Genomic DNA, 72,089 nt, shown 5'->3' on the forward strand with positions numbered 1-72,089 from the left:
TCAGCTAAAGATATACATTCTAGCCTATTTTGAAGCTAAGTGTGGCCCCATGTCTGAGCTCTGGCCAAAGGGATGTGAACAGAAATAATGTATAGCACTTCTTATTTAAGTCCATAAAAAAAGGGGCATGCATTGCATTTGCCTTTCCCTTTTCCATAAGTAGAAATATGGACCTTCCTGGATCACCCATCTCCAGACAGTTACATGAGAAACAAAGTTTTATCTTGTTTTAAACCAGGTTAAGTTGGTCTTTGTTAAAGTGTATGAACCTGTGCTGTATTACATTTCTACTTGAAAATTCTACAAAGATGTTCTTATTAAGATAAAAATAAAGATAGTGCCTTGTAAATAGTAGATTATATATAATTATTATCAAGGATTATTATGAGCTCTCTACAGCTTTAATTTGTCATTTAATTAGTCTGGTATTATTCTTTAAGTTTTCATTTGTGAATGACTTAAATAAAAGCTACTTGATGCCAAACAAATATGCAGAATGAATGAAAATGAACATAGAACATACGTGTATCACAGATAAAGTAGCGTTGAGAGGAAAATTTATAGCACTATATGCTTACCTTAGAAAAGAGGAAAGGTCTCAATTAATAACTAAGTTCCTGTCACAAGAAACTAGAAGATATAGGGGGAAAAAAAGTGTCAACCAACAGACAAATGGAAATAATAGAAAGCAGAAATAGGGCTTCCCTGGTGGTGCAGTGGTTGAGAGTTCGCCTGACGATGCAGGGGACGCAGGTTCGTGCCCCGGTCTGGGAGGATTCCACATGCTGCGGAGTGGCTGGGCCTGTGAGCCACGGCTGCTGAGCCTGTGCATCCGGAGCCTGTGCTCCGCAACGGGAGAGACCACAACAGTGAGAGGCCCGCGTATCGCAAAAAAAAAAAAAAAAAAAAAAAAAAGCAAAAATAAGTGAAATTGAAAATGGGAAACAAAGAGAGAAAAATCAATTAACTAAAAGGATAATTTTTAAAAAATTAATAAATTTGATAAAACTAGCAAGATGGACAAAATTAATAAGAAGACACAAATAACCATTTTCAGGAATAAAATAAAGGCTATCACTACATCTTGAATCCACTAAAATGATAATAAAGAAATATTATGAAGAATGTTACATTCAGAAATTTGAAAATTTAGCAAAATTGGCCAATTCCTGAAAATTCATAAATTACCAAAATTAAGCAAAAATGAAATAATCTGTTGTCTTAGAACCTTAAATAAAGTAAATTTTTGGTTAGAATTTCCCAAAATAGAAATCTCCAGCCCAAAATATTTTCACTGGAGAATCCTAAAAATACACTCAAAGGAGATTTAACACTTAGTAAGTACTTCATATTTCCAGAAAACAGAAGAGAAGAAACACTTACCTATGCATGTAAGAAACTTGTTTTATTTACCCAGATAGCAGAATAAGACAAAGGTAGAACAAAAGGAAAACTACAGATTTATGACTAATTCAGATTCACACAGATTCAAACTCATGAATTATACACACACACACACACACACGCACACAAATCATGAAAAGTATTAATAAATTAATTTAGCAGTAAAATAATTATATGCAATGAGATAGTTTGATTTATTTTGGACATATACTGTTCAAAAATTAATCAGCGTAATTCACCATATCAACAGGCTAAAGAATAATAATCATATCATTATATTAATTGAAGTAGAAAACAATTAACAAATTTCAATATATACTCGTGATAAAAAATTTTCAGCAAACTAAAAATAGAAGGAAACTTCCACAAAAAAAAACTTCCATAAAAACCTATAGCCAGTATCATACATAATTGTGAAAAACTAAATATTTTCCCCCTAAGATGGAAATAAGACAAAAATATCTGCAATATCAGTTTTATTTACCACAGTACTAGAAGTTCTTGTCATTTAATAAGGCAAAAAAAAAATGAAAAATCATACAGATTGAAAAGGGGGAAAAGGCAAGACTTCTATCACAGGTAATATGACTTTCTGTGTAGAAAATGCCAGTAAATCTACCAAAAAAAAAAAAAAAACCTCCTAGAACTAATAAGTGAGAATTAGGAAGGTTGCAAGGCATATGATCGACTTGCAAAATCAATTGCATTTCTATACTAATGATGAATGTGTAAAGACATAAATTAAAAGCAGGATACCAATTAAAATTGCTCCCAAAGTGAAATTGTTTTGTATCTATCTAAAATATAGGGTTTCCCTGGTGGTGCAGTGGTTAAGAATCCTCCTGACATTGACAGGGACACGGGTTTGAGCCCTGGTACAGGAAGATCCCACATGCCATGGAGCAACTGAGCCCGTGCACCACAGCTACTGAGCCTGTGCTCTAGAGCCCATGAGTCACAACTGCTGAGCCCACGTGCCACAACGACTGAAGCCCACGCACCTAGAGCCCATGCTCCAAAACAAGAGAAGCCACCTCAATGAGAAGCCCATGCACTTCAATGAGGAGTTACCCCCGCCCACTGCAACTAGAGAAAGCTCACGTGCAGCAACGAAGACCCAATGCAGCCAAAAATAAAAATAAAATAAAAATAAATAAATTAAAAAAATTTAAAAAATATGTATATAAGGAGCTGTATTCTGATAATTACAAAATGCTAACCAAAGAAATAATAAGACCCAAATCAATGGAGAGATACATTGTGCTAATGGATTAGAAGAATCAGCATATTAAAGATGTCATATCTCTCTCAAATTGATCTGTGGGGCAAATGCAATTATCCTCAAAATCCCAGCAAGGAATTTTATAGATATAAACAAGCTTATTCTAAAATTTATATGGAAAAGCACAGGCTCTAGAGTAATGCAAACAACCTTGACAAAGAAGAAAAAAAACTAGAGGAATCACTCTACTAATTTCAAAACTTTATATCACTATCGTAATCTAGACTGTGTAGTGGCAGAGGAACAGACACATACATCTATGGGAGAGAACAGAAAACCCCAAAACAGAACATGACAAATAAGTCCAACTGATTTTTGACAAAGGTGCAAAAACAATACAAGGGAGGATAAATAACCCTTTCAATAAATGGTGTTGAACAATTGAATAACATATATAAAAATAGACTTTGACCTAAACCTCACACTTTTGATCAAAAAAATTAACAAAAAATAGATCAGGGAGTTGAATGTAAAATATAAAATGGAAAAAATAAATAAAACAGAAGAAAGAATTTGTGAACAAGAACTAGGAAAGTATTTCTAAACTTGACAAGCAAATTATAATCCATGAAAGGAAAAATGGATAAATTAGACCTCATTTAAAAAAAAAACAAATATCAAAAACAACCTCTTGCTCTATGAAACCTAATATAAAAAGAATGAAAAATAAACTATAAACTTGGAGGAATATTCTCAAACCACATATCTAAAAAATGAGCCGTATCTGGAATATATTAATAACTTCCTAAGTAGGCAGTAAGAAATTTCAACAATACAATTAGAAAATGGTTTAAAGGAAAGAAGAGACATTTCAATGAAGAGGAGGTACAGATGACTTGTAAGTACATGAAAAGGAGTCCAACATCATTAGCCACTAAGGAGATGCAAATTTAAACCAAAATGAGATATCACTACACATCAATTAGAATGGCTAAAATATAAAATAGTGATAATATCACATGCTGGTCAGGATGTAACTGGATCATTCATACATTGCTGGTGGGAATGATACAGCCAATATGAATAAAGAATATGACAGCTTTTTACAAATCTAAACATCTGTTTACCTCATGACCCATCGACTTCACTCTCAGGCATTTATCCCAGAGAAATGACTATTTTCATACAAAAGTCACATGCATGCATGTCCATAGCAGTTTTGTTTGTTACAGCCCCAAACTGGAAATAAGGTCAACTTCCTTCAATAGGAGAAAAGTAAGACAAACTGGTCCATCCATTCTGTGGAATACTGCTCAGCAATAAAATGGACTGAACTGTTGATACACACGATGACTTGGATAGATCTCAAGGGAATTATTCTGAGTGAAAAAAGCCAACATCAAAAAGTTACACACTGTATGTTTGTATTTATGTTTAATTCTTGAAATGACAAAATTATAAACTTGGTAAATAGTTTACTGATTGTCACAGTTTAGGGAAATGGAAGAGGAGGAAGGTAGCTGTGATGGTAAAACGGATCCTTAGACATACTTGTGGTGGAATTCTTCTGTGTCTCAACTGTGTTGGCAGTCACATGGATCTATATACACAAAAATGAGTGCCTATAAAAACAGTGAAACTTGAAAAAATTTGAAGGTAAATTGATATTATCAATTTCTTAGTTGTGATATTGCACTATAGTTACTCAAGATGAGATGTCACCACTGGGAGAAATTGAGTGAAAGGCTAATAGGATCTCTCTGTATTAAGTGTTATAAAAAATACCTGTGAACCTACAATTATTTCAAAATTTAAAAAAAGTTGTATTAAATATTAAATCAAGGATTTGATTGACATCAAGTATTAAGTCCTCTGAATGAGTAAAGCTGTTCCAGAAAGAAGACTAACCAGATTGTGACATTTCTTAGGCATCACCGATGTTATCCAAAGTCATCCCTAACTACTGGAGAATTTAGGGAGGAGAACATTTTTATCGATCATATTGATGCTCTCCAAAAAAATGTTTAACTTAAGGAATAAGGTGAAAGCCTATACTACAATTCTCATTAGAAACACTAAATTTGATAAATCAATCCTATAATTTATCTATGAATAAAGTCTATCAAAGTGAAATTAATTTAAAAAAACTAGAGTTCACTAAAGAAAGCAATAGAATTCTAACTTCAGTCATCAGTGATTGCATGCTACCAATTTGTATGAGTTTTAATGACGTAAAACTCAGTACACCTCAACTCACCTGATAAATGTATATCTAATACGTATAATGTGCCTACACTTTTACTTACAATCAACCGAATGGAAACTTGGAGAAAAAGGCTATGTGATGATGAAATTTAAAGAATAAAATATTTTTAACTTGATATTTTAGATATTTAAAATTTACTTTATAAATAAATCTTTCCTATAAACTTCAGAAAAGATTATAATTAAGAAATACTGGGGCTTCCCTGGTGATGCAGTGGTTGAGAATCTGCCTGCCAATGCAGGAGACATGGGTTCGAGCCCTGGTCTGGGAAGATACCACGTGCTGCAGAGCAACTAGGCCCATGAGCCACAACTACTGAGCTTGTGCTCTGCAACAAGAGAGACCGCGATAGTGAGAGGACTGCACACCGCGATGAAGAGTGGCTCCCACGTGTCACAACTAGAGAAAGCCCTCACACAGAAACAAAGACCCAACACAGCCAAAAATAAATAAATAATTAATTATTTTTTTAAAAAAGAAATACTAGTAAACATTTATTCTCTCAACAATAGAAAAATAAACAAAAATGAACAATCAATTTAGAAATTGGGCAAAAAATGATGAAAAGACATTTCACCAAAGGGAATATACAGATGGCAAATAAACACATGAATGTGCTTATAATCATTAGCTATTAGGGAATTCCACATTAAAACCACAATGAGATATCACAACATACCTAATCAGAGTGGCTTATATATAAAATATTTTGGTGAAACAGAAAAATGTTGGTAAGAATGCTAAGAAAATGGACCATTCATATGTTGGTGATGAGAATATAAAATGGCATAGCCAGGCTGAAAAAGTATAAGGCAATTTCTTACAAAGTAAACATACATCCTGGAAATTGCACCCTTGTACATTTATCCCAGCTTCTCAGATTGACTCAGTTGTGAATTGGGGTGTCCTGGGTTGGGAAAGTACAAGTATAGAATAGAGCTGCAGCCTCTGAGGTGAGCTCTCTATCTTGTTCTCTGCTTAATAATATTAAAACTACCAGTATTTTTTTAATGTTTATCTCATTCTTCCAACTCATTCATATAAGTAATGAGTCCATTACAACTCATAATTGTACAATGAAAAAGAAGATATTCAAAGTTCAGTGACTATCTACACCATGAAAAGAGTGAAGGGCATAATAATTTACTGCACAATTATATGTCAATATCTATATTAATCTATCTAAAATTTTATTACCTGTTTATTGGGGTAATCAAGAGCTACCTTGGAGGCTTAGTAAGTATAATAAGATAAAAATCTCTTAAGTGGATAAGAAATGCAGGGAACATAGCGCACACTTGATCAATGATGTATTACAGTTTTAATTATTGGAATCGTCTTCCCCCAAACAGTTTATATTTCCTGTTCTTCCTACATTTTGAATATAGTACACGTGGAAGAGATATATGACAGATTATAGATACATGATAGATAGATTAGATAAATATAGACTGCCAAAGATGTCTTAATTTTTCAATGGCTAAAATCAAATTTAAAATGAACAAAATGCATGACATTTCAGGAAAATTAATTAAGCTTCTTGGTCCTCAGTTTCTTCACTTTTAAAATGGATATAAAACAGCAATTATCTCTGAAGTAGTTTGTGATCATTTAAAATAAGATTGACTGTAATAAGCATGACCTGAGCATGAGACTAAATAAAATGAGCCATTACAATTAACACACAAAAGCAATTTGCTAAATATCACAACTATTCTTTTATTAAAAATGGAGCATTTCCTATTTCACATTCTGCAAAGACATTCATATGGATTCTGCACACCTGGATTTTACAGTTTGGGTTCCCAGATTTGTTGACATTCATGACAACTGCAAAAATAGGAGAAGCCAGGAGTAATCCAAGTTAAAAGTACCCTTGAACTACACAGAAGGATTCTGCATGATTTCAAGAGTTGCTTATGTATTAATTTGTAGGTATTATATCTTCTGACTCACAATAATTCAGAACCACAGATTAAAAATTCTAATTAAAGGAAAACTGAGTCTGTCTCTTTGGATTGAAAGCAAATATAATGAAGAGTTGCAAATACTAAATGATATCAGTGTTTAGGAATGACTGAGTGATTTTATTATAGTACTGTTCAGTTATTATTTGTTCAGTGCCAAGATATAATAACTAGACATTAACAATAAATAATTATTTATTTGAAAAATCTACTACATCCATAAGTAGATAATGGAGAGGATAATGCAGGGTAGTGATTCTCAAACTTTGCTGCATACTGGAATTACTTATTTAACTTTCAAAACTCCTCAGGCCTTTTCACATCCCACACCAATTAAATTTGATTTTCTTGGAGTGAGATCAGGCATCACTATTTTTCAAACCTGAAAGGTGGCTCTAATATGCAGTAACATTTTAGGACCAGTGATACAGAGAATACTTTTCAAATTGATTTTTACCTCCAGAGTAGCCAGAAATCAGCTTATTATTCAAATTAATCAGAAAAGAAAATTGCATGCCAATTTCTCCTTATTTAACAACAAAGGAGTGACATCATACTAGAAATTCAAGACAAGAGTTGTGGCCAGGAGTGACCAGTAATTGAAAAATTCAATAAAGCATTAAATGTAATTAATTTCCAAGCTGAGGAGCTTAAAACTCTAGATTGGAAAGTGTTATGTATGCCAGAGGCTGATATAATTCAATTTTAGTGCCTTTGGGGTTCTGAACTTGTCAGAAGCAGGGTTGTCCAGAGTACTCTTATAGAAAGAAAGAACTATTTTAATTATTACAAACTTGTTCATTCTTTGACTTCTTATTGCTGCTATACAGGATCAGTGCAACAAAAGGATCTGTGAATTTAGATAATTCTTCCTCAAGATATTCATGAATAAAGGGGAAAAAGTAATTCTACTGAAAGACAAGAGCAACACATTTGTTTCAGATGTGGATAACAAAAAACAAACAGAAACAATTCCTCAAAATTTATTTTCAAACCAAATTTTAATATTGTTCTATTGTTTTGTTCACTTTTATCACTGAAGTTTTCTTTCATGTGTTTTTGTTTAAAAATCCTGTTTATTAGGACATGTAGCCAACACTTAAAAACATGTGTGCATGTTAGATTAAGAGAAAAACAAAACAAAACAAAACACCAGCCACCTAGTTTGAGAAACAGATTTTGCTCAGCCTCTTCACTGACTCTTGTATTACATTCTGCTATCATTACCCCTTTTCATCTCTTCAGTGATAAACACTCCCCTGAAATCTGTGATAACCATTTCCTTGATTTTATTATAGATAACCTCTGCTTTAGAACTTTGTGTAAATGAACTATAGTGTCTCTGTATTATTATGTGACTGGTGTGCTCTGCTCAGTGTGGTCCTTATGATATTTATGCATTGGTGCTTTTAATGGTAGTTCATCTATTTGCTCTCCTGTATTTCATTGTACAAACAAAGCAAAATTTATTATCCAATTTTAACATTAATGAACATATTCCCATTGTTTTTTCATTATGAAAACTCCTACTTTATATCATACACTGACACACACAAATAATTAGAGATGGATCATAGACCTAAAGGTAAAAGATAAAAATATAATTCTTCTAGAAGCAGATGGAGGATGATGTCTTAATGACCTGAAGGGAGAAATATACTTACTAAACAAGATATAAGAGCCATAGACTATCAGATGTACTAAAAATAAGTTAATAATAAAAAGGAGAGCCGACCATTAAAAATCATTGATAAATTAAATTTGTATATTAAACTACATTAAAGTTAATAATATTTATTTATCAAAGGACACCATAAAGACTTCCACTTTGGGCCAAGAGGGAGTAACAGGGACAGAACTGACCCTACTTCCTGACTTAAAAAACTACAATACTGGACAAAATATTTTATATCTTGATCCAGATGAAGATAACAGAGTGATAGATAGGTAGATAGATAGATATACACACATATCCAACAAAGCTGAGTTGTATTCATCTAAAAATATTCTTAACTTTTCATCATGAAATGTCATTTTGCTGTAGTATTGAAAAGAAAACCTGTTTCTTCTGCTCACAACACTTCTTACACCAAATGTGTGTGGGTTTTTCCTACATTGACCAGTTCTCTAATTATTTGACAGCAATTAATTGTTCTACCATTCAGTTCTGATACTAACTACTTGGAGTTTTAACAGTGCAGATTCCACATGTTAAGAGCTCAGTCCCACAAAACTGCCCCCACTTCAGACCCCAATCACAAGTAGTGAGCTCTCGGGATATCCATGCTTCTGTTCAACTTGGCTATGAACCAGAGGTTCCCATGACCCCCTCCTCACGCTTGATACTTTGCCACATTGGCTTATAGAACTCAGGGAAACACATTTACTGGTTTATTATGAAGGATATAATAAATGATACAGATGAACAGTCAGATGAAGAGGTACATAAGATAATGTCTGGAAGGGTCCCAAGTGCAGCAGTTTTGCTCCCCCACCTTCCTGCCGTTTTGATGCACTCACCAATCTGGATGCTCTTCAAACCCTATTGTTTAGGCAGTTGATCTTGGATGGCCTCAGCTGCAACGCCTTGAAGCAGGGTTTCAGTTCCTGGAAAGTGATTGAGGTCAGGTCGCGGTGGTGAGAACACCAAATCCTAGCTGCTAGACCAGTGGTCAGTGACAAGGCCCTGGCCCTAGGGCTTAGGAGAAAAAGAATTCCCACAAAGACAGAAAGTAGTGAAATAAGTTAAGTATTTGTTGAGAATAAAGAGTACGTGTGGATACACACATGGGCAGACTCAGAGTCACGCTCTCGTGGCAGTTTAAATCACTTTTATGGGGCATTTCTTCCATGTTCTCTTTGGCTAGTCATTTTAATTTGCCTGGCTCAAACTCCATATTTGGTGTATCTCAGGATTTTCCCATGTGTGCTCACACATGTCTTAACCAAGATGGATTCTACTGAAGAGGTCTATGGATAAGTGAGCATTAGTTGGCATCACTCACCATTTGACCTCCAAGGAGCCTTTCTGTGCATATGTAGTCAGGGAGGTCTCCTGACTTCAAGAATGAGGAATATGTGATCTCTTATCTTCTATCTGGGCAGGGCCCAGCCTCCTCCCTCAATTGTCCTATCATTCCCATCTCGGGAGTATAGGTCCACAAGGAACAAACTCAAACCTTTTGCCCTGGGACCCATCTTTTTCCTGTCTCAGGGTTTATGAAGGCTTCATCACACAGGCATGATCAATTGTTAACTCGGTCTCCAGCCCTCTTCCCCTCTCTGGAGGATGGAGTGTCTGGCTAAATGGTACAGGCTTATAATCATGGCTCAGTCTTTCTGGGGACCAGCCCCTATCCTGAAGTGATCCAGAAGCCCATCAGAAGTCACTTCATTAGTATAAACATTGCTCCCATTACTCAAGAAATTCCAAGAGATTTAGGAGTCCTGTGTCAAGAACTGGAGTCAAAGACCAGATATTAGAACAGAAGGTCCTCCAGGAGCCCCTATCACTCAGGAAATTACAAGGGCTTTAAGAGCTCTGTGTCAGCAATAAAGTGCAGAAAGCAATTATATATTTCCTATTATTTCACAGTTTTATTTGTGGAGGGAGCTACTCTTTATACAATTTTAAAAGTTGTCTTTCTTTCTTAGTTAGCTGAGTTTTTATCATTATGAGATGTTGCATTTTCCTAAGAGTTTCTTCTGCCTTATTCATAATGATGCTGAAAGCACAGCCTCTGTGCTCTGGTGCCTAATTTAATCTTGAAGACAGAGATTTGGTTGAAGTAGAGAAGAATAGGTTTATTTCTTTGCCAGGCAAATGGGGACTCAGTGGGCTCCTGCCCCGAAAAAGTATGTGTCCCAACCTGAGGAATTTTATAACAATAGTTCAAGGGTGGGGTTACTGACAAGATTAAGGCTGTATGCAGGGTCTGCATTTTTGTTGTTGTCGTTGTTGTTGTGTTCCGTCTTGATGCATGTGGACTTTCTCTAGTTGCAGTGAGCAGAGGCTACTCTTCGTTGCGGTGCATGGGCCTCTCATTGTTGTGGCTTCTCTTTGTTGCACAGGCTCTAGGCACGCAGGCTTTAGTAGTTGTGGCTTGTGGGCTCAAGAATGCAGGCTCAGTAGTTGTGGTGCACGAGCTTAGTTGTTCCATGGCTTGTGGGATCTTCCCGGACCAGGGCTCGAACCCATGTCCCCTGCATTGGCAGGTGGATTCTTAACCATTGTGCCACCAAGGAAGTCCCCAGGTGTGCACTCCTTTAATCTGTCTCAGGTAATCTTCTTGATGAGCTTCTCTGGTTCCTTTAATGTTGCCTCAGAGGGTCGTCTTTCTCTGGTATGAACAATGTCTTTAAAGAGATTAAAGACATTGTTATGTGTATTCCTTAAGGTGGAACCAAGACCCTGTCCCAAGGCTGCACTATTTGTTTTTACCTGCCCCTCCCTTGCCTTTGTATCCCTTCCCTTCCTGGATAAGCAACTGTTGAAATCTGCCCTTTCGAACTCAGGGAAGGTCTTTTAGCCTGGAGTTAAGAAATGCAGAACAGAAGTCTTCTGTGCCCAGGATCCCCAGAGGGTCCTGCTTGGTTTCAGGTTTCAGTAATATCATACCTACTAGTGTGATAAATTATATCAATTGGCTTTTGAATATTAAACCAAGTGTGCAATCTTGCAAATCTAATTTGGTCTTGATGTTTTATGTTTTAATACACTATGAAATCTGGTTGATTGATAATGCTTTATTCAGGATTTTCTCCTCCAGGGTCATTCATGTGATCAGATTATTTTCTGTTTTACGTCTTTGTGGACTTTGATATCAAGATTATACTAGCTTCACAAAATGAGTAAGAAAATGTTTCACTTTTTTCTCAAAACTGAAAAATATTTTGGAAGTTTTAAATTATTTGTACCTTGAATGTTTTATAGAATTACCCATTAAAAATAGTTTCCTAAATTTCATAAACTATTGTCACTTATTTTCAAAATACAGAACTACTAAAGACCTTCAATTTTTACTATGTTATTTCTTGGAATGCACAGGGGTGCATCACAGGAGCCATTTAACTTCTCAATTTCTTCTATTATAGCCCACTGTTTGGTATTTTTTGTCCTTATTACAAGTTAGTGCCTAACCACTCCCATATAGTGACTGATGTGTCAACTCTAAAATTTGCAAGAAAGGTTGATTTATCAGAGCCTTGTGGAAATGGAAGCCTGGGGTAGAGCAGGGGTTTGTACAATGTGCCTTGAGATTCTCACTGAGATGAAGCCATGAGAGTTTCCTTATAAAATGGGAAGAATTCATCTTTTTTACTCTGCATCAATGCAACTATAACCCATCTCTGAGTCTCCCAGAGGCTTTATATAAGCACATTGCTAAACTTTTCTGAGAAGATCCCACTTCATAGGGCTAGCCTGAGGATCAGGCCCCTGGGGGAGCCTACACTGCCTACCCACCATACCTATCTTCATTAAGATACTAATTAACACAAACTAAGCAGTACAGACACAAATATTCTACAGTCAAAAACCCTCATTCAAATAAATTTCCAACAGGGACCCATCCATGAGCTAACATAAGTCTAAATTCCACCTTAGACTCTAAATTTCATCCTCCTGCATAATACGTATGGTGTACAAGAAGCACATCATTAAGTGACCGACCCAATAAGGGACTTCAATCAATGTGTGTTGACAGTGATATCATAAATATCACTAAGGACTTCGGGAAAAAACTGAAATTTTGAAAGTCTATGAATTGTGTGTGTGTGTGTGTGATACGCGGGCCCCTCACTGCTGTGGCCTCTCCCATTGTGGAGCACAGGCTCCGGACATGCAGGCTCAGCGGCCATGGCTCATGGGCCCAGCTGCTCCGTGGCATGTGGGATCCTCCTGGACCAGGACACGAACCCACGTCCCCTGCATCGGCAGGCGGACTCTCAACCACTGCGCCACCAGGGAAGCCCTATGAAATATTTTTTTTCATTTAGGAATTATAGTTGAAATGATTTGGGAATATACAAAATAAATGGAGTTTCAAGTAGGTTTGTCCAAATAGACCACAGCAGAGGATATTTGCAATTTCTATTCAATCATCCCCATTCTTCAGGACATCAATTAAAACAATTTTAATATTTTTAATGTCAGTACTGCTCTACTGTTTATTTACATAGGTTCAAATATCACAAATTCATTGGAAAGCAACCATTTTGTAAAAAATTCAGTCAGACTGAGAGAGTTTGGAATGGAGTAAATCATTAATGATAAGATCAATAGTTGGAACATAGCTCTACTAGGGCCAGAGTTGTGAGTCTGATCCCCATAAGAGCTCATTAGCTTCACACACAGAAAACCCTGGTCCTGAAGTTGCAGACTGGACCACTGACCTTAGCCAGCCTTGATGATACATGTTTGCCACCAGGCATGAGGACAGAAGCTGGGACTGGTCAGTCTACTCCAAACCACTTTAGGAAAAGTAATTTGCTTCATTTGGTTTACTGGTAGCAATGGATCTTGTTATTATTTTTTTTTAATATTAAAAAGGTGGAATTTGTAGGTCCCTATCTTTTATTTATAGAGGGAAAGACTATCATTGGATTCGTTTGTCTTTAGAGATAGCAGGGTTTGCTGATTTTGATGAAAATTGAAAATAACCTTTTGGAGTTCACCTTTAATTATTTGCTTTTGATGACAAAGTTTTAGAAATATTTATCCTGATTTTTAGAATAAATGACAATATAGGCTGTTGGAATAGATTAGTGACCTAAAACTAAAATAACAAAAAGAAGACTGATTTCTGTATAAAAGGAAAATAAGAATATCTTCAATTGACCACATGCAGTTCTTGATATTTAACTGATAGCTTTCGTTCCAAAGACATGGACACAGCTCTGTGTGCTTCTGCACCATCTGCAATGCTTCAGGGAGCCCTTCATTTCAATTCTTATTTGTGACCCATGTCTGAAATGTGAAGGGACTGGCAAAGTTTCCTGTGGAGAGCATGTGTAAACCGTGAACTTTACAAGGGCAGTTGTCCAAATACATAAATATTTAAATAGATTTAGAGGCATATGGTCAGTGATGACCTTGCACTCTGCCCAGTTCCACGCATTCATTTCTGTCCTGTTATATTGATCAGCATCTCCTGACCTAAGCTCTGAGGGTAATTTCCAGGGAATCCTCTGCTCCAGCTTCTCCAGCTGATGGTTTCCCCCAAAGGCTGAATATTCTTTTTTTTGAGGCAGGGAAGGCGTTCACTACACCCAGTTTCTTAAAGCTGGGTCAACTATCTGATGATCTTAATGTTTTTGTGACCTTGATATCTTCATGCAGATTAAAGCCAGATGGTAGGACTAGCATATCACACAACAGGTCACAGCAATCTGAGCTACTTGTTCTCCTCCTCCTTTAATAGCTTGAATCATAATCTGAAATTGCATGATGTGTCTGTTTGCTTGTTCACTTTCTCTCCCACCTTTGAAATGCAAGTTCCATAAGGGTGAGGGCTTGTCTCATTGATCCATCTGCTCAGCTCCTGGAACACTGCCTGGCATACATTAGGCACTCAGTAAATTTGTACTGAAAGGATAAATTACTTGGAAAAGTGACGCATCTTCTGGGTTTGACATTTTCTTTCACATCCGTGGTTTATACATGAGAGAGTTTCCTCATGCTGAGCCCTAGAATTTTCTCAGATCTCACATCCCTGGAGGTTCGTACAACAGCATGTCCCTAATGAATAGGTCTGTGTCTATCACAATCTGTAAAAAAAAAAAATAATAAATCACTACAATAGATTTATAAAATACTTTTGCTAAAATTTAATTACATCATTAAAGGCAATTATCTGGATAAAAAACTAAATTATGATGATGAATTCATAAGTATGGAAACCAAGAATGAAAAGTTAAGTGTGGAAGCTCATCATATGACTTACAAGTGGCTCTCTTTTTTTTAGAGTTATCAAATTTATCAGCATGAAGTTATTTCACAATATTTCTTTGTTCTTAATTTTACATAATTGTATATTTTGGAATAATTTTAGATTTAGAAAAGTGTAGCAGAGACAATACATAGAGTTTCTATATATCCCTCATACAGTCTCCCCCATCACGCCAATTACCTTATACTTTCTGGTATTATTGTGGCAGATTTGTCAAAACTAAGAAATTAACATTGGTACATGACTATTCATTAAACTCTAAACATTATTTGGATTTCACTAGATTTCCATTCATGGTCTTTTTCTGCTCCATAATCCAACGTAGAACAACATAATGCATTTAGTTGGATTTGGTCTTTTATGGTGTGTGACAGTTTCACAGCCTTTCCTTATTTTTCAGGACCTTAATATTCTTGAAGAGAACTTGCAAGGCATCCTGTAGAAAGTCTCTCAGTCTGGGTTTTCCTCTTGTTTCCTCATGATCAGACTGGTATTTTTGGTTTTTGGAAAAAATATAACATGGATTAAAGACCCTTCTCATTGCATTGTATCAGAGGGTACATAATACATATATGACATCACACATGATGTTAACTTTTGTCACTTGGTTAACTTGGTGCTTGGAAGGTTTCTCCACGATAAAGTTCCTGTTTGTCCCTTTCCGTACTGTATTCTTTTTTTTTTTTTTTTTTTTTTTGCAGTACGCGGGCCTCTCACTGTTGTGGCCTCTCCCATTGCGGAGCACAGGCTCTGGACGCACAGGCTCAGTGACCACGGCTCACGGGCCCAGCTGCTCTGTGGCATGTGGGATCTTCCTGGACCGGGGCACGAACCCATGTCCCCTGTACCAGCAGGCAGACTCTCAACCACTGTGCCACCAGGGAAGCCTCGTACTGTATTCTTTTAAAGGGAGTCACTAAGTCTAGCTTAGCCTCAAGGGGAGACTAAGAATTAAGCTAATGGGCTTATTTTTAATCATTATTATTTTGCTATGGATTAACAAATGAAATAATAATATGGGAAAATGAGACCTGGGTGATAACTAAAAATCTTTTTAGTTGCTAATAAATAAAATTCAACTTGAACTAGCCAAAGAAAACTAGGGAAGTCTATATAAAGAGTCACGTACCTCAAGAAGTTCAAGGCTGCAGCTGGATGGCAGGGCCAAATGGAAACACATTGGGTTGGCTCCTTGCTGTCTTGCCATTATTTACTGCTGATTCTCCCTGCAGGTAATCTTTATTCTCCTACATGGGAATTCTTCATAGGGCTGGAAAAACAGCTATGCATATATCCTGTGTGCTACAAATTTAATAATTTCCCTGATTGACAGAAATTAAAAGAGACATTATCTTTGACCTCATGTTTCACAATCCCAGGGAAGGGGTCCGATTTTCTTAGCTGGAGGCAATGCTTTGATTGACAGAGATTCAGTGAGTTGTTAAAAGTGGGGCAATTTACAGAATCTACTGCACAAAATCTGAAAGAACATAGAAGCTATCATGGATAGGGTGACCAAAGGTATGTTTTCTTGTAGGGACATTTAGAAGAGAGTGATGCTGCAAAAGAATGGATGGGTGAGCAATGTTTGCCAGGCTGATGAATTAACAGCTGTTTACCCCATAATGGTATCTGAGTCCAAGTGGAGGCTGTGAAGTGTAGTCTCTAGCATGGAGGTTAGGGATCATGTACTCATGTAGCCTAAGGGCTGGTCCATTTCAAAATGTGTGTCTCACAGTATTATCTACAACTATATAATCAGTCCAGAAATGTCTCCTACATTGTGAGAAATGATGTGTATTTTTTTTGTTAATTGTATAAAACATGATAATTTGGGGGAAGATGAGTTAGATCATCTGCTTTGTGATTCATTAAAAACACTCCATAATGACTATTATATAATGCCCAACCAGTGCAGTCAGCAATGAATTAGAGAAAATTCTATAAATTCTAAAAATGTTTGAAAATGAGTCAAGATATAACAATTTAGTATGCATCACGTCACCATTATCCCTATGGCATAATTAAAATATAGAAGATTTCAACATTCTTAAATAGGTATGATTACTAAATACTTGGTAAACTTAAGTAGAAATAGTATGTAATTTTTCCTAAGTGAAAATGGACTATTTTGAAAATTGGACATTTAATAAACCAAAATAAAAATTTTAAAAATTATATGGCTACAATTGCATGTTAAAAACTCAACAGTAGGTCTTTCCTGGTGGTGCAGTGGTTGAGAGTCCACCTGCCGATACAGGGGACACGGGTTGGTGCCCCGGTCTGGGAAGATCCCACATGCCATGGAACGGCTAGGCCTGTGAGCCATGGCCACTGAGCCTGTGCGTCCAGAGCCTGTGCTCTGCAGCAAGAGAGGCCACAACAATGAGAGGCCCGTGTACAGCAAAAAAAAAAACAAAAAACAAAAAACTCAACAGTATAACCACCATAACAATTATTAATCAATTATATATTATACAATTAACATTTAAATTAAAAACATTTAAATATAATATTAAGCATTAAGTAAATGACATTCATTAATGACTGTTAATTAATCATCAATTAATACTTAATGACAAGACATTTTTATCCAGTATTAGTGTTAGAATGGCCATCTAAATGACCACTGGAAGCAAGGAACCAAGAATAAAATAGTGAACATAAGAGTAACATGCTAGACAGTAATATGATGGCCTCACTAGCTGTCAATTTCTAAACAATAAAATCTGAACAGTTTTGAGAATGAGTCAGAGTTAAATATGTTTCTTAAGGAGAAAAAAAATAGTTTAGTACTTCTAAGCAAAGGAACAACTTACTTTAAAGAAGTATTAAAGTGAAATTCATGAGGGAATAAAAATACATTAGAAAAATGGAAACAGTGAAGTTTATATAAAAAGTAAGAACAAGATCTCTGAAAGTATAGTCAAATAGATAACATGATAATAAAAATGAATAACCATAATAAAGAAATAGATAAAATGACTATAAAAATACTCCTAGAGAAGCTAAAATATGAAACAAACAAGATTAAAAAATAATTATGAAAACTATTTATAGTGTAAGATATTAAATAACCTAAATCTAACAATACATTTTAAAATTTGAGGAATGTTTTTAAAGATTTATCAAGATGTAGTATTAGCTTATAGGTAACCTATTTAAAAATTTCAAATTAAAAAAAAATCCTAAACATGCCAAACCAAAGCCTCTGTTTCATTATACAAGTTAAATATAGTTTTGATTCTATATTCTAATGAACATTCCAGAAATAGAAAACTATTTGTCAGAAAAATAGCAAAGAAGAATATTAAAAAAAAAAAACTAATATAAAGCACTTAAGTTAATAAAGGAGAAGCAGGCACAATTGCAGGGATGCAGTGACAGAGGCCCCAGTCATGGGTAGGCCTCTCTGAGAAGGAGCAGGAGGTAAATGTAATGAACCTCAGTAGAGACATTCTTGTGATGCTGGGAGGACTAGTCATAGAGGCAGCAGGGAAGATGCATTCACAGCCGGTGCACTTCCACCAGCGCCAGACAGCTTAGGACATTGTTCAGCTCCACCAGCAACATCTTGGCACTGGATTCCAGTGTCCAGAGGTGGTGTTAGGTAAAGTGGCCAATTCTTTCCACAGAATTGCATGGAAACAGACACAGAATTGAAAAATTTAGTCAGGAGTCTAATTTGTAATGATTTAGAACATTTAAATGCAACTCTGCTGAGAGTTTCAAAACTTTCAGATTATGTGAGGTAAGCTTTTCTTTATTTTCACTCAACTCTATGCCTCTTCTCTGGAGCCCTACTGTGTTTTGTCTTGTTTTGTTTTGTTTTTTGAAAAATATCATTAAAATAAACAACAAGTAGAGAGCTTACCATGTTGTCACAAAGCTTGATCTGGGTACAAAACCAGATGGCTGGAAGGTGCAACCTTGAACACTAGTCAGGGAATTCTGTATGGTCTCTGGCTAGCATAAAAATCCATGACTATCTAATTGTAATTTGAAAAATACATGGAGATATGACAACTCTTTCCAAGTTAAGTTATAGATTGAGTGCATTTCCAATTAAAAGTCTAATGAGATACTTTATGAAACCTGACAAAACAATTCTAAAATTCATTAATAAAATAAATGAATGACTAATATATTCTGAAATAAAAAAATATTAATGAAGGAGTAAAGATCTTACCAGATATTAGGACCTAACATATATCAAGAAAAATTAAACTTCCATTGAAGGGCATAAAACTCAGAGAAAAAAATATTGGAATAATGTAAAATACAAAACAAACATGGTATGTACAAAAAATATTGAATGAATCTTAAACTGAGCAAGTAGTTCAAAAAGAAAACAATATGCAGTGATTGTTCTTGAAATAACTGGGTAACAATACAATGCAGAAATATGATATAAAACAGAACATAAATTTGTAGATTTATCTCCTCTTTCTGAAACTATATTGTTAATGAATTTAAAAGGACAAGCTATGATGTGGCTCTAGGAAGACAGTCAGAATGTAAACTATAACCAGGGTGGAGATTATCTATCACCTATGTATCTATGTATGTATGTATGTATCTATCTATCTATCCTCTATCTGTGTCTGAAAAATATCTACAATGACCAACGGTCGGTATGTCTATTAATATTTTAACTAACAGAAATAATAAAATGTAATCAGTTTCTTTGGAAGGATTTAATACCATTTTGAAGACATTAATCTTTATATATCTGCATTATATTTAGAAAGCAATGCATGTGTAGCAAAAGCAGTATATGTAGATCTAATCAGTGCTTTTAGGCCAAAGCACTCCTTGTTATAAATATGCTATATTTTCACTGTACTTTACAAATATTATATTGTTTTTCTTAAAATTTACTCATTTCCTTGGGTAATAGTCAAATGGAAGATTATATACAAATGCACACACAACTGTCATTTCATAATTCCTGGCATTCAAAATTTCTCTATGTGCAGCCAAAATGAAGAGACGGTTGTGAAAATTTGTGGATATGGACCTATGAAAGTGAAGCTATCCAAAAATCCCACTTAAGGTACAGAACTGTGAGAACAGTGAGATGTGAGGGTGTGAGTTGCACATCTGCTGCAGCAACTACATGGCACAGGGCTCATGGCCTCCTAGTTCTACAACCCAAATGTTCATGTCCTAATCACATAGGTCCTAGTGCCCCTCTTCTCCCATCCCTGGAGCCTCTCATCATCCAAGGAGGACCCCTGCCCCTAAACAGACTTGAAGTAAGAGCCTCTCCAGTCTGTTTTCTGCTTTAAGTCCAATCACAACTGTGCCCATCCAGGGAGACATAGGACTTCCTATGTTTAAAAAACTGAGTAACAGAAGTTCCTGTATGTAATTTGCTGCCTCTAGACTTATGCTATTTCCCTTACTTTGTACGTTTGTCTTCTACCATCTCTGTTTAATTTCAGTGTAATTTATGTCAAGCCTCACATAAATTGCGTGTGAGTCATAAACAGAATGATTTCAGGGGGGTACTGGAAGGGCTGGGCCAACTGAGTATGTGTAAGAAAAATGGCTTATTAGAATGAAAACATTGAAGGAGCGTAAAGGTAGAAAAACTATTTTCATCCATTTCACAGGAATTTGTTTTGGCAACATGACCAGTGTTTGGGGTGATAGTGCACATGTGAAAAGAGAATATAGAAGATTCTTTTCAATTTCCAGCTGCCAATTTGTAGATAATACAGGTGCACATGTTAAATTAAACCATAGGAATGTAATCAGCAACATCTAGACTGAAAAAAACCTCTACAGTAGTGTTTCTAAATGTGGTGAAGCACCAGCTTAGTTTATGTGCTTGGTCTTAATTTCATTCACTAAAAAAATGTATCAGATCACATACTTGGATAGTCAAATGGCCGAAAATGGTTTGTAAATTCTTATTCTTTTCTACTGGTTTATATTTTAAAATTTTACATAATGAAGGGAATTCCCTGGAGGTCCAGTGGTTAGGACTGCGTGCTTTCACTGCCGAGGGTCTGGGTTCAATCCCTGGAGGGGAGCTAAGATCCTGCAAGCCACGTGGCCAATAAATAAATAAAAATTTACATAATGCAAGGTTTTTTTTTGGGTTTTTTTGGGTTTTTTTTTGCGTTACGTTGGCCCCACACTGTTGTGGCCTCTCCCTTTGTGGAGCACAGGCTCCAGACACACAGGCTTAGCCGCCATGGCTCACGGGCCTAGCCACTCCACGGCATGTGGGATCTTCCCAGACTGGGGCACGAACCCACGTCCCCTGCATCAGCAGGTGGACTCTCAACCACTGTGCCACCAGGGAAGCCCCATAGCACAAGTTTTAAAAAATTCCACAGGGATAATGGAAAAAAAAAATTAATTTATGCAGAGTTTGAATTGTGCATTGTCATAAAAAATTAATTTATACATTAGAAAGTACAAAAAATATTTTTCCTGTAAAATATAATATTGACATTATTTTCAAAGGAAAGAATATTAGCATATTAGTTTTAATATGTATTGGTTATATGTCTTTTTAATTATGTACAATATTCTCTTGATTTGTATCCAAAGAAAATGTTCATGATTTTATAATCTTTTTACCTTTTTGTTGAAATGGATATGTAAACTTAAAAAAAAATGATTACTATAAAATTATAAAGATGTTTCTATGATGTATTTTCAGTTCTTTATTTTTGATCTATTAGGAGAATATCTTGAGATAAATTCCCTTGAGTAGAATTACTGTACTGGCAAAAAGTAAATGACTTATTTCTTTAAATTTGGAAATGTTTCTGTACTGTTTTCCAAAATAATCAGGATTTTTATAATGGCACTAACGGTTTAATCATTTACCTAGAGTTTGACTGGTAATGGATTTTATATCACTTAAAAATTTTAACTAATTAAATATTTAATTCAAAGAACATCTATTTTGAACCTTTGTGTACAAAGCAATAAGGCAGCTATGGGGAGCTCCCCACCTGTGTGACATCACTGGTACTCTTGTTTGGCCTATACATTCTCTACCAGATCTTGGAATTATTCAGAATCAATTCTGGTCCCTCACTTCTCTGTTCATTGTGAAATTTCCCCAGTTCAAACTTATCTGTGCACATGGATTCTTTGGCATAGACACATGGACAATCAATTCTCATTATCCGTAGTAGTTATGTTCAATGAAGCTGCCACAAATACTGAATTAGTGAACACTGAACCATTGCTCCCAGGGGAAATGTAGCATTAGGTTTCTGCAAACCTCTGGTCACATTATGTTAACAGATCTATAAAAAAAAATTAAAAAAAAAACTTTTTAAAAAATGTGTTTTTCCATTTAAAGACACCTTCTTAAATATATACTGTTGACTCATTAGCATTGAACTCACAGCTAACAGCACTATAACTCATGCCTGAAATAAGCTTTTCCATCATACATATTTTCCTTGTAAAGCACATCACAGCCTTCTTGCTCTTAGGCAACTAGACAGCACTTCAACACTACACACGGAGGCCTTTTTTAAACAGCAAAACCACCCAGGAAAGCACAGAATCATGGAAATGTGGAGCTAAATACACCACAAAAGTATACTTGTACAGTGTGAGAGCTAAAACAAGTAGGCTAAGCATTGCCTTGTTCGAACTCAGCTGTGAGCATGAGCAGGAGGTAACTCAATGTTTTTTGGCATTTTGTGCACCTCTTCTGTGAATGATGGTGAAACCACAATACATGTTGGGTTTGGGTTCACAAGTAAATTTTAGTGAATAGGTAAATTCCCAAATTCAGAATCCATGAATAATGGGGATTGACTCTCGCGCTCTCTCTCCCTCCTTGAGAGAGAGATCAATATTGACATAGATGTAGGTATCTAATTATCTATCTTTATCTATATAGATATTTATCTTGTACTGGTATCTATCAATCTACTAACTAAGAGGAAAATATTTCTGTCCCCATTTCAGCTCATCATTTACTGAGTATTTCATTAGTATATAATGGTTATCTAAAACAGTTATCTAAATGGTTATCTAAAACAGTTATCTAAAACTGAAATCATGGCTTTCCATCATGCATGTTTCCATTCTGAGTAACTAGCAACATCATCTATCTCACATGGCAAGGCAGTGAAATAGGGAGTCGTCTCTGATACTCCACAGGGTGATCCCTACCTAGTAAATGACTCCCCTAGACCACTTGATGATATCAACTATATACTGCCAGAATCTGTCCACTCTTTCTATCACCACTGGTGACATTGAATATTACACCAAGATGGTCTTACCTAATTACCTGCAATAACCAATGGGGATCCTTCCATTTTGTTATCTATACTGATGACCGAGTAACCTTTTAATCTTTTAAAACCCCAGTTAGACATATGTCCTACTTCAAAGCTTCTCATTGATTTGTTTTGTAAGAACATTTTTTCCCCTCTGGCATCAGTCAGTATTTTTTACTTTTCTCCCATTTTCTGTGACTTGAAATTGATGTGCCTTGGTGCAGTTTTTTTGGTATTTATCCTACTTAGTATTCTCTGAGCTTCTTGGATCTGTGGTTGGGTGTCTGACATTATTTTGGGAATAGTCTCTTTTTATTGGCTCAATTGTTTCTTCTGTTTTATTTTTTTCGTTTTTTTTTCTCTCTTTCTTCTACTTCTGGTACCCCATTATGTGTATGTTATACTTTTTGTTTCTGTTTCATGGTCCCTAGATGTTTTATTTTTTTTCTGTCTCTGTTCTTTTTCCTTTTTAGTTCTCAAGAATTCTATTGACATACTAAGCTCAAACATTTTTCCCTCAGCTATGTCCAGTCTACTAATAAACTCATGAAAGATATTTTTATTTCTGTTAAAGTTTTTTTTTAATCTGTAGCATTTCTTTTTTGTTATATTTTTTAAGGATTTCCATCTCTGCTTATCTTGCCCATCACTGCATGATGAATACTTTATCCATTAGAGACCTTAGCACATTAATCATAATTGTTTTAAATTCCTGGTCTGATAATTTCACCATCCCTGCCTGTCTGATTCTGATGCTTGCTCTCTCTTTCTTCAAATTATGCTTTTGCCTTTTGATAGGCCTTGTAAATTTTTCTTGACAACTGGACACTATGTGCTGGGTAAGAATAACTGTAAATAGACCTTCAGTAAAGTGGTGGTAAAGTATGGGGTGAGGGGGAGTGTTCTATAGTCTTATGATTAGGTCTCAGCTTTCAGTGAGCCTGTGCCTCAGGAGTTTTAACATCACAAGGGCTTCTCAGTTTCCACTACACACCCTACCCCCCTGGATGTGACAGGATGACTATAGGAGTCTGGAGTTCAGTATTCCCCTTCCCCAGGGCAAGTTCTCTTAAAACTCCAGCAGGTTAGGTTCTGAATATCCAGGTTTCCCTGAGGGCAGGCCTTGTTTAGAACAGGGTGCTCTGGCTACTTCAAGCGTTCCTTTTCACCGCTTCCTGCTAAAAGTCCAAGGGGACTTTTCTCTAATATTTACTGTGGAGACCTGGTCAAGCTCCTGGAGGTAAATCATATAACACTGTAGGGCTCCCCTATGACTAGGTCCTTCTGGAGTTTTTAACTCTCAGATTTGTCTGCACTAAGCCTCCAGCAATTCATCAATTATAGTTTAGGTTTTCCTACCCCAGCACTGGTTTCTGCAGTGGATTCTGTTCCTAAGTCTCTGCTCTGGGAAGCTATGATGTATCTGCCTGTCTCTCTAATCTTATGGGCAGTAGTTTGCCTTTTCCTCCTCTCTCTTATAGATCTAAGAATAGTTGCTGATTTTTCAGTCTGTTCAGCTTTCTACTTACGGTTAAGATGAAGTGGTGGCTTCCAAATGCCTTACATGCAGAACTGGAGGCCGTTCCCACTGTTTTTTTTTTGTTGTTTGTTTATTTGTTTGTTTGTTTGTTTTCGTGATACGCAGGACTCTCACTGTTGTGGCCTCTCCCATTGCGGATCACAGGCTCTGGACGCGCAGGCTCAGCGGCCATGGCTCACAGGCCTAGCCGCTCCGTGGCATGTGAGATCTTCGCGGATTGGGGCATGAACCCACGCAGGTGGACTCTCAACCACTGCGCCATCAGGGAAGCCCCCCCCCCAACTGTTTTTTTTTTTTTTAACCTTAAAAGTCATATCAGTAGCATGGATTTTAAAATCGTGTGCATTCAAAAAACACTCAAGCTCTTTAGATGTTGTTGGGTAAGGGTTAGATGCTTGGAGCTGCTATAATCACTATGCAGAAATGAAAAGAACATTGAAAAATGAAGCCAAAACTCTAAAGATGACAAATGAAAAAGATGGATAATTCTCTGTGTGTATGTGAGTGTTCTGTAGATTTACTGATTTATTTGCATGTTACCAGAAAGGCACCTAGATTCTCCTCTCCAAGGGCAACTTTTGTTTCCTGTTTCTTGAGTTCTTTCCAAAGATATTCTGAGTGGATATATACACACATCCTCCTTATTAGTCAGGGATATGAGCATTGTTGTACATTTTGCTTGGTTCACTTGATATTTTAAGTGGCAGCAACCAGCTGTTCCTTCTTCTTCTCTTCCCCCAAGAATGGTTTGGCCTGGGCCCTTTCCTCTTCCAGGATTTAGTTCTACAGTCAGTCCTCCCTGTGCTTCTCAGCCTCTTTGCTTCTTCTCTCAGGTGCTTGATCTTTGGCTCTTCACCTTCATTGTCCTTGTTTTCAGTCCTTTTCTCTAAATCCTTTGCCCTCAACTCCTCTTTCTCCAGCTTGAAGTGGCTGAGTTAACTGATCCTGAAAATACTTCATCCCTGTCTCCTTCTTTGAGATAATAAGCCCTCTCATGATTCAAACTCATTTTAGTGGGGTTTTCTGATACTTGCAGTTAGAACCATCCTGAAATTTAATATCAAGAGTTGGAAAGAGGATTTTCAAAAAACACCATCACTTGAATGTGGTAATTAGCAGAAGGAGGTTGTGGTACCATAATGACCTTCATCTAAATCAGGCTCCAGGGAAGTGGACCCTGATTGAGCTAATAAGGGTCAGCAGACATATGGAATGTTCTTCCTTGTGGCACAGAGACTGTTTCTAGAGTAGGAATCAGGATATGGGGCTGTGCTCAGTGTTGCACAGATGAACTTCCCCTGAGAAATACCAGATTTGAAGAGCAGTTTCCAAAACAACAACCACCACAATGCTAGCTCCCAAGAATTTGAAAGATTTCCTCTGGAGGAAGAAGTCAGGAGACAATAAAGCTTGACAGTTTTGCAGCATCTCAAGAAAGAGGAGCCAACAAATGGCAGGGATTTTAAGAATAAGGCAGAGTTGAGACCAGAAATAGTAAAGGCAGGACTGGTCCAGGGGCTCTAGTCCTAGAAGCCCTGGTCCACCCACTGTTGATTGGTGATGTACCTCTGACCTCTGAGAGCAGGGTAGAGTCTAATGGAAAACTAAAATCTGTCACAAGGGCAGCCAAGCAGGGTTGGCAACACAACAATGCCTGGGTAATGTTCAAGCATCCTTGTGATATTTAATTGGAGGACAGTTTTCACATGTATAGAAGCAAGGATCTCAGTCATTTGTTACAGTTATTAAATACTATTAATTTGTTTTCTAGGGAATAGATGATTATAAAAATACAAAGCAATACTTATTCCAAAGTTTAACTTTAAAAATTTGTGATGATAATATAAGGCTTTATATTGTCATCTGGTCTCAATTTATAAAAATTTTGTTATTTATTATAGGAAGTAATTTGACATTAAGGATATTTACAAGATCTTTAATTTCCTCATCCTAACACGCAGGTTGATTATTTTTTCTTTCCTGTTACTCTCAATTCACCACTAATATTCAAGTTAAAGATCACATTGTGTTATCAAGTTGATTTTTTTTCCTTTTTTTAACTAGCTTTGCATTAAATATAATAAATAAATAAATATATTTAATATTTATTTACTTAATATAGTTGCAATAAATCTTAACATGCACCCATGATTTCCAAACTTACATCATGTAACAGTTATGATATTAAAAATTATTTTTATTCCTCACAGTTCCAAAAATGCTCTTGTAAAATTTCTTATTATACAGTGTTTTATCTCCAAGGAAGTAATTTGTCTTGGAAATTCCAAAATAGAAGTCATTAATTTACCTACGTTATATAATCTCTCCCAGTTGATATTCTAACCCTGGCATGAGAAATTTGGTGAATTACTTCACAACTTTCCCAGCACCAGATGTAGATTGTAGAACATTTGGCTAATTAATTTATAAGAATGCCACCTCCATATTACATGAATTTGCACTGCTTTCTGATGCTGAAGGATTTCCTGTAATCCCCCAATCTATCTTCTATCTATCTAACTATCTATCTATCTATCATCTATCTATCTATCATATTTGCAAATATTTATCAACCTATCTACCTACCATCGATGAATTTTGAGTATGTGAATTATCTGTTCTGTAAGAATTCAAGTTACTACTTTTTAAAGATATGCATTCCTTGTGTTTGCATCTGTTTGTGTAGTTTTGCCCGTCACTCAAATTTGAACCTCCTGCATCATGTTGTGTTCTAGACAGAGCTGGCCCCCAGCCAACATGCATCAAGATGGCTCTACTGGTCAATACTGATTTTTTTTTTATTAATTCTAATTTCTTGGTCTCTGTACTTCAGTTTTTGAATCATATTTATTTTTATTTCTTTACAGATCTCACTATTTTCAACCCAGGGAGCTATAACAGCTTTCTGGATCACACTTTGGAAAATACTTCTATATTAAATATTCATGCAGTTTGCATATGTGATTTTAATTAATTCTTCCCAAAGACAATCATGAGAAGGCAATATATAAAAGTATTTTGTGGTACAGAAAATAGGAATCTGTTTGTGCAGGTGGCCAGTGAAAGATATACTCTCTAAGTTCAGGGACCCTCATTGTGGGGTCTCCAGGCAACCATGTCAGAATTCTATTTAGGGACAGGAAACACACAGATTTAAACAAATGGGCTAGGGAAAAAGTGGTACCTCACTATAGTTTTAGTGTGTAGTCATTTATGAAAGAGGCTAAGCACTTTACATTTGCATTAGATATGTATATTTCTATATCTGTGCAATGCCTGCTTATATCATTTGCCTTTTTTATATTAAGTTACAGTTAATTTTACAATCAATTTGTAAGAGTTGTTAGTGCATTGAGATTTAAATTATCTCTAAGTTATCAATAATGTTTGCATTTTTCTCTTATCTTTGGAATTTGTGTACATTTTTATAAGTTATACTTAGCCAAATGTATCAACACATTGTATTAACTGGGGTCTGGAAATTTATTAATATAAAATTTGGAAATGTAATTTTATGAGTTCTTAATATATTAAGGAGATTTTATGGAAATCTGTGTGAATAATTATTTCCCTTTAAAATTTAATAAAAATTGTATCTATCTCTTAGCAAGAACAATTTGAGATTCATCTTGATTTATGATACTATAAAACAGTAATAATAATAATAATAATAATGGTAGCCATCATTTATTTAGTCTGATGTAGGTATTCATCTAGGAGTTTTATATAACATATAATTTAACTAAAAAATAACCCAATAAGATATATGTTGTTGTCACCATTACACAGGTATAGGAATTTGAGGCCCAGAAAGATTTAAAAATATTGCTAAAATCAATGGGGGAAGTAGGATTAAAAATAAATAAACTATTTGACTACTAAACTTCTTCCTTAAACCCCTATATTATATAGCACTACTCCATTTTAAATTAAATTTCATAATATACTTGCGTTCATTATAGATATTTAAGGAAAACCACATACGGAAACTTGTTTCAAAATTGTTTGGTACATATTTTACTAAAGTGTTAAGAAATGTTCATGGAAGCACTGAATTCCATCATTTCCAGGCACAAAGTGTGTGCCAAATGTTAATCCATTTAGTAAATATATACTGAATGCCAGGCACTGGATATACAGTGAAGGAAAAAAAGAAAATAAAATGGTTTAGGGATAAAAAATAAGCGCCAACTTGGCTCAGGGAACATGTTTTCCATTTGTAGGAGATTTTGAATAATGTATGAACTCAGGGGTAAAAAACACTGTGAGTTACAAGGAAATTCATGTGGGATGATGTAGATCAGGGTCTCCATGGCATCATTGCTGCAGCTCCCTGACACCTAGCTTTTGTCTCCAGTCTATGCCTGAAGACTGTTGCTGGTCCCTCGTGGCTGGTGGGGCTCTGGGACCAACTCTGGCCAGAGGCTTGTGAAGACAAGTGTGTTTTCACCAAGCTAGAGAATGTAATAGCTGATATGAGACCCTGAATATTTCTCATCTCCATCTTGAACCTGTGTCCTTGGGTGATTAGGGACAGAGCCTCCTGCTGGATGAACTCACAGAGTGAACATTAACCTCCTGTTATGTTAATTAGCTGGGAAGTGGGAACTATTTGTTACTGTAGCAACACCTGTATCCTGTCTGGCCTGACTGGTAAAACCTGCCAGCTTCTCAGAGTGCACAATTATGGCAAGTTTCATCATCATGCCCTTTTCCTTTTGAATCTCATTTTACTTATTATCATTGGAATTTTCTACAAGCGTTGAGACTTCATGTGTGTATGGATCATAGCAGAGTATTTTGCTGCTGTGTCCCCAGCATGTACATTACATGAGTCAGCACAATGTAATCATAAAATATACATTTTGAACGAATGAATGAATGTATAGCATAGTGTTGCCCATTTTCCTTACTGAATGAAATAACTCCTCAGATATAATTAGAAAGACCTGAATTTTTATATAAAATATATAAGTTACATTTTAATATAGCTTTATATTTAGAAATTACAGATGCCTTCTATTTTACCAGGCATCCGAGACTAAAACTTGAGGCAACCTCTTATTTTGTATCTCTCATGGTAAAGGCAGCAAACATCCCATGTGAGGAAGTGTCATATTCCACCAGTCCAGAAGACCTGCTCCTGTTGAAACACTTTCAGGAACATCAGAACAATTGTATGAATTTCCATATCCATAAAAATAACATTAAATTGTAATTTCTTTTTTTTCTTTAAATTTAACAACTTTATTGGAGTATAATTGCTTTACAATGGTGTGTTAGTTTCTGCTTTATAACAAAGTGAATCAGTTATACATATACATATGTCGCCATATCTCTTCCCTCCTGTGTCTCCCTCCCTCCCACTGTCCCTATCCCACCTCTCTAGGTGGTCATAAAGCACCGAGTTGATCTCCCTGTGCTATGCGGCTGCTTCCCACTAGCTATCTATTTTTTGTTTGATAGTGTATATATGTCCATGCCACTCTCTCACTTTTTTCCAGCTTACCCTTCCCCTTCCCCATATCCTCAAGTCCATTCTCTAGTATGTCTGCGTCTTTATCCCGTCTTGCCCCTAGGTTCTTCATGACCATTTTTTTTTTTTTTTTAGATTCCATATATATGTGTTAGCATATGGTATTTGTTTTTCTCTTTCTGAACTTACTTCACTCTGTATGACAAACTCTAGGTCCAGCCACCTCAATACAAATAACTCAATTTTGTTTATTTTTATGGCTGAGTAATAGTCCATTGTATATACATGCCACATCTTCTCTATCCATTCATCTGTTGATGGACACTTAAGTTGCTTCCATATCCTGGCTATTGTAAATAGAGCTGCAATGAACATTTTGCTACATAACTCTTTTTGAATTACGGTTTTCACAGGGTATATGCCCAGTAGTGGGATTGTGATGGTAGTTCTATTTTTACTTTTTTAAGGAACCTCCATACTGTTCTCCATAGTGGCTGTATTAATTTACATTCCCACCAAGAGTTCAGGAGGGTTCCCTTTTCTCCACACCCTCTCCAGCATTTATTGTTTGTAGATTTTTTTTATGATGGCCATTCTGACTGGTGTGAGATGATATCTCATTGTAGTTTTGACTTGCATTTCTCTAATGATTAATGATGTTGAGCATGCTTTCATGTGTTTGTTGGCAATCTGTATATCTTCTTTTGAGAAATGCCTATTTATGTCTTCTGCCCATTTTTGGATTGGGTGGTTTGTTTTTTGATATTGAGCTGCATGAGCTACTTGTATATTTTGGAGATTAATCCTTTGTCAGTTTCTTCATTTGCAAATATTTTCTCCCATTCTGAAGGTTGTCTTTTCGTCTTGTTTATGGCTTCCTTTGCTGTGTAAAAGCTTTTATGTTTCACTAGCTCCCATTTGTTAATTTTTGTTTTTGTTTCCATTTCTCTAGGTGGTGGGTCAAAAAGGATTTTGCTGTGATTTATGTCATAGAGTGTTCTTCCTATGTTTTCCTCAAAGAGTTTGATAGTGTCTGGCCTTACATTTAGGTCTTTAATCCATTTTGAGTTTATTTTTGTGTATGGTGTTAGGGAGTGTTCTAATTTCATTCTTTTACATGTAGCTGTCCTGTTTTCCAAGCACCACTTACTGAATAGGTGTCTTTTCTCCACTGTATATTCTTGCCTCCTTTATCAAAGATAAGGTAACTGTATGTGTGTGGGTTTACCTCTGGGCTTTCTTTCCTGTTCCATTGATCTTTATTTCTGTTTTTGTGCCAGTACCATACTGTCTTGCTTACTGTAGCTTTGTAGTATAGTCTGAAGTCAGGGAGCCTGATTCTTCCAGCTCCATTTTTTCTTTCTCAAGATTGATTTGGCTACTTAGAGTCTTTTGTGTTTCCATACAAATTGTGAAATTTTTGGTTCTACTTCTGTGAAAAATGCCAGTGGTAGTTTGATAGGGATTGCATTGAATCTGTAGATTGCTTTGGGTAGTAGAGTCATTTTCACAATGTTTATTCTTCCAATCCAAGAACATGGCCTATCTCTCCACCTATTTGTATCATCTTTAAATTCTTTCATCAGTGTCTTATAATTTTCTGCATACAGGTCTCTTGTCTCCTTTGGTAGATTTTTTCCTAGATATTTTATTATTTTTGTTGCAATGGTAAATGGGAGTGTTTGCTTAATTTCACATTCATATTTTTCATCATTAGTGTATAGGAATGCCAGAGATTTCTGTGCATTAATTTTGTATCCTGATACTTTACCAAATTCATTGATTACCTCTAGTAGTTTTCTAGTAGCATCTGTAGGAATCTCAGTGTATAGCATCATGTCTTTGGCAAACAGTGACAGCTTTAATTCTTCTTTTCTGATGTGGATTCCTTTTATTTCATTTTCTTCTCTTATTGCTGTGGCTAAAACTTCCAAAACTATGTTGAATAATAGTGGTTAGAGTGGGCAACCTTGTCTTGCTCCTATTCTTAGTGGAAATGGTTTCAGTTTTTCACCATTGAGGACAATGTTGGCTGTGGGTTTGTCATATATGGCCTTTATTATGTTGAGGAAAGTTCCATCTATGCCTACATTCTGGAGGATTTTTATCATAAATGGGCATTGAATTTTGTAGAAAGATTTCTCTGCACCTATTGAGATGATCATATGGTTTTTCTCCTTCAATTTGTTAATATTGTGTATCACACTGATTGATTTGCATATAGTGAAGAATCCTTGCATTCGTGGGATAAACCCCACTTGATCACAGGGTATGATCCCTTAATGTGTTGTTGGATTCTGTTTGCTAGTATTTTGTTGAGGATTTTTGCATCTATGTTCATCAGTGATATTGGCCTGTAGTTTTATTTCTTTTTGCCATCTTTGTCTGGTTTTGGTATCAGGGTGATGGTGGCCTCGTAGAATGAGTTTGGGAGTGTTCCTCCCTCTGCTGTATTTTGGAAGAGTTTCAGAAGGTTAGGTGTTAACTTTTCTCTAACTGTTTGACAGAATTCTCCTGTGAAGCCATCTTGTCCTGCGCTTTTCTTTATTGCAAGATTTTTAATCACACTTTCAATTTGAGTGCTTGTGATTGGTCTGTTTATATTTTCTATTTCTCCTTGGTTCAGTCTTGGAAGGTTGTGTTTTTCTAAGAATTTGTCCATTTCTTCCAGGTTGTCCATTTTATTGGCATAGAGTTGCTTGTAGTAATCTCTCATGATCCTTTGTATTTCTGCAGTATCAGTTGTTATTTCTACTTTTTCATTTTTGATTCTATTGATTTGAGTCTTCTCACTGTGTTTCTTGATAAGTCTGGCTAACGGTTTATCAATTTTGTTTATCTTCTCAAAGAACCAGCTTTTAGTTTTATTAATCTTTGCTATCATTTCCTTCATTTCTTTTTCATTTATTTCTGATCTGATCTTTACGATATCTTTCCTTCTTTTAACTTTTGGGATTTTTGTTCTTCTTTTTATAATTGCCTTAGGTATAAGTTTATGTTCTTTATTTGAGATGTTTCTTCTTTCTTCAGGTAGGATTGTATTGCTGTAGACTTCCCTCTTTGAACTGCTTTTGCTGCATCCAATAGGTATTAGGTCATCGTGTTCTCAATGTCATTTGTTTTTAGGTATTTTTTGATTTCCTCTAGATATGATCTATCCTGGAGAATGTTCCATCAGCACTTGTTAAGAATGTTTATTCTGTTGTTTTTGGGTGGAATGTCCCATAAATATCAATCAAGTCCATCTTGTTTAATGTATCATTTAAAGCTTGTCTTTCCTCATTTACATCCATTTTGGATGATCTGTCCATTGGTGAAAATGGGGTGTAAAAGTCCCCTACTGTGATTGTGTTACTGTCAATTTCCCCTTTTATGGCTGTTAGTATTTGACTTATGTATTGAGTTGCTCCTTTGTTGGGTGCATAAATATTTACAATTGTTATATCTTCTTCTTGGATTGATCCTTTGATCATTATGTAGTGTCCTTCTTTGTCTCCTGTAGTAGTCTTTGTTTTAAAGTCTATTTTGTCTGATATGGGAATTGCTACTCTAGCTTTCTTTTGATTTCCATTTGCATGGAAAATCTTTTTCCAACCCCTCACTTTCCGTCTGTATGTGTCCCTAGGTCTGAAGTGGGTATGCTGTCGACAGCATATATAAGGGTCTTGTTTTTGTATCCATTCAGCCAATCTATGTCTTTTGGTTGGAGCATTTAATCCTTTTACATTTAAGATAATTATTGATAAGTGTGTTTGTATTATCATTTTCTTAAATTTCGTGGGTTTGTTATTGTAGGTCTTTTCCTTCTCTTGTGTTTCCTGCCTAGAGAAATTCCTTTAGCATTTGTTTTAAAGTTGATTTGGTGGTACTGAATTCTCTTAGGTTTGCTTGTCTGTAAACATTTTAATTTCTCCATCAAATCTGAATGAGATCCTTGCTGGGTAGAATAATCTTGTTTGTAGGTTTTTCTGCTTCATCACTTTAAATATGTCCTGCCACTCCCTTCTGGCTTGCAGAGTTTCTAATGAAAGATCAGCTGTTAACCTTATGGGGATTCCCTTGTGTGTTATTTGTTGTTTTTCCCTTGCTGCCTTTAATATTTTTTTCTTTGTATTTAATTTTTGATAGTTTGATTAACGTGTCTTGGCATGTTTCTCCTTGGATTTATCCTGTATGGAACTCTCTGTGATTCCTAGAATTGATTCACTATTTCCTTTCCCAAATTAGGGAAGTTTTCAACTATAATCCTTCAAATATTTTCTCAGTCCCTTTCTTTTCCTCTTCTTCTTCTGGAACCATTATAATTCACATGTTGGTGTGTTTAATGTTGTCCCAGAGGTCTCTGAGACTGTCCTCAGTTCTTTTCATTCTTTTTACTTTATTCTGCTCTGCAGTAGTTATTTCCACTATTTTATCCTCCAGGTCACTTATCCATTCTTCTGCCTCAGTTATTCGGCTATTGATCCCTTCTAGAGAATTTTTAATTTCATTTATTATGTTGTTCATTACTGTTTGTTTGCTCTTTAGTTGTTCTAGGCACTTGTTAAACATTTCTTGTATTTTCTCCACTCTATTTCCAACATTTTGGATCATCTTTCCTATTATTCTGAATTCTTCTTCAGGTAGACTGCCTATTTCCTCTTCATTCATTTAGGTCTGGTGGATTTTTGCTTGCTCCTTCATCTGCTGTGTGTTTCTCTGTCTTCTCATTTTGCTTAACTTACTGTGTTTGGGGTCTCCTTTTCACAGCCTGCAGGTTCATAGTTCTTGCTGTTTTTGGTGTCTGTCCCCAGTGGCTAAGGTTGGTTCAGTGAGTTGTGAAGGTTTCCTGGTGGAGGGCACTAGTGTCTGTGTTCTGGTGGATGAGGTTGAATCTTGTCTTTCTGGTGGGCAGGTCCAGGTCTGGTGGTGAGTTCTGGGGTGTCTGTGGCCTTATTATTATTTTAGGCAGCCTCTCTGCTAATGGATGTGGTTGTGTTCCTGTCTTGCTAGTTGTTTTGCATAGGGTGTCCATCACTGTTGCTTGCTGGTCATTGAGTGGAGCTGAGTCTTGGCGTTGAGATGGAGATCTCTGGGAGATTTTTGCTGTTTGATATTACATGGAGCTGGGAGGTCTCTTGTGGACCAGTGTCATGAACTTGGCTCTTCCACCTTAGAGGCACAGCCCTGATGCCTTGCTAGAGCACCAAGAACCTGTCATTAACATGGCTCAGAATAAAAGGGAGAAAAAACAGAAAGAAAGAAAGAAAGAAAGAAAGAAAGAAAGAAAGAAAGAAAGAAGATAAAATAATATAAAATAAAATAAAGTTATTAAAATAAAAAATAGTTATTATGAAAAAATTTTTTTTGGTAGAAACAAATTTTTTAAAGTAATAATAAAAAAAAAAGTTTGGACAGAACCCTAGGACAAATGGTAAAAGCAAAGCTGTAAAGACAAAATCACACACAGAAGGATACACATACACAGTCACAAAAAGAGAAATGAGAAAAATATATATATATCATTGCTCCCAAAGTCCACCTCCTCAATTTGGGATGATTCATTGTCTATTCAAGTATTACACATATGCAGGGTACATCAGGTAGATTGTGGAGATTTAATCCGCTGCTCTGAGGCTGCTGGGAGAGATTTCCCTTTCTCTTCTTTGCTTGTAGAGCTCCCGTGGTTCAGTTTTGGATCTGGCCCCACCTCTGCATTTAGGTGGCCTGAGGGCGTTTTTCTTTGCTCAGACAGGATTGGGTTAAAGGAGCAGCTGATTCGGGGGCTCTGGCTCAGTCAGGTCAGGGGGAGGGAGGTGTATGGATGCAGGGCCAGCCTGCGGCGGCAGAGGCTGGCATTACTTTGAACTTCCGTGAGGCGCGCCATGCATTCTTCTGGGGATGTTGTCCCTGGATCATGGGACCCTGGCAGTGGTGGGCTGCACAGGCTCCTGGGAGGGGAGGTGTGGGTAGTGACCTGTGCTCACACACAGGCTTCTTGGTGGCGGCAGAAGCAGCCTTAACTTCCCATGCCCGTCTCTGGGGTCTGCTCTAATAGTGCGGCTTACACCTGTCTCTGGAGCTCTGTTAAGCGGGGCTGTTAATCTCCTCTCCTCGTGCACCAGGAAACAAAGAGGCAAGAAAAAGTCTCTTGTCTGTTCGGCAGCTCCAGACATTTTCCTGGACTCCCTTCCGGCCAGCCGTGGCGCACTAACCTCCTTCAGGCTGTGCCCAAGCCTCAGCTCCCAGCCCCGCCCACCCCGGCAGGCGAGCAGACAAGCCTCTTGGGCTGGTGAGTGCCGGTCGGCACCGATCCTCTGTGTGGGAATCTCTCCACTTTACCCTCTGCACCCCTGTGGCTGCATTCTTGTCTGTGGCTCTGAAGCTTCCCCCCTCCACCACCTGCAGTCTCCGCCCGCGAAGGGGCTTCCTAGTGTGTGGAAACATTTCCTCCTTCACAGCTCCCTCCCACTGGTGCAGGTCCCATCCCTATTCTTTTGTCTCTGTTTTTTCTTTTGCCCTACCCAGGTACGTGGGGAGTTTCTTGCCTTTTGGGAGGTCTGAGGTCTTCTGCCAGCGTTCAGTGGGTGTTCTGTAGGAGCTGTTCCAAATGTAGATGTATTTCTGGTGTATTTGAGGAGAGGAGGGTGATCTCCGCGTCTTACTCTTCTGCCATCTTGAAGTTCCTCCCTAAATTGTATTTTCATTATTTATTCCCGCATCCCCATCATACCTTCCCTCTAACCAAACATCAGTTTCCCAAGCTAAATATAGACAGCATCATTCCTGATCCGCACTGAGAGTATGAGGGCTGCAGATCTGTCTGCTGCATGTAAGCCAGATGTTCAGAATACTAATTACATCAGCAACACCAGAGCAGCCCTGAGCTCTGCACTCTGAAGAAGCTGTTACCCTTAATGTTCTGGAAAAGAGGTAGTGCATGTTCCTAGGCACAGGTGGGAAAGCCAAGGCATAATGACACCAATTTGAAAGCTTTTGCTAATGAGACAGCAGTGGGACTTTTGCAGAGCCATGCTTCTCTGTATTAAAAATCTATCCTTATTCTATGATTTGGGTGAAAATAAAGCAACTTGCCAGTAAATGTGGGCCTGTGGCATGGGCAAGATCAATCTCCTAATGGAATCTTGGGCAGACTCTACAACCCTGTTTGCCAGTTACCTTTTGTGGAGAATCACTTATTTGGGATAAGTAACCCTGTGTCTCTTTAGAGACAAAGACCATACACTCTTAAACTAGACTCATATCAGGTAAACACATGTTTAGCTTCATGACTTTGGCTACTTTGTACCCTTGTTCCTACAAAGCAAAATAAATTGCTCTAGACCTAGTTTAAAAAAGGTTAACAGTCTTTTAAAAGGTTTAAAGATTGTTTTGTTTTAATATCTATGGCTCCATATGTCTTGTGCAACTATCTTTTTTTAAGTTATGTAAAGCGTTTTTTTAGAAATATTTTTACAAGGTTGAGATTATTCTGATTTTGACCAAGGTAAGTTTAGCTCTTTTGAACATAAAATAGGAAATATTACAGGATTATATTTTATCAAAGTAATAATTGGACTAGATACACTCTATTTTCTCTGTGCAGTTTTTAGGCATGTTCAACCATAATATACTTGGATTTAGTTGTATTTTACTAGAATAGTAAATAAGTACAGGTGAAAAATAGTAGTCTTGTAAATTATCCTTTGCTTTCCAGATATTTGTGATGATTCACAACTTACCTAGAGTCTGAATTAATAATGACATAACAGAGGAAGCTAAAGTAATCATGCTGAATGATCAGAGATGCTTTAGGTGTATGAAATCAAACTTTTTGATCAGGTAAAGACTTCCCCTATTTATTAATTCAGCAACTATTTACGTACCTTTTCTGTACCCATCATTTTGCTGGGCTTAGAAGGGAAACAAAGGAGCATAGTATATGAATCTTGGTTACGATAAGCTTAAGAAATATACATATGAAAATTATACTCTCCTGATATCATAGCATTTGGTGACAAAAGTGTGTAGCATAAAAATCAGGATGTGAGAAACAGGTGGGCTGGTACATCTATCTCACAGACCTGAACAGCCTGCTGCTCCATGTCTGCAGCTCAGGTTTCTCTACAGATGTAAGAAAAAGTGTCCTTGGGCTTTCTGTCTGCCTGACAGTGGCAGCCAGGATTGAATTGGGGATGCAGGAGAAAAACATGGTGACAGAGGGAAAAATGTGTAGAGAGAATTTTTGCAACTCAGAAACATGAAGATCCAATTGTACTCCAAAAGGAATCTAAAAATTGAGTTTAAACCAAAAAAAAAAAAAAAAAAAAAAAAACAGAGAGAAAGAGCAAAAGGTTGGGGGGGGGGAGAAAACAGAAAAGAAACAGAAGAGCTAAAAAAATTACTATGATTTATTTAATCACAAAGGTACTGGTAGCCATGTTGTCTTTTTCATGGTTAATTGATGGAATTTATAAAGAAACGATTTTCATTAATTTAGCTTATTATGATATCATAATAAATGAAAGGCAACCCTCAAGTTTTACAACACATTCTTCCACAGTGCTTAAATAATAGAGCCTCATCTCACTGGGATGTGATCATTACAAGAACTTATATAAATACAATATCTAACTTGGATTTTAAAATATCAACACCTGATTTTTAATTTGTATTCTGTTTTCCTACCCTTCCTCACATTTCCAGCACAAAGTCAAATTATGTGACTTAATTACAATGACCTGAGATATGGCCTTAGACGACTCACTGAAATGAGGCATGGGACCCACTGCCATATGTTTCATTATTTTGTGTGACATTTTACAGGCATGGGACACATAGCTTCATCAATAGCATATTTACACTAATACATGTTAAAATATGGTCATCCACAGAACACCAATAATGGTTAGCATTCCCAAATGGATCTTGGGAAGCCATAACAGCTCACTGCAGTAATATATCATTTTTTACAAGTAAAAAATATTTCAAAGTATTTTTAAAATAATAATAGTGAAAATATTTGTCAAAATCCCCAACTTGATATAGGTGAAAATGTGTAGTCTTTTACTACTAAGCATATGCTTTGTACATGCTGTCCAATATCCAGGAAAATACCAAATGCCATGTTGTACTGTTGAAATAATGTTGTCTTATGGCTTTGACAATGATGGCACTTTGAGAAGATGTAGATTTGCAATCTCATCTTTTAAGAAAAACATTTATCCATACATTTCATGTAATAGAAAGCGTAAACAGGGAAGTTTTCAAAATCTTAAGAATCTAATTAGTGTTTTGTTGTAAGAGTTAAGATATGTTTTAACACAAAAACAAAAATAACTTTCCAAGTATTTTATAGTAAGGTATACTGTGCTCCCCTGCTTCTAAAATATATAGGCTTTTATTTTTTTAGGTTATAAATAGAAAGTAAAGCTTAGTTTATTTTCTCAGATTTGTTTCTTTTCTTGGGGAGAAATTATGATGCTTGAAAGGATCAATAGCCCATGCAACAAAAATCCTATATTTATCCAGAGCACATGAGCAGAGGGACACAATAAATAAGAAGTACCAACATGAGACTCAGCCCCTCCCCTGTGGGCGCCTGAGCAGAGCTTGCTTTTGGAAAAATCATGAAGCAGCCGAGTCCTGTACTTGGTGTTCATGAACTTGTGGTTGAGGCAGGCTTTTGCCCACAGCTTGCCCTCATGCCCACCAGACCAGGCTGCCAGAAGGGAGGCTCCCTAAAGCAGCACTTGGAACTCCAGATTTCCTTTGTTTTAGTGTGTGCTCTGAACCCCTGACCAGTTTCCTGCCTGGGTGACAGTACCTTGGAATGCCTCTGACAAAGGGCTTGTCTACTCATGACTCATGAACAGGTGAAGTAATCTCTTCTTGGGGGAGTTTGCATTTGGCAGAAAAGTCCTACAGCTCTATAAAGCCCTGAGAAATCAAGATCAATTGATCATTTACAGGAAGCTTAAAAAAGGAAATATTCAAAAGAATTGAAAACCAAATCAGACCCCATTTGAATACCCAGAGAGGTAATTTGGATGGACACTGAGATGCCTTCCTGAAGGGGATGACACATTCCTGTCTTTTTCACTCGTAGATAACGCCTTTATTCAGTACAATATTCCAGGTGACATTCTGCACTGCCTTTTATCTGAACAACTTTATAGATATGCAGACATAAAATCTTTTCCCTCATCAGTGCACAGGTTAGTTTTAGAAAGTAAATTAGATTGTAGGGAATTAAACTAGTTTCTTCACTGGAGGTTTTTTTGTTTTGTTTTGTTTTGTTTTGACAAGAGTCAAGAAAGTAAAGCACTATGCAAAGGAAATATGAGACAGTTTTCAAGAGTTTATACATTGTGGTACTCATTTGTGTGTCCATGTGTATGTGTATGTGAGTCTGTATGCCATTAATGAATATGTCTCAGAAATCATTTCCTGTAAAATAGAGAACAGTGGGCCAAGATATAAGCAGATAGAGATAGATTTAACATTTTTTTTCATCTTCATATTTAGTTTTTATGATCCATGCTGTCTTCGTATTGCTAACATGCTGATGAGGAGAGTACATGTTAGATGGACTTCCCTAGTGGTGCAGTGGTTAAGAATCCACCTGCCAATGCAGGGGACACTGGTTCGAGCTCTGGGCCAGGAAGATCCCACATGCCACAGAGCAACTAAGCCTGTGCACCACAACTACTGAGCCTGCGCTATAGAGCCCACAAGCCACAACTACTGAGCCTGTGTACTACAACTACTGAAGCCCGCTCACCTAGAGCCCATGCTCCCCAACAAGAGAAGCTACCACATTGAGAAGCCCGTGCACCACAGTGAACAGTAGCCCCTACTTGCTGCAACTAGAGAAAACCTGCGCAGCAATGAAGACCCAATGCAGCCAAAAATAAATGAATAAATAAATAAATAAATATTTTAAAAAAACTTAAAAAAAAGGAAGTACATGTTCAAAAACTCATATCTCTAAGCTATGTGCCTGCTATCAGGACCTCAGGAAGACCTTTCCCACAAGCTGATTTTCAAGTGAGTAATGGGTGGAACTAAGTAGCACAGAAAACCAAGGTCACAAGAAAACCACACAGGAGCCTTGAGAACAAACATCCCTGACTTGGGAGTGACATTTATGTTTGTGGACATATATGTGCTGCCTTTCTTGATAATGGTGCTTCTGTTCATTATAGAGCATAGACTATTAAGGAGATAGATTCAGGGGTAGGGTAAGGAGGGTAAGGTAATATGAATAGGGATTTGGTGGCATGAAGGTTCACTCTTTTGGACTGGGCTTGTAACAGCACAATTGACAGCCAGTTTGCTGATACAGGAGGAATAAACAAAAGGACCTCCACTGATCCTGTACACCAGACTGGTCTGTCTTTACTTCATCCCCTTGGATATCCACAAAGGTCATTATTATAAAACCAAGCATCACTATATTGATAGTAGAAGAAAGAAGTTCAGGAAATGCAAACAGTAGGAGAGATTTCATTTGACATAGGGAACAATTTTGCATTTCTCACATGGACATGGACTACATCACTGGTGTGACTCTATCTTTCTTTCTACTTAAACGTGTCCTGTGCTTGGGAGCTCTTATGTAAATTAAGGACAAGTATTATGGTGTGTTTGTAACCAAGCAGGACTCTATGGGGCCTCCCCATAACAGAACCCCCCACCCCATGTCTTCTTCTTTTTTTTTTTTTTTTTTTTTTATGGTACGCGGGCCTCTCACTGTTGTGGCCTCTCCCATTGTGGAGCACAGGCTCCGGACGCGCAGGCTTAGCGGCCATGACTCACGGGCGCAGTCACTCCATGGCATGTGGGATCTTCCTGGACCGGGACATGAACCCATGTCCCCTGCATCGGCAGGCAGACTCCCAACACTGCGCCACCAGGGAAGCCCCCCACCCCATGTCTTCTGCCTGCCTCTTGTCTGTAGAAAAACTTTAGCCTTCTAGGCTTTATCCAAGTTCCAAATTTATCCAGAAAAGTGAGAAAATGCAGAAAGAAAGGAAAATAGTCAAATAAGACAAAATAATAATTGTTTAGCCATTAAACAAAGTTAAGGACCTTTAGTTACCCTTCAAGGGCTATGGGTAATATTCTGAGCCATGTCCTTTGAGCTGTTGTGTGGATACTGAAACCACCACCAGGTGGAAAAAATTAACTGAATGCTGACCACAAACGCATAGACCCCAGACTGGTCAGAACCAAATGGTTGATGATGCTGACTCCTGATTACATCACCAGCAAACAATCAGAAGAATTTCCATGAGCTGATCACACACCCCACAACCCACCTCCCTCAGCCTGTATTTAAAAACTTTCCCCAGAAAGCCATCAGGGAGTTCAGGTTTTTGAGCACAAACTGCCCTGGACTCCTTGCTTGGCACCTGCAATAAATGTTCCACTTTCCTTCAGCACAACCTTGGGTCAGTAGATTGGTTTTATTGCAAGCGGTCAAGGGGGCCCAAGTTTTGCTCTGTAACATATTGATGTGAAGACATTCTGCAGGAATAGGCTGACAGAGCTAGTGAAATTCTTGAAATGTTAGAGATGAGAATATCTTTGATCTTAAAAGAAATCAACTAAGTGTGACTTTGTTATATTTGGCTACAGACAGGAAAAACCTTCAGATACAGCAATCAAATAACATCTACTTAACATTTCAATATATACTGAGTTTGATTGGAGACAACTGAACGTCCTCTACAAAAAAGAGAGTAAGTATTCAGGGATTGTGTAGAGATTAAATCCATCTAGATAGAGAATATCACAGATATAGTGTAAATAATCTGGTGCCTCTTCTACAAGGAAAAATCAAATTAAAGCAAGATAACACTATTTCAGCATTCATGCATGCAGAATACACAAATAGAAAGTGCTGAAATCTACTTCTTATTGTCAACAGTAACATACTCTTTTCCTAATGAAGAAAATTAGACAGAATTGCAAATTTTAAACTTACATAAAATTTTAGAAACATCTGTCTAGCTGAAGAGCAATCATGCATTTTATTTCATGACAAATGCATTACAGGAAATTTAAAAGGAAAACAAGGTACATTAATAATAAATGAACCCTGTTCACAAGTTTACAGTCAGTGAGTTGAATAACATATATTCAATTAACTACAGTTATGTAAGAATAATATCTAGCATGCTTTCTTGGGAAATAATAAAGTGGGATCTCACTTCCTCACTGGGTAGATCTTCTGTTGTGTTCTTTCACCAGCAAAACATGAATATTTTACCTGTTTTAGAATATTGTGAAGTTCAAATGTGAAAAAAACAAGTATGTATTATGTGTGTGTATATACACATACTACATATAATATCATGTAATATCATATATATGATCTTGGAAATCCAGCTTCCAAAACTATGAGAAATAAATGTCTGTTGTTTAAGTCACTCAATCTATAGCATTTCTCAAGTGGTGTGAACAGATTAATACAACATCACTGTCCAGCTCAGGTTCACTGACTGCCATCTGCTGATGGCAGAAGCTGCAAAGCAAAGAGGGGAGAATTGTTTTGGCCACATTTTAAAACTTTTAATGGAGGATAATTGATTTACAATGTTCTGTTAGTTTTAGATGTACAACAAAATTATCATTTATATATATATATATACATATATACACATATAAATTCTTTTTCAGATTCTTTTCTCATATAGGTTATCAAAGAAAACTGAGTAGAATTCAATGTGCTATACAGTAGGTCCTTGTTGGTTATCTATCTTATATATAATACTGTATTATGTTTATGTTTATCCCAAGCTCCTGATTTATCCCTCCCCTCAACATTTCCCCTTTGGTAACCATAAGTTTGTTTTAGATGTCTGTAAGTCTGTTTCTATTTTGTAAATAATTTTGTTTGTGGCATTTTTAATTAGATTTCACATGTGATACCATATGGTATTTGTCTTTCTCTGTCTGACTTATTTCACTTAGTATGATAATCTCTATGTCCACCCATGATGCTGTAAATAGCAATATTTCATTCTTTTTTATGGCTGAGTAATATTCCATTGTATACATGCACCACAACTTTTTTTTTAATATCTTTATTGGAGTATAATTGCTTTACAGTTTTGTGTTAGTTTCTGCTGTATAACAAAGTGAATCAGCTATATGTATACATATATCCCCATATCCCCTTCCTCTTGCATCTCCCCGCACCCTGGCTATCCCACCCCTCTAGGTGGTCACAAAGCACCCAGCTGATCTCCCTATGCTATTCAGCTGTTTCACACTAGCTATCTATTTTACATTTGCTAAAGTATATATGTCAATGCTACTCTCTCACTTCATCCCAGCTTCTCCTTCCTCCCTCCTCCCATGTGCTTAAGTCCATTGCCTACTTCTGCATCTTTATACCTGTCCTGAGCCTAGGTTCATCAGAACCATATATATATATATATATATATATATATATATATATATATATATATTTTAGATTCCATATATATATGTGTTAGCATATGGTATTTGTTTTTCTCTTTCTGACTTACTTCACTCTGTATGACAGACTCTAGGTCCAGCCACCTCACTACAAATAACTCAATTAAGTTTCATTTTATGGCTGAGTAATATTCCTTTGTATATATGTGCCACATCTTAATCCATTCATCTGATGATGGGCACTTAGGTTAGTTCCATGTTCTGGCTGTTGTAAATAGTGCTGCAATGAACATTGTGGTACATGACTCTTCTTGAATTATGGTTTTCTCAGAACATATGCCCAGTAGTGGGATTGCTGGATCATATGGTAGTTCTGTTTTTAAATTTTTAAGGAACCTCTGTACTGTTCTCCATAGTGGCAGTATCAATTTACATCCCCACCAACAGCGCAAGAGGGTTCCCTTTTCTCCACACCCTCTCCAGCATTTATTGTTTGTAGATTTTTTGATGATGGCCATTCTGACTGGTGTGATGAAATATTTCATTGTGGTATTGATTTGCATTTCTCTAATGATTAATGAGGTTGAACATTCTTTCATGTGTCTCTTGGCAATCTGTATATCTTCCTTGGAGAAATGTCTACTTAGGTCTTCCCCCATTTTTGGATTGAGTTGTTTGTTTTTTTGCTATTGAGCTGCATGAACTGCTTGTATATTTTGGAGATTAATCCTTTGTCAGTTGCTTCATTTGCAAATTTTCTTCCATTCTGAGGGTTGTCTTTTTGTCTTGTTTATGGCTTCCTTTGCTGTGCAAAAGCTTTTAAGTTTCATTAAGTCCCATTTGTTTATTTTTGTTTTGATTTCCATTTCTCTAGGAGGTGGGTCAAAAAGGATCTTGCTGTGATTTATGTCATAGAGTGTTCTGCCTATCTTTTCCTCAAAGAGTTTGATAGTGTCTGGCCTTACATTTAGGTCTTTAATCCATTTTGAGTTTATTTTTGTGTATGGTGTTAGATAGTGTTATAATTTCATTCTTTTACATGTAGCTGTCCAGTTTTCCCAGCACCACTTTTTGAAGACACTGTCTTTCCTCCATTGTATATTCTTGCCTCCTTTGCCAAAGATAAGGTGACCATATGTGTGTGGGTTTACCTCTGGGCTTTCTTTCCTATTCCATTGATCTATATTTCTGTTTTTGTACCAGTACTATACTGTCTTGCTTACTGTAGCTTTGTAGTATAGTCTGAAGTCAAGGAGCCTGATTCCTCCAGCTCCATTTTTCTTTCTCAAAATTACTTTGGCTATTTGGGGTATTTTGTGTTTCCATGCAAATTGTAAATTTTTTTGTTCTAGTTCTGTGAAAAATGCCACTGATAATTAGATAGGGATTTCATTGAATTTGTTGATTGCTTTGGGTAGTATAGTCATTTTCTCAATGTTGCTTCTTCCAATCCAATAATGCTGTATATCTCTCCATCTGTTTGTATCATCTTTGATTTCTTTCATCAGTGCCTTATAATTTTCAGAGTACAGGTCTTTGTCTCCTTAAGTAGGTTTATTGTTAGGTATTTTATTCTTTTTATTTCAATGGTAAATGGAAATGAATCCTTAATTTCTTTTTCAGATTTTTCATCATTGGTGTATAAGAATGGAAGAGATTTCTGTGCATTAATTTTGTATCCTGCAACTTTACAAAATTCACTGATTAGCTCTAGTAGTTTTCCAGTACTATATTTAGGATTCTCTATGTATAGTATCATGTCATCTGTAAACAGTGACAGTTTTGCTTCCTCTTTTCTGATTTGGATTCCTTTTATTCCTTTTTCTTCCCTGTTTGCTGTGGCTAAAACTTCCAAAACTATGTTGAATAATAGTGGTGAGAGTGGGCACCCTTGTCTTCTTCCTGATCTTAGAGGAAATTGTTTCAGTTTTTCACTATTGAGAGTGATGTTGGCTGCGGGTTCATCATTTATGGCCTTTATTATGTTGAGGTAAGTTCCCTGTATGCCCGCTTTCTCGAGAGTTCTTATCATAAGATGAGTGTTGGTTTTCTCAAAACCATTTTCTACATCTATTGAGATGATCGTATGGTTCTTCTCCTTCAATTTGTTAATATGGTGTATCACATTGATTGATTTGCATATATTGAAGAATCCTTGCATTCCTGGGATAAACCCCACTTGATCATGGTGTATGATCCTTCTAATGTACTGTTGGATTCTGTTTACTAGTATTTTGTTGAGGATTTTTGAATTTATATTCATCAGTGATATTGGCTGTAGTTTTCTTTTTTGTGACATCTTTGTCTGCTTTTGGTGTCAGGGTTATGGTGGGCTCCAGAGTGAATTTGAGAGTGTTTCTCCCTCTGCTATATTTTGGAAGAGAAGGATAGGTGTTAGCTCTTCTCTAACTGTTTGACAGAATTCTCCTGTGAAGCCATCTTGTCCTGCACATTTGTTTGTTGGGAGATTTTTAATCACACTTTCAATTTGAGTGCTTATGATAGGTCTGTTCATATTTTCTACTTCTCCTTGGTTCAGCCTCGGAAGGTTGTGCTTTTCTAAGAATTTGTCCATTTCTTCTAGGTTGTCCATTTTATTGGCATAGAGTTGCTTGTAGTAATCTCTCATGATCCTTTGTATTTCTGCAATATCAGTTGTTACTTCTCCTTTTTCATTTCTGATTGTATTGATTTGAGTCTTCTTACTGTTTTTCTTGATAAGTCTGGCTAATGGTTTATCAATTTTGTTTATCTTCTCAAAGAAACAGCTTTTAGTTTTATTGATCATTGCTGTTGTTTACTTCATTTCTTTTTCATTCTTTTCTGATCTGAACTTTATGATTTCTTTCCTTCTGCCAACTTTTGGGTTTTTTTGGTTCTTCCTTCTGTAATTGCTTTAGGTGAAAGGTTAGGTTGTTTATTGGAGATATTTCATGATTCTTGAGTAGGACAGTATTGTTATAAACTTCCCTTTTAGAACTGTTTTTGCTGAATCCCATAGGTTTTTGGCCATCGTGTTTTCATTGTCATTTACTTCTAGGTTTTTTTTTATTTCCTCCTTGATTTCTTCAGTGATGTCTTGGTTATATATTAGTGTATTGTTTAGCCTCCATGTGTTTGTATTTTTTACAGTTTTTTTTTCTTGTAATTGATGTCTAGTCTCATACCGTTGTTGTCAGAAAAGATACTTGATACTATTTCAATTTTCTTGAATTTACTGAGGCTTGAATTCTGACTGAAGATATGATTTATCCTGGAAAATATTACATGTGCACTTGAGAAGAAAGTGTATTCTGTTGTTTTTGGATGGAATGGCCTATAAATATCAATTAAGTCCATCCAATCTATTGTCATTTAAAACTTGTGTTTCCTTATTTATTTTCATTTTGGATGATCTGTTCATTGGTGTAACTGAGGTGTTAAAGACCCCTACTATTATTGTGGTACTGTTGATTTCCCCTCTTATGGCTGTTAGCATTTCCTTATGTATTGAGGTACACCTATATCGGGCACATAAATATTTACAATTGTTATATCTTCTTCTTGGATTGACCCCTTGATCATTATGTAGTGTCCTTCTTTGTCTCTTGTGATAGTCTTTATTTTAAAGTCTATTTTGTCTGATATGAGTATTGCTACTCCAGCTTTCTTTTGATTTTCATTTCCATGGAATATCTTTTTCCATCCCCTCACTTTCAGTCTGTATGTTTCCCTAGGCCTGAAGTGGGTCTCTTGTAGCCAGCATATATAAGGGTCTTGTTTTTTAAAACCATTCAACCAGTCTATAACTTTTGGTTGGATAATTTAATCCATTTAAATTTAAGGTAATTATCAATATATTTGCTCCTATTACCGTTTTCTTAATTGTTTTGGGTTTTTTTTGAACGTCTTTTCCTTCTCTTGTTTCCCGCCTAGAGAAGGTCCATTAACATTTTTTGTAAAGCTGGTTTGGTGGTGCTGAATTCTTTTAACTTTTGATTTTCTGTAAAGGTTTTAATTTTTCAGTTGAATATGAATGAAATCCTTTCTGGGTAGAGTAATCTTGGCTGTAGGCTTTTCCCTTTCATCACTTTAAATATGTCCTGCCACTCCTTTCTGGCTTCAGAGTTTCTGCTGAAACATCAGCTGTTAACCTTATGCGGATTCCCTTGTATGTTATTTGTTGCTTTTCCCTTGTTGCTTTTAATATTTTTTGTTTGTATTTAATTTTTGATAGTTTGATTAATATGTGTCTTGGCATGTTTCTCCTTGTGTTTATCCTGTATGGGACTATCTCTACTTCCTGGACTTGATTGACTATTTCCTTTCCCATGTTAGGGATATTTTCTACTATAATTTCTTCAAATATTTTTCTCAGACACTTTATTTTTCTCTTCTTCTTCTGGGACCTCTATAATTCGTATATTGATGCACTTAATGTTGTCCCAGAGGTCTCTGAGACTGTTTTCAATTCTTTTCATTCTTTTTTCTTTATTATTCTCTGCCACAGTTATTTCCACTATTCTATCTTCCTGGTCACTTATTCCTTCTTCTGCCTCAGTTATTCTGCTATTTATTTCTTCTAAAGTATTTTTAATTTCATTTATTGTGTTGTCCATCATTGTTTCTTTGTTTGTTAGCTCTTCTAGGTCCTTGCTAAACGTTTCTTGCATTTTCTCCATTTTATTTCTGAGATTTGGATCATCTTTACTATCATTACTCTGAATTCTTTTTCAGGTAGACTACCTATTTCCTCTTCATTTGTTTGGTCTGGTGGGTGTTTATCTTGCTCCCTTATCTGCTGCATATTTCTCTGTCTTCTTATTTTTCTTAACTTACTGTGTTTGGGGTCTCCTTTTTGCAGGCTGCATGTTCATAGTTCCTCTTATTTCTGGTGTCTGCCACCAGTTGGTGAGGTTGGTTCAGTGGCTTCTGTAGGCTTCCTAGTGGGGGGTCTGCTGCCTGTGTCTGGTGGGTGGGGCTGGATCTTTTCCCTCTGGTGAGCAGGACAGCATCCTGTGGTGTGTTTTGGGGTGTCTGTGAACTTAGTATTACTTTAGGCAGCCGTTATGCTAATGGGTGGGATGTGTTCCTGTCTTGCTAGTTGTTTGGTATAGGGCATCAAGCACTGGAGCTTGCTGGCCTTTGGGAGGAGCTGGGTATTAATGTTGAGCTGGAAATCTCTGGGAGAGCTCTCTCTGCTTAATATTACATGGGACCAGGAGGTGTCTAGTGGTCTGACATCTTGGACTTGGCTCCCCCACCTCAGAGGCTCAGGGCCAACACCAGCTGGAGCACCAAGACCCTGCTGCCTGCATGGCACAGAAAAAAAGGAAGAAAAAATATAAAAAACAAAAACAAATTGAACATACAGAACCTCAAAACAAATGGTAAAAGCAAAATTAAGCAGACAAAATCATACAAAGAAACATACACACTCACAAAAACGAAAAAAAATATAAAAGGAAGAGAGCAACCAAACAAATAAACAACCCACAAATGAAAACAAACTCTAAAAACTAAACTAATATAAACATAAAAACAAAAGCAAATCAAACTCACATCCACAGTTGCCCCCTAAGTCCACCGCCTCAATTTTGGGAACACTCCTTGTCTATTCAGGTATTCCAGATGCAGGTTTTACCAAGCCAATTGAGGGGATTTAGTCCGCTGTTCCTGAGGCTGCACAGAGAGATTTCCCTTTGTCTTCTTTGTTCATACAGCACCTGGGGTTCAGCTTTGGTTTTGGCTCTGCCTCTGTGTGTAGGCCACCCAGACAAGAGGGGATTAAAGTAGCGGCTGATTAGGGCTCTCTTGCTCACTCAGACTGGGGAGAGGGAGGAGTACAGTAGTCATAATTGGGATGTGGGCAGTGCCTGCAGCAGCAGGGGCTGGCATGTAGTTGCACCAGCCTGAGGAGTGCCTTGTGATCTCCCAGGGAATTTGGCCTTGGATCACAGGACCCTGGCAGTGGCATGCTGCACAGGCTCCTTGGAGAGTGTGGTTAGTGACCTGCATTTGCATACAGGGCCTTTGTTGGCAGTGGCAACAGCAGTATTGGTCCATTCCCGCCTCTGGATTTTGAGATGATAGCCGCAGCTTGTGCTCATCTCTGGAGCTTGCTTAGGCAGTGCTCTGCCATCTGTGGGCACATGGAACAAGAAGGCCCTCTCCTTGTGCACCCCAAAACAATAGTCTCTTGCTTCTCTGGCAGGTCCAGACTTTTTCCTGGACTCCCTCCTGGCTATCTGTTGAACACTAGCCACCTTCAGGCTGTCTCCATGAAGCAAATTCCAGTCCTCTCCCTGGGGTTTGACCTCTGAAGCTTGAACCTCAGCTTCCAGCCCCCACCTGCCCCAGTGGGTGAGCAGACAAGCCTCTCGGGCTGGTGAGTGCTGGTCAGCACAAATCCTCTGTGTGGGATTCTCTCCTCTTTGCCTTCTGCACCCCTGTTGCTATGCTTTCCTCTCTCTTCCACATCTTCTTTATCCATTCATCTGTCGATGGACACTTAGGTTGGTTCTATGTGTTGGCTACTGTAAATAGTGCTGCAGTGAACATTGGAGAGCATGTTTCTTTTCAAATTATGGTTTTCTCCTGATATGCCCATGAGTGAGATTGTTGGATCTTAAGGTAGTTCTATTTTTAGTTTTTAAGGAACCTCCATACTGTTTTCCACAATGGCTGTACCAATTTACCTTCCCACTAACAATGTAAGAGGGTTCCTTTTTCTCCACACCCTCACCAACATTTATTATTTGTAGACGTTTTATGATGGCCGTTCTGACCAGTGTGAGGATACTTAATTATGGTTTTGATTTGCATTTCTCTGATAATTAGTGATGTTGAGCATCTTTTCATGTGCTTTTTGACCATCGTATGTCTTCTTTGGAAAAATATCTATTTAGATCTCCTGTCCATTTTTGATTAGGTTGTTTTTTTGATATTGAGCTGGTTGTATATTTTGGATATTCATCCCTTGTCAGTCATTTCATTTGCAAATATTTTCTCCCATTCTGTGGCTTGTCTTTTTGGGTTTTCTTTTTTTTTTTTTTTTATGGTTTCCCTTGCTGTGCAAAAGCACCCATTTATGATAAAAGCTCTCCAGAAAGTGTGCAAAGAGGGAACTTACCTCAACATAATAAAGGCCATATATGACAAATCCACAGCTAACGTCACTTTCAATGGTGAAAAGCTGAAGGCATTCCCTCCAAGATCAGGAAGCAGACAACGTTGTCTACTCTCACTACTTTTATTAAACATAGTATTGGAAGTCCCAGCCATGGCAATCAGAGAAGAAAAAAAATACAAGGAATCCAAATCAGAAAAGAAGAAATAAAATTGTCACTATTTGCAGATGTCATGATACTGTACATAGAGAATCTTAAAGATGCTACCAGAAAACTACTAGAGCTAATCAATGAATTTGGAATAGTAGCAGGACAGAAAATCAATGCACAGAAATATCTTGCATTCCTATACACTAATGACGAAAAATCTGAAAAAGAAATTCAGGAAACACTCCCATTTACCATTGTTAACAAAAAGAATGAAATACATAGCAATAAACCTACCTAAGGAGACAAAAGACCTGTACTCTGAAAACTGTAAGACACTGATGAAAGAAATCGAAGATGACACAAACAGATGAAAAGATATACCACATTCTTGGATTGGAAGAATTAATATTGTCAAAATGACTATGCTACCCAAGGCAATCTGCACATTCAATGTCATCCTTAACAAATTACCAATGGCGTTTCTCACAGAACTAGGACAAAAATTTTTAAATTTGTGTGGAAACATAAAAGCCCCTGAATAGCCAAAACAATCCTGATAAAGAAAAGTGGAGCTGGAGGAATCAGGTTCCCTTACTTCAGACTATAATACAAAGCTACAGTAATCAAAACAGCATGGTACCTGCACAAGGACAGAAATATAGATCAATGGAACAGGATAGAAAGCCCAGAAATAAACCCATGCACCTATGGTCAATTAATCTACAACAAAGAAGGCAAGAATATACAAAGAAGAAAAGACAGTCCCTTCAATAATTTGTGCTGGGAAAACTGGAAAGCTACAGGTAAAAGAATGAAATTAGAACACTCTTTAACACCATACACAAACAAACTCAAAATTGATTAAAGACCTAAAGGTAAGGCCAGACACTATAAAACTCTTAGAGGAAAACACAGACAGAACACTCTTTGATATAAGTCACAGCAAGATATTTTTTGATCCATCTCCCAGAGGAAAAAAACTAAACAAATAAACACATGTTTTGGCCATTTTTAAAAAACTAGGTCTCAAAAGACTTAGGTAATGGTAGAGCTTCTGCATTGTAGATTTTCTACTAAATCTGTAAGTTTTTCCACTATAAAAAAGTTTGTGGTAAAAAAAAAAAAAAAACACAAAAACGTTTGTGGTATTAAGCTTTTGATTGCCAAGGCACCTATTTCAATGACACCCATCTTGAATAAACATATTGTCAGCTATATGACACAACTACTCCCTAAACAACAAGGTAAGGAGCCTGGCCATCCCAGCCATGAAGGACCTCTTTTAGAAAGCCTTAGTGACCTGAATGGTTGATACCTTTAGCAACTCCACTCTTCCCTCCTACTCTTATGTTGTTTTTCTTTTTTAGAAATTTATTTATTTATTTTTATTTATTTTTTTGGTTGAATTGTGTCTTCATTGCTGCACATGGGCTTTCTTTAGTTGCATTAAGTGGGGGCTACTCTTTGTTGTGGTGCCCAGGCTTCTCACTGTGGTGGCTTTTCTTGTTGCAGAGCACGGGCTCTAGGCACACAGGCTTCAGTAGTTGTGGCATGCAGTTTCAGTGGTTGTGGCTCATGGGCTCTAGAGCACAAGCTCTGTAGTTGTGGTGCACGGGCTCTGCAGCATGTGGGATCTTCCTGGACCAAGGCTCAAACCCATGTCCCCTGAATTGGCAGGTGGATTCTTAACCACTGTGCCACCAGGGAAGCCCCTACTCTTATGTTTTAAATTCTCCAATAAAGAGTGAACCTCTGAAACCCTAGCCATCCCACACTTGGACCCTAATTAATGCAGAGCCCCATGTCTGTGCACTCTCTCTCTCTTTCCTCCCATGTGACCTCTGTTGTGCTGTGTATTTTCTAGGATTTGTAAGTAATAAACCTTTGGTTTTTTGTTTCTTTGTTAGCTGCTACATTTTAGGGTAAATTTTATGCATCAGTAGATAACTAACATAGCATGCTAGTGAACATAGCCCCCATAATCTTGGAAGTGACTGGAATGAACAGAGCAACCATTCACTAGTAGAATTTTAGGGGAATTTAATTTGCACATTGCCTATCTCCCACTATGGAAATCAGGACATGTGCTTACCAAAGATTTTACAAGCTCTAAAATTACAGAGATTACCCAAGTCTGTTCCAGTTCTATCCCATCACCTCACACCATTATATCAAACATAGGTGGCGGTTCCAGTGCTGGTGGTAAATTCTTAAAGGAAGAAAAATATTTACCTTATAAGGGTTGACTTTTGATCTAAGAGGTTTCTTAGCCTATCTGATCCCAACAGCCTTGTCTCCTATGCTTTGGTTCTTGTGACAAATTGTATTTTTATAAAATGACTGTGATGATATATCCCTTCCCACATACTCCTCTCACTTTATGATGTTGACACTCTTCCCCTCCAGAGGAATCAGAGTGGGTCTATAACTACAGCCAAAGCGTTGCTTTGTGACTTTCAAGGCTGGGTCATAAAAGGGAATACATTCCAAACGGGCCCTCCTGAGACACTTGCTCTTGGAACCCAACCACTATGCTGTGAAGAAAGTAAGAAACCACACAAAAAGCCCACATGTAAGTGCTCTGGCTGATAACCCCACTGGGGTCCCAGCTGACAGCCAGCATCAACTGCCAGGTAGTGAGTAAAACTCCAAATGATTCCATCCCAACCACTGAGTCACTCCCAGACTTCAAGCTGCACCAGTGGTGCCACTTGGAGCAGAAATGAGATATAGCCATTGTGTTCTGGCCAAGTTGCAGATTCATTCATAAAACAAAACATTACTGTTGCTTTAACCCACTAAATGTGGGATGGTTTTTATGCACATTGTATAACTTGCAACATCTCAAGTTTACCATCAAAGTCCTAAATGTCTTGTGTTTATATTATAGATATTGTAACTCATGTAAAAGGGAAGAAACAGAGGAAAGCAATAATGCAAGCATCTTCCCAATCAAAATACTGCAGTCTGAAATATAGTTTAATAGGTGAGGGAAGCAAGTGTGCCTGAGTTCTTAAGCAATCTTGTAATTTATATCAGGCTGCTGTATGATTATTTTTAATATTATTATTGAAGTATAATTGGCCTACATTGCTATGTTAGTCCTAATCTACAACAGATTGATTCATTATACTTCTATGCATGACTATATGATCACTACTATAAGTCTAGTTATCATCTTTCACCATACAAAGTTATTACAATATTATTGACTATATTCCCCATGCTGTCCATTTCATCCCTGTGGGCTCATTTATTTTATAACTGAATGTTTGTACCTCTTAATCTCTCCCCCACCTATTTCACTCATCCTCCCCATGCTCCTCCCCTCACCACTTGTTTCTTCTCTGTATCTATGAGACTGATTCTGTTTTTTTTACATCTGTTCATTTGTTTTGCTTTTTACGTTCCACACAAAGGTGAAATCATATGTTATTTTTCTTTCTCTGTGACTTATTTCCCTTAGCATAATACCCTCTAGGTCCATTCATGTTATCCCAAATGGCAAGATTTCATTCCTTTTTATAGCTGAATAATATTCCATATATTACTTATATATACATATATCACATCTTCTTTATCCATTCATTAATCAATTGACATTTAGGTTGCTTCCATATCTTGGCTATTGTAAAAAAGATGCTGCAATGTTATGGCAGAAGTTATTTCACATAGCCCATAAAAATACAAAAATAATTTCCATGAATTAAAGTGAGGCTAAGTACCTAAGATACAATAGTCAGACCAGACAGAGAGCAAAAATTTTTTTTATAAGTCAACCATTCCCCCCAGCTTCTGTCTCTCTGCACTGCAGAGAAGCAATGTCTGTACCCATTTGAAGCCTGCAGAAATAATTCATGAATGAGACCAATTTTATTTGATAAGATTATCTTCTCCAATAGAATTATTTTCCTTCATTTTTTCCAAGACCAAGTTTCATCACAAAGCAACAGTGCTGGGAAGGAAGAGGTCAGAGAATGTAATTTGCATCAGAGTGTGAATATGGGATAGAAAGTAGCTGAGACCATAAGATCCAGGTGCTAATGGGGTCCATGTTTCTGGGCTTATACCCCCTCTTCTTGGTTAAAATAAATAGTATTGAAAAGTAATGACATTGAAAAGTGCCAAAAGTAAACCAGTGAAAAATCTAAAATCTTAGATATTTTTTAAGAATAAATAAGATAATAAATAAATGGAGCAAATTATTCAAAGGACAATGTTAAAAAAAAAACTAAAATGAAACACTAAAGGAGAGAAGGAGAAATAAAGGAGACAAAAAGGACAACTTCTTTTAGAAAACAATGCACATGAAAATTTAAAATTAAAACCAGAGGCTAATCTTTAAAAATAAGATAAAGTAGGTAAACATTAAATAAATCTAATCAGAAATATAAGCAAATAAATAAAACATCAAATGAGAAAAAGAATATAACCAAATATATAGACAGAGTTAAAATTAATAGATTTTTATGCAGAGGTATTTGCCAGTAAATTATAAAATTGACAACTTTCTGGGCAATTAATTTCATTAAATTAGCATCAAAATGAATAAACCCAATTATACCAATAACCATGGTAATGTATAAAACATGCCCACAACTTAACTCTAAAAGTGGCACACTCAAAATATTTCACAAGTAACATCTGTCAAGCAGAGATACCAGGTAAAAGAGTTCTGATCAGCCCCTTCATGAACATAGAAGCAAAGAGACTAAATGCCATCTTGGCATGTAATTCCCAGTACACATTGAAGATTAATGCAGCAGTGCTGGTCCAGTGGTTGGGAAGCTCCAAGTGGACAGGTGTGCAGCTCAAGGATGACAGTAGAGAAGCAGGTGTTTGCCATGTCCTCCTCTGCTGTCTACAGGTAGATTTAGGCTAAGTCTGGTCTTCACCGATGGAAAATGTATGCCAGGAGCCACTGGGGAGACAGACACTTTTCCCTTTTGATGTCCGGGAGGAAAGGGAAGTTGACACCGTTTCACTGGCAACTGTGATTGAAGAACACTTTAAGAAGCTTCCAGAAAACCTCTCCTCACTTCCAACTGGTCAAAATTGAGTCAAATGTCCACTCTGACCTAACAATTACTAGGATTGGTGGGAATATCCTCAGCCCAACTGGAGTCAACACCTAGCTGAGATGATTGTGTTTGGGGTATGCATTAAAGGACAAACTGGGGTTTCCTTGCCAAAAAAAAAAAAAAAAAAGAGAGAGAGAATATTAGATGCTAAGTGGGCCAGCAACAGCCACTACTCACTGGGTGTGTTTTTCACCACGCCTGATCCTGCACAGCTTTTCTCTCTCTGAGCTTTGATCAAATCTTTTCTGGAAGAGAGTTCCCCAAAGCTAAATGAACACAAGTTATCACATAAGAAACAAACTTTCATAGATTATGTTATGTATTAGAGAGGATGGAGTGAAGCAAAAGTTAAACCCAGTTAAAATTGTGTACCACATATGAACTCCCTGAAATTTCCTTGAAAAATCCCTGACAGTGGGAATTTCCTATCATTTAAGATCCTTAATGAAACCACACTTCTTTCATTTTTGTTGTTGTTTGATATATCTCTTTTACTCTCAAATCTGTGCTAGAAAATCCAGTTAACTCAACCTTCTTAGTTCTTTCCTCACATTTTGGAGCGTGCACTGTAGCAAAATATTTGCATAAGGGTAAGTTAGGCTCCACTGAGATGACTAAGAATCAGTGCTGTTACTTTGTTCCTTTGTTTGGTTTCATTGTTAGCATATAAAATATATGTCTGAGGAAGTTAAACTGGAAAGAATATGATAACAGTGGTTAACTTTGGACTGTGGAACTAACAGTCCTATTTAGTTTCTTTGTGTGTTTCTGCACAGAGTAGTTGTAAAATTCTGTTGACAATTTAGGTTTGGAAAATCTAATTTTATTTTTCTAAGATTAAATTGAATTTGTATTTTGAATTTGCATTTCTCCAGAGTAGTTGTAAACCTATTCTTAGGGATAGAGCAGAAGCTTTCCAACCTCTCCAGATTACACTGGGTTTGCCTGATTTCCAGAATATTGGGAGATGGGAGTTGGAATCCTTCCTCAAACGTAGAAGGCAACACGAGTATCTGACAATGTTTTGCAACATAATCATTTCCTATCTGGTCTTTTATGCCTCTGTTTTTTCCTACTCTTCAAGACATAGCTTATCCTCGCCTGACCGTGTACTAGCCTTAAGTGCCAATGTGGAAATTATACTGTAAGGTGTGTGAGATCTTCTCTGTGTAAACTCACTAATAGCTGTTTGTCTCTAAACAGGGTCTCTCAGCCTTGCTGCGATTTTATCTGAGGAACAGACACTTTCCATTTGCTCCTTTATTTCTTCTCCCTCTTCTTATCCTGAATTTTTCACTTGTTCATTCTTTCCCTATTAAGGGTTGAAGCATATTTGCAAATATTCAGTCTGCTACTCAACTTCCAAGGTGGAAAATAAGAGCTGGGAAGAGATATGAAGATGACATGCATCCCTCCTGCCATGCACCTCACCTCTCTGGCCGTGGGGAAGACATGGGAACCTGTCCCCATGGAACAAGAATCTATCCAGAGAAATGGTTGTAAAACAGTTTGGTACAAAGCTCTCTGCAAAGAAAGACACTAAAAGTGAGATTCAATATGGAACTATGGAAGTCCATAAATGCATCAGCTTTCCCTCAGAGCTAAGCTTGTGAGGTCCCAGGAACATTGATATTTTGCAGATGTTTGCTTGAAATTAAAAGATTCTACACATGATCTTTTTCTGTCTGTATTCATTTTGCCAATCCCTACAGACCAACTATTCTTCCTTATTTTTGTAGGTATTAGTACATGCTTCTTTATTTTTGCCTTAATTTTATTATCTTACATATCCTTTACAATGGAACTCTAACTTAATTTAGTCTGTCTCTGAAATCCAGTGTGCATATCCTTCCAGATTAATGGCCCTTAAACAGTTAAACAGTTTTTAATGTCACTGACAGTTTCCATGACCCTAGGAAAGTGTTCTATTAAATAGATGATTAAACTTAAAAGTAGCCACCCTGATTTTAATGTCTTCTATACAGCCCTGTCTTATGTCAAAATACCTATTGGTTCAAGGCAAATTGATCTGGATGATGTTAGAAAGATTTGCTGCAAGGGAAAAAAGAGACAGTGCTCACCTGTGAGTGGGGTGGAGAAGATGCATGAAGGTGGAGCAGTTATGTGTGCTGCAGCCATAGGTGGGTCCACGGGTTGGGGGGAGGGAGCTGCCTGTGAAGGGCCTCAACAAAGCCATGCAGAGGGGAAAAATTCAGATAACAGCAAGGACCTGCTCTCCACTGGCTACTGGGAAGGTTTAGGAAAGAAAGATTTAGTGGAGAGTATTAATCCTCATCCCTCCCCAACTGTGCACGGGCAAGTGAACACTGGTGTGCCTTTCCCTAAAATCTTGTTTTCAGGATCAGTGGAGATATTGCACAGTCCTCAATGCTCTTGGAGAAGCAGTTTAGTATAATGGCTAAGAGTCAGGGTTCTGCAGCCAGACCCCATGGATTCTTGTCACAGTTCTGACCCCTGCTAGCTTGGTTTGGATAAGGTACTTAACCTCTTATGCCTCAGTCTCCACATCTGTAGAAGAGGATAATAATACTGTCTGCTTCCTCAGATTTTTGTAATGATTAAGTAAGTTATTATAAGCAAAGCACTTAAAAGAGTGTCCAGCTAACAAATGTTAGCAATGACGATGATGATATTTTTTACCTTCCCAACAGATTGTAATGACCCTAAGGATAAAGCCTGTTATTCAACCTGGTGCGTTGCATAAGCTAGGCATAGATTTCATGTTCAAAAAATGCTTTATTTTCTCGGGCTTCCCTGGTGGCGCAGTGGTTGAGAGTCCGCCTGCTGATGCAGGGGACATGGGTTCATGCCCCGGTCCGGGAAGATCCCACATGCTGCGGAGCGGCTGGGCCCGTGAGCCATGGCCGCTGAGCCTGCACGTCCAGAGCCTGTGCTCCACAACTGGAGAGGCCACAATAGTGAGAGGCCCACGTACCGCAAAAAAAAAAAAAAAAAAAAAAAAAAAAAAAGCTTTATTTTCTCATTTATAATATGGTGGTGAATATCAAAGCAAAATCTATCATAGAAGAGAATATGGCATCTGGCCAAGTCTGCTCTGATTTCCTTGGGGATCCAGATTAAAAAAGTATTAAGACCCATGGGAAAGGAAAAGAAGGATTTAGGGAAAGAAATGGAGACTAGATGATCTTACATTCCAATGAGGATAGGCACTTCAATTTTACTCACCTCCTGCTAAACTGCTTTTCCTTAAGAAGACACTTAAGAAGCTAAATTTAAGTACAAGTTAAATCAGAGACTGGAGAGCCAGCTACTGAAGTATTTTTATACCACTTGACTTCCCTGAAGATCTTCAGAAATGTTATGGCTACGGAGAGTCCAACTAGGAATTCAGTGCAGAACTCGAACTTAAGGTGAATAAAGGTGAGAAAGTTATTCCCCCACTTTAGGGAATAAGGGGGATTTGAATATGAGGGTCAATATTAGTAACTTTTATTTTCTTCTGATGAAATCACCAAAATGTGTGTATATGCCTTAGGGAGAGCTTTGATGTTAGATAATAAAATAAATGGGACATTCAAGAAAGAAGAGCTGTCTGTTGGTACCGTGAGATTAAGATATATGTATGTTCTCTAAATGGAATAAGCAAAGGCTATAATATGGTGTGTAAATAAAAATCACCAAAGCAGGCTGAGAGGACCAGACAGGACTTCATTCTCTTTGTATGTTTGTGTGCGCATGTGTGCACGTGTGAGCCTGTGTGTGTGTCTCATGGATTGGTGGGTGGGAATTGTATGTCTATGTTTAGGGGAAAGGCAGTGGGCAAGCAGAGGTCCCAAGGTGTATTGCATTGAACCTCAGGGCACTTGGAGTGAGCGAGGGGTCCTCAGGAAGGTTCCAGACCCCAGATCACCTTTGTCACTCTCTCCAGGGGTCACTAACATGCATGAAAATGAAAATCATTTCTTAAAGGATGAGCAGTTGGAGACACCTTTGAATTTTAATGTTGAGATTCACTCCTATCCTGTTCTGGTGACCTGCTAATTAAGTAAGCTCCTTAGCAAATGAATGATCCAGGGTTTTTCCAGTCCCTAAAAACCAGCACACTGCTGCAAAGAACTAAAGTTCTGCTTTTTTCCACAATACCCCAACTTAAGACTGAGCAAAATTTCTGACATGCTGTCAGATTTCAGTCAATTAACTTCAAAACATAAATGGTGCAACTTTAGCAAAAAGTGCTAGATATTTTCTAGAAAATGTTTGATTTTTTACAAGATTCTAAATTGCATAACATTTATTGTTAAAAAGTTCAATTAAGTTGAAAAAATCAGTTCTCAAATCTCAGTTGCTTGTAATGATGACAACTTAAATCAGCTCTTTCCATAATTTTTCACATGGAGCAAGAAGGGCCCTCAATGATATTTAAAGATCTGGTTGGTGGATTATTTATGGAAGCATTTCTGATCCAGACACTCTCAGAAAGGTCTATGGAGAGGCTCCTTGAGGAAAAATTACAAATGTTTTCATGTGTTAGTTATCAGTCACCACACAGCAAATGATCTCCAAGTTACTCACTCCGTTTCTGTGGGAATCAGTTTAACTGGTTGGTTCTGACTCAGTGTCTCTCGGAAGGTTTCAGTGTAGATGTTGGCTGGGCCAGTAGTCATCTGAAGGTTTGACTGAGCCTGAAGGGCTACCTCTAATGTACTGCATTTCCATGCCTGGTAAGTTCATGCAGCAATTTGCCCCTTGCCACATGGACATCTCCATGGAGCTATGTGATGCTCTCCTAGGGAGAAAGCTGGAAGCTGCAATGTTCTCTATGACCTAATCAGGTGGTACTCAGCTTCCACAATGGCTCCTGTGATCCCCAATGCTAGTATTTATACCAACTGCAATCCATTCTCCTATGCATGGGTTGGACCTTGCAACTTGCTTTAGTGAATAGGATATGGTAAGAGTGTTGTGATGTCACTTCTGAGGTTAGGTTATAAAATACCCTGACTTTTGTCTTGCTCAAGTACATCCTTTGCTTATCTATCTATCTATCTATCTATCTATCTATCTATCTATCATCTTCTTTCTCCGTCTCCTTCTCCTTCCCACTTGCCTGTTTGGATAGAGCAGGCTGCCGTGATCTGAGCCTCCCTGTGGAGTGGATCACAGGACTAGGAACTAAGGGCAGCCTCTGGCCAACAGAGAGGGAGAGACTGAGGCCCTTAGACAAACAGCTGATGAAGAGCTGAATACTGTCAAGAAACACTGGGGTGGGCTTGGAAATAAACCCACCCTTAATCAAGCCTTAAGGTGATTACAGCCTCTTAAGAGAGCCAGAGCCATAGGTCTTGGATAACCCCTCCTGAGTCCAGACCCACAGAAACTAGGAGATAATAAATGTGTATTTTAGGGAGACTTGTTATGCAACAATGGGCAACTAATACATCTTGGTATCAAGCATTGTCATTTTTGCTATATCCTATGGCTTTCTCAGGTCAACTCTATTCTCTGCAGGAGAGGGACACACAGGTATGAATACCTGGAGGTAAGAATGACCAGGAGGCATGCTGTCCACCACACTATACACTATGCCCCCTTAATGATGGGTTCCAAGAGAAAGCTGTAAAAAAACAAAGGTAATTTTGATTCACTTCTGTTCAAGGTCATGACAAGATACTTCTGTTAGAAGTATAGAGGAAACAATGTACCGGAATTCTGGGCTGGATTGTAACCCACTTTCCCAATAAGAGAGGCTGGTGCACATTGTGTGAGATGTGGGGTTCTCCCTGGAGGGGACAACAGGAGCAAGAACAGGGCATGTTTTTCTAGAGCTGTCTCGATGAATACATTTTTATACAATAGTGATGTGACAGTGGGAAAACATTAGCAACTCCTTGATCACTGAGTGCACCCTACAAACTACAGTCTTTAAATGGAGTCAGAACTGGCCTTTGGTGAGATTAGGAAAGCTGAGTGAAAGTACCATAAAGAAGGAAGCAAGGAACCACACACAGAAGATGTGGACAAATGGAAATCCTTCCTGGATGCAGCTTCTGTTAGCTAACTAACTCCTTTGTTATGAAATATAAAGATGTAATACCTTCAATTTTCATATATACTCGATTATATTCATTATTTGTAGACCTTTTGCTTTTTGTTTTTGCTTTATTTTCGTTTGATTTAATTTGGTTTTCCGGTTTGTTTTCAGTATTATCAATTAGATAATCAAACTAAAGGGTCCTCTTGGCAAGATCCCCAGTGACCTCCACATTGTCAAACCGAGGACCCAGTGACTGGTCCTCATACCCCTCCACTGAGTATCAGTAGGGTTATCACAGTGGTTCACTCCATCCTTCTGGAATATCCCTCCTACTTTTCTTCTAAGACACTCTGCTCTGCTGGGATTCTTCCTAGCTGAAGACATGTTACTTTTCCACTTACTATTTGCATCTGCACATCTCCCAGGGTCTCCCAGGTGTTGGAATACCCAAGAGTTCGATCCCTGGACTACATGCTTAGGCTTTGTATGCATCTAATTATGTGCCGATGATCCTATTTGAAGCGCTGATCTTGCCCTTGAACTCTGGTCTTGTTTACCCACCTGCTTCCTTGATACTTCCATTCAGATGGTGACAAGTACCTCGAACTCACCATGTCTCAATCTAAACATCTGCTCTTCCCCCTACCCCCAAATCCCTTCTCTTTCCATGGTCCCTATCTCACTTGATAGCAATGCCATATTCCAATCATGGAGTCTTGCCCATAAGAGCCATCTTTATTTCCCTATGTCTCTCACATACTCCATTTATTCGTACTAATAAAATACCTTCTGTTCTACCTTCAAAATATATCCAGAAGCTGATCAGTTATCACTGCCATTGCTTCCACCTGGTGTAAGTCACCATCATCCTGTACCAGATTGTTGGGGTCAACCGCTAAATGGTCTCTGATTTTACCCATGTAATTTTACTGTCTATTTTCAAATGGCACTAAGTGTAATCCTTTAAAACTAGTTGTATCACATCCATTTGAAGACCACAACTCCTCAATGGCTTTCTATCATACTCAGGGTAATTACCAAAGCCCTACAAATGCTGTACGACCTCGTGGTCTAACCTCCCTTCCCAGTGCCTCGCTAAGCTCAAGTTCAGCCAAGATAACCTCCTTGCTTCTCCTTCCAAACACGAGTCATGCTCCCATCTCAGAACCCTGAACTCACTCTCATATCCCCCCTGGCAGTAACACTTCCCTCACCTCCACCAGGCCTTTCCATAAATGAGCGTTATTAGTAAAACTTTACCTCCCCACCTTCTTCATTTTTTATCAGGCTCATTTTTCTAGGTAGCCCTTTATACCATACAATTAACTGTATATATATATATACACACACACACACACATATATGACATATTTATTTATTTTTTTACATCTTTATTGTAGTATAATTGCTTTACAATGGTGTGTTAGTTTCTGCTTTATAACAAAGTGAATCAGTTATACATATACATATATTCCCATATCTCTTCACTCTTGTGTCTCCCTCCCTCCCACCGTCCCTATCCCACCCCTCTAGGTGGTCACAAAGCACTGAGCTGATCTCCCTGTGCTATGCGGCTGCTTCCCACTAGCTATCTATTTTACCTTTGGTATTGTATACATGTCCATGCTACTCTCTCGCTTTGTCACAGCTTACCATTCCCCCTCCCCATATCCTCAAGTCCAGTCTCTAGTAGGTCTGTGTCTTTATTCCTATCTTACCCCTAGGTTCTTCATGACATTTTTTTTTCTTAAATTCCATATATATGTGTTAGCATACGGTATTTGTTTGTCTCTTTCTGACTTACTTCACTCTGTACGACAGACTCTAGGTCCATCCACCTCATGACAAATAGCTCAATTTCATTTCTTTTTATGGCTGAGTAATATTCCATTGTATATATGTGCCACATCTTCTTTATCCATTCATCCAATGATGGACACATAGGTTGTTTCTCAGGGTATATGCCCAGTAAAGGGATTGCTGGTCATGGGGTAGTTCTATTTGTAGATTTTTAAGGAACCTCCATACTATTCTCCATAGTGGCTGTACCAAATCATATTCCCACCAACAGTGCAAGAGTGTTCCCTTTTCTCCACACCATCTCCAGCATTTATTTTTTCTAGATTTTTTAATGATAGCCATTCGGACTGGTGTGAGATGATATCTCATTGTAGTTTTGATTTGCATTTCTCTAATGATTAATGACGTTGAGCATTCTTGCATAGGTTTTTTGGCAGTCTGTATATCTTCTTTGGAGAAATGTCTATTTAGATCTTCTGCCCATTTTTGGATTGGGTTGTTTGTTCTTTTGTTATTGAGCTGCATGAGCTGCTTATACATTTTGGAGATTAATTCTTTGTCAGTTGCTTCATTTTCAAATATTTTCTCCCATTCTGAGGGTTGTCTTTTGGTCTTTTTTTATGGTTTCCTTTGTTGTACAAAAGCTTTGAAGTTTCATTAGGTCCCAATTGTTTATTTTTGTTTTTCTTTCCATTTCTCTAGGAAATGGGTCAAAAAGGATCTTGCTGTGATTTATGACATAGAGTATTCTGCCTATGTTTTCCTCTAAGAGTTTGATAGTTTCTGACCTTACATTTAGGTATTTATTCCATTTTGAGCTTATTTTTGTGTATGGTGTTAGGGTATGTATGGTGAGATTAGTGATCTAATCTCATACTTTTACATGTAGCTGTCCAGTTTTCCCAGCACCACTTATTGAAGAGGCTGTCTTTTCTCTACTGTACATTCCTGCCACCTTTATCAAAGATAAGGTGACCATATGTGCATGGGTTTATCTCTGGGCTTTCTATCCTGTTCCATTGATCCATATTTCTGTTTTTGTGCCAGTACCATACTGTCTTGATTACTATAGCTTTGTAGTATAGTCTGAAGTCAGGGATCCTGATTCCTCAAGCTCCGTTTTTCATTCTCAAGATTGCATTGGCTATTCGGGGTCTTTTGTGTTTGCATACAAATTGTGAAATTTTTGGTTCTAGTTCTGTGAAAAATACCAATGGTAGTTTGACAGGGATTGCATTGAATCTGTAGATTGCTTTGGGTAGTAGAGTCATTTTCACAACATTGATTCTTCCAATCCAAGAACATGGTATATCTCTCCATCTACTTGTGTCATGTTAAATTTATTTCATCAGTGTCTTATAATTTTCTTCATACAGATCTTTTGTCTCCTTAGGTAGGTTTATTCCTGGATATTTTATTCTTTTTGTTGCAGTGGTAAATGAGAGTGTTTTCTTGATTTCACTTTCAGATTTTTCATCATTAGTGTATAGGAATGCCAGAGATTTCTGTGCATTAATTTTGTATCCTGCTACTTCACCAAAAGCATTGATTAGCTCTAGTAGTTTTCTGGTAGCATCTTTAGGATCCTCTGTGTATAGTATCATGTCATCTGCAAACAGTGACAACTTTACTATTTCTTTTCCGATTTGGAATTCTTTTATTTCCTTTTATTCCTTGATTCCTGTGGCTAAAACTTCAAAAACTATGTTGAATAAGAGTGGTGAGAGTGGACAACCTTGTCTTGTTCTTAATCTTAGTGGAAATGGTTTCAGTTTTTCACCATTGAGGATGATGTTGGCTGTGGGTTTGTCATATATGTCCTTTATCATGTTGAGGAAAGTTCCCTCTATGCCTACTTTCTGCAGGCTTTCTATCATAAATGAGTGCTGAATTTTGTCAAAAGCTTTCTCTGCATCTATTGAGATGATCATATGGTTTTTCTCCTTCAGTTTGTTAATATGGTGCATAACGTTGATGGATTTGCGTATATTGAAGAATCCCTGCATTGCTGGAGTAAACCCCACTTGATCATGGTGTATGATCCTTTTAATGTGCTGTTGGATTCTGTTTTCTAGTACTTTGTTGAGGATTTTTGCATCTATGTTCATCAGTGAAATTGGTATGCAGTTTTCTTTCTTTGTGACATCCTGGTCTGGTTTTGGTATCCGGGTGATGGTGGTCTCATAGAATGAGTTTGGGATTGTTCCTCGCTCTGCTATATTTTGGGAGAGTTTGAGAAGGATAGGTGTTAGCTCTTCTTTAAATGTTTGATAGAATTCCCCTGTGAAGCCATCTGGTCCTGGGCTTTTGTTTATTGGAAGATTTTTAATCACAATTTTAATTTCAGTGCTTGTGTTTGGTCTATTCATATTTTCTATTTCTTCCTGGTTCAGTCTCGGTATGTTGTGCATTTCTAAAAATTTGTCCATTTCTTCCAGGTTGTCCATTTTATTGGCATAGAGTTGCTTGTAGTAATTTCTCATGATCTTTTGTATTTCTGCAGTGTCAGTTGTTACTTCTCCTTTTTCATTTCTAATTCTATTGATTTGAGTCTTCTCCCTTTTTTCCTTGATGAGTCTGGCTAATGGTTTATCAATTTTGTTTATCTTCTTAAAGAACCAGCTTTTAGTTTTATTGATCTTTGCTATCATTTGCTTCATTTCTTTTTCATTTATTTCTGATCTGATTTTTATGATTTCTTTCTTTCTGCTAACTTTGGGTTTTTTTGTTCTTCTTTCTCTAATTGTTTTAGGTGCAAAGTTAGGTTGTTTATTCGAGATGTTTCCTGTTTCTTAAGGTAGGATTTTATTGTTATAAACTTCCCTCTTAGAACTGCTTTTGCTGCATCCCATAGGTTTTGGCTCATCGTGTCTCCATTGTCATTTGTTTCTAGGTAATTTTTTATTTCCTCTTTGATTTCCTCAGTGATCACTTCGTTATGAAGTAGTGTATTGTTTAGCCTCCATGTGTTTGTATTTTTTGCAGATCTTTTCCTGTAGTTGATATCTAGTCTCATGGCATTGTGCTCGGAAAACATACTTGATATGATTTCAATTTTCTTAACTTTACCAAGGCTAGATTTGTGACCCAAGATATGGTCTATCCTGGAGAATGATCCATGAGCACTTGAGAAAAATGTGTATTCTGTTGTTTTTTTATGGAATGTCCTATAAATATCAGTTAAGTCCATCTTGTTTAATGTATCATTTAAAGCTTGTGTTTCCTTATTTATTTTCATTTTGGATGATCTGACCATTGGTAAAAGTGGGGAGTTAAAGTCCACTACTATGAATGTGTTACTGTCAATTTCCCCTTTTATGGCTGTTAGTATTTGCCTTATGTATTGAGGTGCTCCTATGTTGGGTGCATAAATATTTACAATTGTTATATCCTCTTCTTGGATCGATCTCTTGATCATTATGTAGTGTCCTTCTTTGTCTCTTCTAATAATCTTTATTTTAAAGTCTATTTTGTCTGATATGAGAATTGCTACTCCAACTTTCTTTTGGTTTCCGTTTGCATGGAATATCTTTTTCCATCCCCTTACTTTCAGTCTGTATGTGTCTCTAGGTCTGAAGTGGGTCTGTTGTAGACAGCATATATATGGGTCTTGTTTTTGTATCCATTCAGCCAATCTGTGTCTTTTGGTGGGAGCATTTTGTCCATTTAAATTTAAGGTAATTATCGATATGTATGTTCCTATTCCCATTTTCTTAATTGTTTTGGGTTTGTTATTGTAGGTCTTTTCTTTCTCTTGTGTTTCTTCCCTAAAGAAGTTCCTTTAGCATTTGTTGTAAAGCTGGTTTGGTGGTGCTGAAATCTTTCAGCTTTCGCTTGTCTGTAAAGGTTTTAATTTCTCCATCAAATCTGAATGAGATCCTTGCTGTGTAGTGTAATCTTGGTTGCAAGTTTTTCTCCTTCATCACTTTAAATATGTCTTACCACTCCCTTCTGGGTTGCAGAGTTTCTGCTGAGAGATCAGCTGTTAACCTTATGGGGATTACCTCGTGTGTTATTTGTTGTTTTTCCCTTGCTTCTTTTAATATGTTTTCTTTTATTTAATTTTTGATAGTTTGATTCATATGTGTCTTGGTGTGTTTCTCCTTGGATGTATCCTGTATGGGACTCTCTGTGCTTCCTGGACTTGATTAACTATTTCCTTTCCCATATTAGGGAAGTTTTCAACTATAATCTCTTCAAATATTTTCTCAGTCCCTTTCTTTTTCTCTTCTTCTTCTGGAGCCCCTATATTTGGAATGTTGGTGCATTTAATGTTGTCCCAGAGGTCTCTGAGACTGTCCTCAGTTCTTTTCATTCTTTTTCTTTATTCTGCTCTGCAGTGGTTATTTCCACTATTTTATCTTCCATGTCACTTATCCGTTCTGCCTCAGTTATTCTGCTATTGATCTCTTCTAGAGTATTTTTAATTTCATTTATTGTGTTGTTCATCATTGCTTGTTTCCTCTTTAGTTCTTTTAGGTCCTTGTTAAATGTTTCTTGCATTTTGTCTATTCTATTTCCAAGATTTTGGATCATCTTTACTATCATTATTCTGAATTCCTTTTCAGGTAGACTGCCTATTTCCTCTTCATTTGTTAGGTCTGGTGGGTTTTTATCTTGTTCCTTCATCTGCTGTGTGTTTTTTTGTCTTTTCATTTTGCTTATCTTACTGTGTTTGGGGTCTCCTTTTTGCAGGCTGCAAGTTTGTAGTTCCCACTGTTTTTGGTGTCTGGCCCCAGTGGCTAAGGTTTGTTCAGTGGGTTGTGTAGGTTTCCTGGTGGAGGGGACTAGTCCCTGTGTTGTGGTGTATGAGGCTGGATCTTGTCTTTCTCTTTGGCAGGTCCATGTCTCATGGTGTGTTTTGGGGTGTCTGTAGCCTTATTATGATTTTAGGCAGCCTCTCTGCTAATGGATGGGGTTGTGTTCCTGTCTTGCTATTTGTTTGGCATAGGGTGTCCAGCACTATAGCTTGCTGGTTGTTGAGTGAAGCTGGGTGTTGGTGTTGAGATGGAGATTTTCATCATTTGATATTATGTGGAGCTGGGAGGTCTCTTGTGGACCAATATCCTGAAGTTGGCTCTCCCACCTAAGAGGCAAAGCACTGACTCCTGGCTGAAGCACCAAGAGCCTTTCATCCACACAGCTCAGAATAAAATGGAGAAAAAATAGAAAGAAAGAGCATAAAACAAAATAAAGTAAGATAAAATAAAATAAAGTTATTAAAATAAAAATTAATTATTAAGAAAAAAATTTTTAAGTAAAAAAAAAAGAAAGAAAGAAAAAGGATGGTCAGAACCCTAGCACAAATTGTGAATGCAAAGCTATACAGACAAAATGCCATACAGAAGAATACACATACACCCTCACAAAAAGAGGAAAAGGGGAAAAAATAATAAATCTCAAAGTCCACCTCCTCAATTCGGGATGATTCATTGTCTATTCAGGTATTCCACAGATGTATGTATATCAAGTTTATTGTGGAGATTTAATCCGCTGCTCCTGAGGCTGCTGGGAGAGATTTCCCTTTCTCTTCTTTGTTAACAGAGCTCCCGGGTTTCAGCTTTGGATTTGGACTCGCCTCTGCGTCTAGGTCGCCTGAGGGTGTCTGTTCCTGCTCAGACAGGATGGGGTTAAAGTAGACGCTGATTAGGGGGCTCTGGGTCACTCAGGCAGGGGGAGGGAAGGGCATAGATGTGGGACAAGCGTGCGGTGGCAGAGGCTGCCGTGACGTTGCACCAGCCTGAGGTGTGTCGTGTGTCCTCCCGGGGAATTTGTTCCTGGATCCCGGGACCCTGGCAGTGGCGGGCTGCAGAGGCTCCCCAGAAGGGCGGTGTGGAGAGTGACCTGTGCTCGCACACAGGCTTCTTGGTGGCGGCAGCAGCAGCCTTAGCGTCTCATGCCCGTCTCTGGGGTCCGCGCTGTTAGCCACGGCTCGTGCCCATCTCTGGAGCTCCTTTAAGCAGCGCTCTTAATCCCCTCTCCTCGCACACCAGGAAACAAAGAGGGAAGAAAAAGTCTCTTGCCACTTCGGCAGGTTCAGACTTTTCCCCGGACTCCCTCCCAGCTAGCTGTGGTGCACTAACCCCCTGTAGGCTGTGTTCAGGCCGCCAACCCCAGTCCTCTCCCTGCGCTCCGACCGAAGCCCGAGCCTCAGCTCCCAGCCCCGCCCGTCCCGGCGGGTGAGCAGACAAGACTCTCGGGCTGGTGAGTGCCAGTCGGCACCGATCCTCTGTGCGGGAATCTCTCCGCTTTGCCCTCCTCACCCCTGTTGCTGTGCTCTCTTCTGTGGCTCTGAAGCTTTCCCCTTCCACCACCCACAGTCTCCGCCCACGAAGGGGCTTCCTAGTGTGTGGAAACCTTTCCTCCTTCACGGCTCCCTCCCACTGGTTCAGGTCCCGTCCCTATGCTTTTATCGCTGTTTATTCTTTTTTCTTTTGCTCTACCCAGGTATGTGGGAGTTTCTTGCCTTTTGGGAGGTCTGAGGTCTTCTGCCAGCGTTCGGTCAGTGTTCTGTAGGAGTTGCTCCACATGTAGATGTATTTCTGATGTTTTTGTGGGGAGGAAGGTAATCTCCGCGACTTACTCTTCTGCCATCTTCCTCCTGTAACACACACAATTTAAAAAGCACATATTATTTATCAACTATACATCCAGAGTTATGTAAAATACTATATATCCCTGAACATAGTTTTTTTATGTGGGAAAGAGTAATAACTTACCTATTATCTTTCAAGGTAATTTCAAGAGTTAAATAAAAATAGTGTGTTAAATTAATAGTAACCTCTAAATAAAATATTGGGCTGGGAAACATGTTTACTCTTCTCCTCAAGGTAATGAGGAACTGCAAGTCATTACAACAGAAGGAGGGAAATCTAGGAACTTTTGTTTGAAGGCAAAGCATAAAAAGAAAGGAGGCAACTGTATTTTTCTGGGCAAGAAATGGTGAAGCAGGAGCCGGGTACCATAAACACTAATGTGCTTTTGCTGATAGCAAAAGGAGGTCTCAGTTACCCGAATCCCATCTGCTCTCTGTAGGGCGAGTGATCTTCTTGAAGGTTATGCTCTCTGTCAGGCGAGGGGGAGAAACACAGCAGTGTGACATTTCACCCCATCAGATGCTCGTCTTAAATGCATCTCAACAGCTGTGATGCCCTGTAATGACATTAAAATGAGTGCAAACCCTGAATTGTTTCCCTCCACATTTAGGAAACTTCTGGACACTTTCTGGCACTCTCTCAGGGTTTTCTATATCACATTTGCTTCTTTCCACTGTCATATTCTGGTGAGAAGGTTAGCAGGCTTGCACACTAAATATAGCCTTTTAAAAATCCATGACACTTGACAAATGGGTTAAAATTCAGGTTGTTTCTCCATTTCAGGAGAGAATATTTAGCTGATTACATACTGTAGCCTAAACAAATGCACCAAGA

Source organism: Orcinus orca, chromosome 9 (assembly GCF_937001465.1).
Source record: "Orcinus orca chromosome 9, mOrcOrc1.1, whole genome shotgun sequence".
Lineage (NCBI taxonomy): Eukaryota > Metazoa > Chordata > Mammalia > Artiodactyla > Delphinidae > Orcinus > Orcinus orca.